Below are 72089 nucleotides of genomic sequence, written 5' to 3' on the forward strand. Positions count from 1 at the left end.
ATGATTGGAGGATCAATTTACCAATAAGTTTTTTGATTCCTCAGACAAGGGTCACCTTTTTAGGTTTCCAGATAGATTCAGTGTCCATGACTCTGTCTCTAACAGACAAGAGACGTTTAAAATTGGTTGCAGTATGTCGGCGCCTTCAGCTTCAGTCATTCCCTTCAGTGGCTATGTGCATGGAAGTTTTAGGCCTCACGACTGCAGCATCGGACATGATTCCTTTTGCTCGTTTTCACATGAGACCTCTCCAGCTTTGCATGCTGAATCAATGGTGCCGGGATTATACAAAGATATCACAATTAATATCCTTAAATCCCAATATTCGACACTCTCTGACGTGGTGGTTAAATCACCAGCGTTTAGTTCAAGGGACCTCTTTTGTTCGGCCAACCTGGACTGTGATCACAACAGATGCGAGTCTTTCAGGTTGGGGAGCTGTCTGGGGATCTCTGACAGCACAAGGAGTTTGGAAATCTCAAGAGGCTAGATTACTAATCAATATTTTAGAACTCCCTGCAATTCTCAGAGCTCTTCAGTTTTGGCCTCTGTTGAAGAGAGAACCATTCATTTGTTTTCAGACAGACAATATCACAACGGTGGCATATGTCAATCATCAGGGTGGGACTCACAGTCCCCTAGCTATGAAAGAAGTATCTCGGATACTTGTTTGGGCGGAATCCAACTCTTGTCTAATTTCTAATCTAATTTAAGTTCATATCCCAGGTGTAGACAATTGGGAGGTGGATTATCTCAGCCGTCAGACTTTACATCTAGGGGAGTGGTCTCTCCATCCGGATGTGTTTTCTCAGATTGTTCAGATGTGGGGTCTTCCAGAAATAGATCTGATGGCCTCTCATCTAAACAAGAAACTTCCCAGATACCTGTCCAGGTCTAAGGATTCTCAGGTGGAAACAGTGGATGCGCTGACACTTCCTTGGTGTTATCAACCTGCTTATATCTTCCCGCCTCTAATTCTTCTTCCGAAAGTGATCTCCAAGATCATCATGGAACAATTGTTTGTGTTGCTGGTGGCTCCAGCATGGCCCCACAGGTTTTGGTATACGGATCTTGTTCAGATGTCCATTTGCCAACCTTGGCCACTTCCGTTAAGGCCGGACCTACTGTCTCAAGGTCCGTTTTTCCATCAGGATCTCAAATCATTAAATTTGAAGGTATGGAAATTGAACGCTTAGTATTAAGTCATAGAGGTTTTTCTGACTCAGTAATTAATACTGTGTTACAAGCTGGTAAATCTGTCTCTAGGAATATTTATTATTGAGTTTGGAAGATTTACATTTCATGGTGTTCTTCTCATAAATTCTCTTGGCATTCTTTTAGAATTCCTAGAATTTTACAGTTTCTCCAGGATGGTTTGGATAGGGGTTTGTCTGCAAGTTCCTTGAAGGGACAAATCTCTGCTCTTTCAGTTTTATTTCAGAGAAAGATTTCTAAACTTCCTGATATTCACTGTTTTGTATAGGCTTTAGTTTTTATTAAGCCCGTCATTAAATCAATTTCTCCTCCTTGGAGTCTTAATTTGGTTTTGAAGGCGTTACAGGCTCCTCCATTTGAGCCTGTGCATTCTTTAGACATTAAACTACTTTCTTGGAAAGTATTGTTCCTTTTGGCCATCTCTTCTGCTTGAAGAGTGTCTGAGCTATCTGCTCTTTCTTGTGAATCTTCATTTCTGATTTTTCATCAGGATAAGGCAGTTTTGCGGACTTCATTTGAATTTTTACCTAAGGTTGTGAATTCTAACAACATTAGTAGAGAAATTGTTGTTCCTTCTTTGTGTCCTAATTCTAAGAATCCTTTGGAAAGATCCTTACATTCTTTGGATGTGGTAAGAGCTTTGAAATATTATGTTGAAGCTACTAAAGATTTCAGAAAGACTTCTAGTCTATTTGTTATATTTTCTGGCCCTAGGAAAGGTCAGAAAGCCTCTGCTATTTCATTGGCCTCTTGGTTAAAGCTTTTGATTCTTCAAGCTTATTTGGAGTCGGGTCAAGCCCCGCCTCAGAGAATTACAGTTCATTCTCCTAGATCAGTCTCCACTTCGTGGGCTTTTAAGAATGAAGCTTCAGTTGATCAGATTTGCAAAGCAGCGACTTGGTCCTCTTTGCATACATTTACTAAGTTCTACCATTTTTATGTATTTGCTTCTTCGGGAAGCAGTTTTTGGTAGAAAAGTTCTTCAGGCAGCTGTTTCAGTCTGATTCTTCTGCTGATGTTTTAAGTTTTTCTTTTCTTCATGAGAATAACTTATATTTTGGATTGTGGATTATTTTTTCAGCATTTGGCTGTTGTTTATTTTTATCCCTCCCTCTCTAGTGACTCTTGCGTGGAGTTCCACATCTTGGGTATTTGATATCCCATACATCACTAGCTCATGGACTCTTGCCAATTACATGAAAGAAAACATAATTTATGTAAGAACTTACCTGATAAATTCATTTCTTTCATATTGGCAAGAGTCCATTAGGCCCACCCTTTTTATGGTGATTAGGATTTTTCTGTATAAAGCACAATTATTCCAAATTTCTTTGTTGATGCTTTTTACTCCTTTCTTTATCACCCCACTACTTGGCTATTCATTAAACTGAATTGTGGGTGTGGTGAGGGGTGTATTTATAGGCATTTTGAGGTTTGGGAAACTTTGCCCCTCCTGGTAGGATTGTATATCCCATACGTCACTAGCTCATGGACTCTTGCCAATATGAAAGAAATGAATTTATCAGGTAAGTTCTTACATAAATTATGTTTTTCAATCATAACGCAAAACTCATAATCTAGGTGAAAGTAAATAAAGTTGTTTTTTTTAATTGATACAATTTTTTTTAAAAAACTGACATTCTGCTGGGAAGAAAGTACTGTCTATAATCATTCTGAATCTTCATATCTTCATATCTAGTCTAGTATTGACAGAAAACATGGAACAAAATCCTGATGTCTCTTAAGTTAGTGATATTTCTTGCCCAATTCTCCACTCCTTCAACTGTTTTATTTATTTAAAGGGATAGTAAAGTCCAAATTAAACTTTCATGATTCAGAAAGGGCATGCAATTTTAAACAACTTTCCAATTTACTTTTATCATCAAATTTGCTTTGTTCTTCTTAGTTAAAAGCTAAACCTATGTAGGATTATATGCTAATTTCTAAGCCCTTGAGGCCGCCTCTTCTCTGAATGCATTTGACAATTTTTCACAGCTTGCCAATCTCTAAATCAATATTATTGAAAAGATAAAAATGATAAAAAATTTTTTTACCAACATTCATACAAGATAACTTTATTAAGTATGTTAGAAATATCCATCATTCCAATTTGATGAGACGGAAGACACAGATGATTGGAACGCAGCCCTCTCAGATTGCTCATTTAAACTGATTAGAATCTTAATTCGCGTTAAAGGGACATTAAACATTTTGAGATGGTAATATAAAATTATAAATTGTATATATAAAACATCTCTGCAATATACTTACATTATTTATTTTGTCCTCTTTGCCTGTAATTCCATTCTGAAATTGTGAGCTTTTCAGTTCCTGTTAGAAATGGAAGTGCAGAACACTGTTAAATCCAGCACAACCATTGGCTGCACACTCTAGTGACCTATTTATAACTAACCCTAATTGGCCACAGCAGAGAAGGTAACACAAGTTACAACATGGCAGCCCCCATTGTTTCATAGACACTAAAACTTTACACTTATTTTGTCACTTTTTAAACAACTAATGAAACTTTAAAAAATACATCTACATGTTAGTCATGGACTAATCTTTTCTTTGAATGCATCATTCTATCTAGCATGTATTTAGTGTTTAATATCCCTTAAGAATAAAAGGCGCATGAAACTAAGTTCCACTATTACAGACATTAAAGAAGATTTAAAGCAATATGCTGGTTCACCTAAATATGGCGTCTATTAGAAAAATGTAAGTGAAACTATAGCAAAGCAAGACAAGGAGCAAGCAAAAAGAAAAGGTGAAAAATTCCTCAGAGATAAGGAGAACTATGACACTGATAAATTGTACAACTGGGCTGCACTTAGAAAATTGCAAAGAGCCAATAGAAACAAATACAAAAAACAACAGAGACAGAGTCAAGAAAGGGACAAAGCTGATGAGCAACAAGAAGGATCTGTTCATCTGGCGCCCAGATCCATACTAAAAAAGAAGAAAAACTAAAAGAAGGTGGTCTTTAGTGGATCAGAGGGAGAAAATTCAGACATAGAAATATCCTTCATGGGGACCTCATATGCCTCTACTTGCTCCTCTTCTCCATCTTCTGTCTCTTCTTCCCTTTCCCCTCCATATTCTACTGTTTTTTTACAGGGCACCCAGAAGGAAAGATCAGAAGAGATACCACTGGTGGTGAGACCCAAGACAAGACAGATGGGGGCAGCAGGAAAAGACGAAGAAGAAAATGGAGGAAACAAAGGATTAGGAAAACAGAAAAAGAAGAAAGGACATTAAATTCTGATATTCTTAATATACAAGTCACTGGTGCTAACCATGATAAGTCTTGTAACTTTAGTATAATTAATTTATCTAAATACAATCTTTCTGAAGAAGAAAGAAATGTGTTAACAAAAGGACTGGGGTATGCACCTACTTCTAATTTTTCTAGTTTCAACACACTTCTTGACCTTAATAAATTTGTGCGAAAATTGGCACTTAAACGGTTTTTTACACTCACTAAAAATTCAGAAGAAGAGAATGTTTCAGAGTCTGTGGATACCACAGACTCTTTAACTATAGACAATACTCACTTGCTTTTAAGTGAGGCGTGTTCTATAGTCCACCTTACTGATTTATACAGTGGAGAAAATAAAGAAACACAGCCAAGTGACATCATAAAACCAAAAAAATCAGGATCAGCCTTTTACCCTGTACACTTTAGAGGCCCACACATTAATGCGTACCAACGAATGGTGCAGGAGGATATCTTAAAACTAGAAAACGATCTGAACACCAGTGCTGTCCCCCATAACCTGAGCTATAAAGAACGGAATGCTTTAAAGTCTCTCAGAGAAAATGATCAAATTGTCATTAGAAACTCAGACAAGGGGGGCAGCATTGTAGTTCTTTTTTTTTTATATCTTTTATTTTAAGGTCAGAAATGAAAAACAAAATACGAGCTTACAGGCAATATACAAAATAAAAAGGCAAGGTTATATATATCTTGACAATAACAATAGTAGTAAGCATCTAAATATTTGTCAATTCTTAAGGCATTGCTGACACATTTTCTCTACATTAAATCCTAAAATACACAAAAAAAAGAAGGAAAAAAAAAAAAAGGGAATAGGGGTGTCCCCTCCACTCCATCGTCCGAATGTCCTATACACATCTCCGTCTCCTCCCCCCGCCTCCGTTCCACCCTCTACGATAAATTATTAATACCATGCTACTGGAAATATATCACGTAAAATTAAACCTTCGAAATATGCAGACTTCTGGAATGATTTAGTAAGTATATATTGTGTAGAAAGGGGGTAAGTCTTTATGATTTTTAACCATTTGTTAAAAAAACCTTGTATTTGCTTATCGCGTGTACTGCATACATTATATTGCTCAAACATAATCTGTGCTTTAACTGCTTGTAGGAATAAACTAAAGGGGGGAGGTTTGTTACTTTTCCAGTTTTTCAAAATCAAATTCCTTACTATTAAAATAATAGTATTAACTAAATTGTGAGATACTGCATCCGATACCAAAAACACTATGGTCTTTGGATCGAAAAATAAGTACTCCTTTGTATTCTTATTTAACCAATGATTTACTTTACGCCATAATTGGTTTATTTTTGGGCAAAACCAAAAACAATGGAGTAAGTTCGCTGCAGGGAATTGACATTTATAGCACTGGCCTTGCGGTTCTGAGGACCAACAGGCGAGTCTTTTAGGTGAAATATACGCATTATTAAGAAATTTTAAATGAGATTCCTTCCAGGAGGAGGGAAGGAGAGCATCGCTCACCCACTTAATACTTTTACTGATTGTTTCACCATCCATTTCAAGTGTTTAGTCCAGTGGCGACTCTAGGAAAAATATATAGGGGGGGCACATAAGATACCACAGTCAAACTGGGGGGCACTAATAATTTTTACCACTAAATCATACCACTGAAAATAAGTCTAGTATTAACTAACTAATATTTATAACAAATAAACACCACTATATAAACTGGATGTTAAACGGATAGTCAATTCAAAATTAAAATTTCATGATTCAGATAGCGCAGCAATTTTAAGCAACTTTCGAATTTACTCCAATTTTATTTTTGTCTTCATTCTCTTGGTATCTTTATTTGAAAAAAAAAGCAAAAATGTAATCTTAGGACTTAGCCCATATTTGGTTCAGCATCTGGGTAGAAATTTCTGATTGGTGTCTAAATGTAGCCACCAATCAGAAAGTGCTACCCTGGTGCTGAACCAAAAATGGGCCAGCTCCTAAGCTTTACATTTTTGCTTTTTTTTTTTAAAAAAAAAAAGATACCAAGAGAATGAAGAAAAAATGATCAAAGTAGTAAATTAAAAAGTTGCTTAAAATTGCTGCGCTATCTGAATCATGAATTTTAATTTTGACTAGACTATTCCTTTTAAGGGTGCAGATCCATGCCATCATATGAGGGTGTCTTACTGAATAAGGTTCAGATATGAAAAGATCTCATATTGCTCATAGTTTGATTCTTTAAAGAGGCATGGGAGTAAAATAAATACACTTTCCTGATTCAGATAGCAGATACAATACAAAATATATAAACTATTTTATTACTTCTATTTACCTATTTCTTCTCTTGGTATCCCAGAGAGCATACTGAGGTAGACTCAGAAGTGTACATATTTCTTGAGCACTATAGCAGCAATATTTTCAAATGTTTTAGCAATATGGTACATATAGTGTGCAATACTCATGCACACTTCCATGTCTACCATAATATAAATGCAAACTTTTTTGTTATAATAAATATTGATTACTGCTCAATAAAGGAAATAAAGTGCTATATCAGAAGTATTTTTGTGTCTTTATTTTTATACACAATTTAATATTAGCAACTATAACTTCTGCATTGATTTTTTTTATACCCAAGAAAATCCATCCTTGATAATTAATATTGTTTAAAAATAAATACTGTTTACTCCTAAAAAATTGCAGATTTGTGGTTTGGATTGTGTTATATTATAAAGGAAATATATGATCTTATGTGAAAAGGCACATGAAACCCACATTTTTCTTTCATGATTTAGAAAGAGAATACAATTTTAGACAACTTTCCAATTTACTTTTAATATCTAATTTGCTTCATTCTTTAGATATCCCTTGTTTAAGAAATAGCAATGCACATGGGTGAGTCAAACACATGAGGTTTCCATGTGCAGCCAGTGCCACCAATCAACAGCTACTGAGCCTATCTAGATATGCATTTCAATAGAGGATATCAAGAGAATGAAGCAAATTAGATAATTAAAGTAAATTGGAAAGCTGTTTAAAATTGCATGATCTTTCTAAATCACGAAAGAAAAATATTGTTTTCATGTCCCTTTAAAGTATATAGATTTACTAAAGGATACCTTAAAGATTAACTATTCTAACATTGACATTTCTGTTTTTTTTTTTCTGTTTACTTTTTTCTTATTTTAGTGAAAAACATTTCCCTCCTGAACTCTATTAACATTTTTGTAAAAAAAATAAAAAAAATCCACTTGCGCACCACCAAAATATTAACAAGAAGATATAAGGTGGTAACAGTAAATTTGGGGAGATTTTTTTAAAAACGTTTACTGTTTATACTATCTGACAAACCTTAACCTCTTGACTGCTAGAGAGAGTGGTGCACAGTAATGTTTTGCTGCTCTCTCTGGAACTCAGGAAGTTAACCTGCTGGTGAGATCTGCACTGACAGATTTTTATTGCAACGTATTATTTTTTTTGTCTGTATTTTATCACCATAACAAAAAAATGGAGAAAACGCTGCACTAGATATATAACCAGCCAGGAACAGAAAGTTTGATGACTGTACACAGTGTATAGAGGCATCATCTTTTCTCTTCCTACCCCATCTGGTTATGCATTGCTTTTTTAATGAATTGACACCAGACAGTCAACTTGCAGCCCTCACCCACCTAAAGAACATAAGTAAGTAACTAAGTAGATAAAGTTGGTATATGAAGTTTAACCGTATATGGTAACACACAGTCATTTGGGGATTTTTTTTTAAGTTTATACTCAACACAGTGAATGATTCTTTCACCATGATATGATCCTCTGTCTTACCCCAGAATCTTCTCTTCTTTGGACGTCACGGACCGCCCAGGACAGGTCTTTCTTGCATGCCACTGACCACTCCACAGAGACAGGCTCAGCTACAGTGCCAGCTCCGTCCCCGCGCTTCGGCAGCACACGACAGCACTTGCTGGCTCAGCTGGCTCCAGGCTCCTCCTCCCTCTTACAGTCTCCAGACTCGGCTCCGGTGAGTCCGGTCATATTCCTTGCTTCAATCCTTCATGCTGTGAAGGAACGTGACCGCACTAGAACTGTCTGGAGGAGGAGGAGCATGCAAACAACGCCAGCATACATGCCATGATTGCACCATCCATGGGGACAGGGTAATTGGGGATTGGAGCGGTGCACGTGCACTGCGAGAGCCAGCATGATGAGGCACATGTTGTGGCGGTGTGTTGGTTCCCAATTGAACACAGCCAGGGGTTGGTTGGGGAGGCGTGCTGCCGCTGCGGCTGCGCAATTACTTAGAGGCGAGCTTAGCCTCAGGCGTCGTTATTGACTCATTCATATCATCTCATCATGATCTCTAGACTCTCACTAAATAAAAATAAAGTAAAAATGAAGAAGATACACTACAGTGACTGACTACTATTTAAACAAAAATACTCACATTCCTCCTCCCTCCAGCATTATAATTCAGTGCCGGGGCTGGCGGGGGGGGCTAGCAGGGGGGCAAACCATAATTTAGGGGGGGCGGATGCCCCCCCTCGCCCCCCTGTAGAGACACCACTGGTTTAGTCCAATATGATAGACACTGTTCCATAATTAACTGACCTTGTTTTGCAAGCAAGATTTTGTAAAGTAACGAAATTGAATGATTCCCCTGACTGTATAGGTTAATATAATCGCCAACTCTGTCATATTTCCCCGACCAGGGCCCCAACTGCATCTTTTCCTGTATAAAATGACGTATCTGAAGATATGCATAAAAAGATTTGTTCAAGAGGTTATACTGTGTGGCAATACTCTCGAAAGTATGCACCCCAAGACCATCATCCAATAATTGTGCTATCGAGGTTAGGCCCTTACTAGCCCAACTATTAAATATTGCATATTGGAGCCCCGGCTGAAACTCCGGATTACCTCTAATTGGAAGAAAAGTAGATAGATGAAAGTTAATCTTTAATCGAAGGCAGAGTTGCTGCCAGGCTTTAACAATATTGTAAATACTGATCAATGTTTTAATTTTTCCAGGAAGTCGCATGTGGGGGCAATGTAGAGCCGCTATAATGGAAAAAGGGTTTATAAGATTTTCCTCTGATTTTCTATTTGTTAAGTAATCAGAAGAAAGTAACCAATCTACTCCAAACCGTGCGAGAATAGATATATTGTATGTCTTAATGTCCGGCAATGCAAGACCTCCAAACTCCTTAGCTTGAAAGAGCTTTCTTATAGAAAGCATATGTCTACCTTTATTCCAAATAAGATTTGCACATGCTCGATTAAAAAATGTAATATCTTTATCCTGAATAAATAGCGGCAGGTTATTCATAATATATAGTAACTGGGGGAAAAGAATAGATTTAATAAGCATTATCTTAGCAGTTACTGAAAGTGGGAAAAGACTCCAACAATGTAGTTTGGATGTGATATTAGAAAAGAATGCTGTATAATTAAGTTTGTACCATAGCTTAGGGTCTTTATGCAATTGGATCCCTAGATATCTAAAGCTTTCCACTTCTCTGAAGTTGTGATGCGTAAAACTCTCCTTGTGTTTATGGATCCATAGTATCTCTGACTTAAGAGCATTCACTTTATAGCCAGAAATTAAACTAAACTGTTCTAGTATTTTAAGTGCTTTTGGCATGTTTCTTTTAGTATTTTTAAAATACAGTAACAGGTCGTCAGCATATAATGAAAGAACGCAAGTTTGCAATCCTAACTTTATTCCCGAAATTTCCTGTCTGAGATAAATTGCCAGGGGTTCTATGGCAATATTAAAAAGGAGGGGAGAGAGTGGACAACCCTGTCGTGTCCCTTTTTCTAGTTTAAAAAACGAAGTTTGACTACCGTTAATCAAGATAGACGAAATGGGGAAGTTATATATAGATTTGACAAAATGTGTTATATTCCTGGAGAAGCCAAAGTTGGACAAGGAGTTATAAAGATGTTGCCAAATAATAGAGTCGAAAGCCTTCTCAGCGTCAATCAGCACCATAGCAAAGTCCTGTTTACAAGTTACTTTATCCCTATGCAATTTATTCCATAGATGTTCAAGAATCATATATGTTCTGCGGATATTTTTTGTAGGGGATCTACCTATCATAAAGCCCGATTGATCTGAATGGATAATTTCCTGTAATACGTTTTTAAGCCTGTTAGCAATAATAGTCGTAAGTAGTTTATAATCTACATTTAATAGAGAGATCGGTCTGTATGAATCAGGGTCTGATGGATCTTTGTTCTTTTTAAGTATAAGAGTGAAGATTGACGCTGAGAAGAATCTAGACATGGCTTTTTTTTTTAATATAATACTCATTCAACAGCGTGGTAAGAATGGGAGCAATCTCAACTTTAAGCAATCTGTAAAACTCGGCAGGTAGTTGGTCTGGACCTGGGGCCTTGCCAAGTTTGGCTTCTTCTATGGCTTTTATAACTTCAGTTATTGTTATAGGGAGATTCAGTACTTCAATCTGTTCAGGGGGAACTACTGGACATATGATATTGTTCCAGAACCTCGCGTTATCCTCTGCATCAATGGTTTTACCTGCATAAATCTTTTGATAGAAATTAAAAAACACGCTCTTAATGTCTGCCAACGAAGTATAATTCTTATCACCAACTGCAATCTGCTCAATCACATTATTTTTTTCCCTGACCTTATCAAATCTGGCAAGATATTTGGCAGATTTACCATAATGTCCAGTATAAAGGGCATTCATTCTCATTTCTTCGTTAGTCAATTTGGATTTTAAAAAAAGATCCCTGTCTTGCCTGACCAAATTATATTTATCCCATAATTTTTTTAGCAGAGTATTTACATATTTTCTATAAGCATTCGTAACTGTGTTTGCTAACTGCAGTTCATGTGCTTTGTACTTCTTTTTGGCTGTGTTCATATAGGCTTTAATCTGCCCTCTGAAGAATGCCTTTGCGGCTTCCTAGAGAATTTCTGGTTTGTCTAAGTAGAGATAATTATCAGAGCTATATTCTTGCCATTTATGTCGTAGCCAGTATTGAAATGGCATATTATTTATTAAATGCTTTGGGAAATAAAAATTATTTGTTACTTCTACCGAGAGAGGTCTAAGTTCAATTTCAAGGAAAATTATAGCGTGATCACTAACCACAATATCATTTATCTGAGCCTTAGTTCTGGCTTTAAGGAGAGGACTAGAAATTAAAAAAAAATCAATCCGAGAGAAGGATCTGTGAGATTTAGACTCACACGTATATGCTTTAGTGTCGGGGTATTGAATACGCCAAATGTCATGGAGTTTAAGATTTTTACAAATCTGACGAAATAGGCGGGAGGGTAGACTGCTTGGGCGAGAATCTATCCAGAGCGGGCATAGCGGTTAAATTAAAATCGCCTGCCACTATAATCTTCTGATCTAGGTTAGGAGATAATTTGGTGGTAATTTCATCCCAAAAAGCCTGGTCTAAATTATTAGGCCCATAGATATTACCAAATACATAAGGGACCCCAGCAATCTCTATATGTAAAATTATCCACCTGTCCTGAGGATCATTTTGAATGTTCTGGATGTTGTATTGTAAATTTTTATTAATGAGAAAAGCAACCCCCTTCCTCCTCCTGGAACAATCTGAGGCAATAACCTTTCCTATCCATTTACACCTAAACGTCTCCATCTCTGCTTTCTTTAGATGCATCTCCTGCAACCAAACAACATCTGGTTTATATCTAGCGAGTTGTCTAATGATTATATTCCTTTTGCTAGGAGATCTTACTCCGCCAACATTCCAAGAAAGACATTTAAATTTAAAAGTATGCCTTATCCACATGGAAGCGGGGGGGGGGGGGGGGGGGAGATGTGTTGAGAAAAGGAGGGGGGAGGGAGGGGTAAGGAGAAGAAAAAAGAAGAGAAAAAAAAGGGGGGGAAATTTAAAAAAGAATAAAAATAATTAAAAAAAAGAAAACACGCAGCAGCCCACATGCCCTTTGGACTGTGGACAGACTAATAATCTGAGCTTTTCGCAGAAAATCAGCAATTTTAGCCTCAACAGGCTAACAAGTAGTTTAAAGAAAAAAAAACTAATAATACTCGTGTATGTTTCTAGTTTAAGGTATCAATGCCTGGGATTCTATCAGACTACTTTCTTATTTTTGCAGAATTCCCTGGCTTCTAACGTATTACTCAGGATACATTTACCATCTTGTTCCTCAATTACAATTTTAGCTGGAAAAACAAGTCTGGCCTTGAAGCCAGCATTAATCAATTTGGTACAGTATGGGGCTAAATCTTTTCTTTTGGAGGCAGTCTCGCTAGAATAGTCTTGGAATATTAATACTTTACTTTGGCCTATATAAAAATTATCCATCTTTCTATAAAGTTTTAAAATGTTCATCTTATCCCGGTAATTAAGATATTTAACCATCACTGGTCTATTGTAATTCTTGTCTCTTGTGGTGTCCCTGATTGGCCCCAATCTATGTGCCCTTTCTACTGGTGTTGGTAGATCCTTTTGTAAAATTCCAACAGCCAGGGGGAGCGTAGTACTAAAGAAGTAAATTTAGTCTAAATACTCCCCATTATCGGGGAGACCAATTATTTTACGATTATTTTGCCGCGAGCGATCTTCTAGTTCGTGTATTTTTGCTTGAAGCGCTTTCAGAGTTTTAGTATTCTCATCTATATTTTGTTCTTGCTTATATATTATATCCTCATTTGTCGATACCCTATTTTCAACATCTGTGAGTCGATTAGAAAATTGTTTAAATTCTGACATTATGTTTGTCATTTGAGTCTTTAACAACTCAAATTGCGGCAGGAACAGGTCCGACATCTGAGTAACTAATGGTTGGGTGTCAAGTTTTTGCAATATTGACTCATTTGTAATATCTGTACACACTTCTTGACCTTAATATATTTGTGCGAAAATGGGCACTTAAACGGTTTTTTACACTCACTAAAAATTCAGAAGAAGAGAATGTTTCAGAATCTGTGGATACCACAGACTCCTTAACTATAGACAATACTCACTTGCTTTTAAGTGAGGCGTGTTCTATAGTACACCTTACTGATTTGTACATTGGGGAAAATAAAGAAACACAGCCAAGTGACATCATAAAACCAAAAAAATCAGGATCAGCCTTTTACCCTGTACACTTTAGAGGCCCACACATTAATGCGTACCAACGAATGTTGCAGGAGGATATCTTAAAACTAGAAAATGATCTGAACACCAGTGCTGTCCCCATAACCTGAGCTATAAAGAACGGAATGCTTTAAAGTCTCTCAGAGAAAATGATCAAATTGTCATTAGAAACTCAGACAAGGGGGGCAGCATTGTAGTTCTAGATAAAGAGTACTACTTCCTTGAAGCCTACAAACAACTCTCTGATTCCAAAGTTTATCAAAAGTTAACAGGAAATCCCATCATACAATATAAAGAAGACCTTAAAAAACTTATTAAAGGGACAGTCTAGGCCAAAATAAACTTTCATGATTCAGATAGAGCATGTAATTTTAAACAATTTTCCAATTTACTTTTATCACCAATTTCGCTTTGTTCTCTTGGTATTCTTAGTTGAAAGCTTAACCTAGGAGGTTTATATGCTAATTTCTTAGACCTTTAAGCCCACCTCTTTCAGATTGCATTTTAACAGTTTTTCACCACTAGAGGGTGTTAGTTCACATATTTCATATAGATAACACTGTGCTCGTGCACGTGAAGTAATCTGGGAGCAGGCACTGATTGGCTAGACTGCAAGTCTGTCAAAAGAACTGAAAAAAGGGGCAGTTTGCAGAGGCTTAGATACAAGATAATCACAGAGGTTAAAAGTATATTATTGTAACTGTGTTAGTTATGCAAAACTGGGAAATGGGTAATAAAGGGATTATCTATCTTTTAAAACAATAAAAATTCTGGTGTAGACTGTCCCTTTAAAGAAGGGATACATTTGGGAGTTTTCAGGGAGTCAGATTTTGACACATTAGTACCCCAAAATCCTCTTACGCCCATTTTCTAACATGTCCCCAAGGTCCACAAGGACCTCACACACCCTCCGGGTAGGCCTATTGTCTCAGGTGTGGGGTCCTTGTTTGAGCCCTTGGGGGCATGGTTGGACAGCATCTTACAAACTTTGGCCACTAAATAGTTGTCATACCTCAAAGACAGTACACATCTCTTACATACTCTTCAATCTATTGTGTGGGAACCTAATTATACCTGGTTAATTGTTGATATCACATCGCTCTATACTTCTATACCACAGCACCTTGGAATTGAAGCTGTGGAATTCTTTTTGGAAAGAGAACTCAGCTTGGTGTTCCACACCAAGAAGTACATAGGTGATGTCCTCAGGTTTGTGTTATCACATAATTATTTTATGTTTGAGAACAGCTTTTATAGACAAACCTGTGGGACGGCCATGGGGGCAAAATTTGCCCCGGCTTTTGCAAACCTATATGTTTTGTTGGTGGGAACTAACTTACATCTATAAATCCATGGTTAGAGGGCATTTTGTTATTTGTCAGATATATAGACGATCTTTTGATCATCTCAAAAAAACAAATAAATGAAGCTGAATTTAAAGATTTTATACAGTTTCTAGACAATACCTATATGAATCTAAGATTCACAGGAGTGTTTGATCCAAGTAAACTACTTGGATTTAACTTTACAAATCAGTGATAATAAAATAGTTTCTAAAACTTATCGAAAGCCTACGGCAGGCAATACGATATTGCATGCTGCCTCACAACATCCTTCTCACCTAATTAAAGCAGTCCCTAGGGGGCAGTTTATAAGGCCAAAACGAAATACACAATCATTAGATGTATATGAAACTCAATCTATGGACCTCAAGAATAGACTAGTGGCTAGGGGGTACAATGAACAGCAATTAGAAAAATGTAGGAATGATATTAAACAATATACCAATATAAATTATAAAGAACACCCCACTAGGCAACAGTCTTTTAATGAGGCCATAGTCTTTACCACTGAGTACAATAGTCAATACACTCAAATAGCTAAAATTCTAAAGAGACATCTCCACATACTTGAGGGAGATTCTGTTCTTGCGCCCCTAATTAAAAACTGCAAGTTTGTCCCCAAAAAACCTAGAACATTAGCTAGGAGTCTCTCCCCTAGCAATATCTCACGTGACCGTGCTATAGGCACTAGGTGGCTAAACAAGCAAGGACATTTTAAATGTTTAAGCAAAAACTGCAATATGTGCGCCTGCATTGGCCTAGGTCAGCATTTTGTTAGCAATATTACTAAGAAAAGCTACAATATTAACTTCTATGCCAATTGCACCACTACATTTGCAGTCTATCTGCTTACCTGCAATATTTGCCAACATCAATATGTTGGCCAAACCACCAGAGAGGTGAGAAAACGGTTTGGGGAACATCTCAGGGACACTAAGAATTATGTAAAAGTATTGGAATATTTTTGTTTTCTATTCAATAAAGAGGGTTTTATTTGCAAAGATTTGTTGCATCTCCTGCTTCCCTCTACCTATAAAGAAATTAAGTCCAACTGGACTGTACACACACTCGCGCACACACACAATTAAAATTTTCTTCAACCCAGAGAGTTCATAATATCATAAAGATAGTCACCACAATGAGTCAGAGTAATAATAGTCAATGCAGTTGCTATCAGATGATATCAATATTTGCTTGTCTATATTGGTTCTATTGAGTGAAAAAATGAACAACCTATCAAAAGGTATTCTTCGATTATGCAACAGTATTACCGCTATAGAAAGCAACTTTACAATGGACTAGTAATTGCAGTCTGCGGTTAGTATTGACAACTATTAGTGGTTTGTCTCCTAAATACATACAGTGAAACTTCTGAATTAAGTTATGGACAGCATAGTTAGGTTAACACTGAACTCGCCAAAAAAGCCCCTTCTATAGCGGGTGCTTGTATTAAGATTACTCTGACTGATAATTGTCTAAATTAAAGGATTGCTTTGTTTGAACAAACTTGAGTTACTATGACCCCGTGAGAGTGCCCCTGACGCGTGTTTCACATAACGCTTCCTCAGAGGGGTACGCGCTGGTTGGAATTGGCGGTTATTATTTACATATGCCTAGATTACGAGTTTTGTCGGTAAAGACCTGCGGTGCTAACAAGCCTTTTTTTTTCCAGCGCACCCTTAAGCCAACGCTAGTATTACGAGTTGTCTGAATGGCTGTGTTAGCCTCAGAAAAGGGAGTGTTGAGCATAATTTAGCTTCCCTTCAACTCTCAATACCAGCGTTGCCTACGGTAGCGATAAGCTTGAAAAACGTGCTCATGCACGATATTCCCATAGGAAACAATGGGGCTGAGCTGGCTGAAAAAAAACCTAACACCTGCAAAAAAGCAGCATCCAGCTTCTAACGCAGCCCCATTGTTTCCTATGGGGAAACACTCTCTAAGTCTACACCTAACACCCTAACATGAACCCCGAGTCTAAACACCCCTAATATTACACTTATTAACCCCTAATCTGCCGCCCCCGCTATCGCTGACACCTGCATTATACTAATAACCCCTAATCTGCAGCTCCGTACACCGCCGTCACCTACATTATACCTATGAACCCCTAATCTGCTACCCCTAACATCGCCGACACCTATATTATATTTATTACCCCCTAATCTGCCCCCCCAACGTCGCTGCCACCTACCTACACTTATTAACCCCTAATCTGCCGACCGGACCTCGCCACCACTATAATAAATGTATTAACCCCTAAACCGCCGCACTCCCGCCTCGCAAACAATATAATAAATTTTATTAACCCCTAATCTGTCCTCCATAACATCGCCGCCACCTACCTACGATTATTAACCCCTAATCTCCCGCCCCCAACGTCGCCGCTACTATAATAAAGTTATTAACCCCTAAACCTAAGTCTAACCCTAACACCCCCCTATCTTAAATATAATTTAAATTAAATGAAATAAATTTACTATCATTAAATAAATTAATCCTATTTAAAACTAAATACTTACCTATAAAATAATCCCTAATATAGCTACAATATAACTAATAGTTACATTGTAGCTATTTTAGGATTTATATTTATTTTACAGGCAACTTTGTATTTATTTTAACTAGGTACAATAGCTATTAAATAGTTAATAACTATTTAATAGCTACCTAGTTCAAATAATTACAAAATTACCTGTAAAATAAATCCTAACCTAAGTTACAAATACACCTAACACTATACTATCAATAAATTAATTAAATAAATTAACTACAATTAGCTAAACTAAAATACAATTAAATAAACTAAACTATAGTACAAAAAAAAACCCCACTAAATTACAAAAAATAAAAAAGAATTACAAGAAGTTTAAACTAATTACACCTAATCTAAGCCCCCTAATAAAATAAAAAAGCCCCCCAAAATAATAAAATGCCCTACCCTATCCTAAATTAAAAAGTAATCAGGGGGCGGAGCTGGCTGTTGAGGAGACTGGACGTGTTTTTATGCAGCTCCAGGTCCTCTGATATACTTTCATGCCTTAGAATATGCACAAAAGATTTAAACTCTGCTACGATGCAACAGTAGACACCTATTACCTATTCTTAACCTCTGGATACTAAGGCTATAACATTTAATGAATCTGGCACTGATACTTTATACTAGCCAACGCCACGTGGAGAATCTGCATAAGCTGTTACAGCCAAATTGATCTGCCAACATGGAAGCACTTGATCTATGGGAACAGCAAACTCAGCAAAGTTTGGAGCGGCATTTTCAAAATATGAAGGAAGATCTCACGGCTTTATTTCTAGCCCTCTTGCTGTCGTTGAGACATGAGACAGTGGAATCTATCCGGGTACCGGCCGAGGAGCCCCGCACTTTTTCTGGACTCATACTACAGGAAGACCCAGAGATCTTCTCTGAAAAGCTAATGGTGAGTCACAGTTATTCTACCCCGGAGCGAACCCCGGATCTCGATCATGCCGACATAATGGCTAAGGAAGAATCGCGCTTTGATATAATGCGCATATATACCGACATATTTCCCATGACTGGATCTCTCCCTCTGGGCCCTGTAGCTCAGTCTCAGGAAGTCATTCCGACTTATGAGAACTCCCTCCGGGAGGAGACTGCTATGCAGACCTTGACTAGTCCTGCACCACTGTTACGGAGAGAGGACCTAGCATGGAAACTATCCCTTCTTGCAGAGACCTCATTCACTCGAGAGTCCCTGAGAACACCTGGAACTTTGGCATCAACAGTTAACAGGCCTAACGCTGACTTATGGGTTCCTAACATCTATTTGACAGCGAGTTGCAGTGAATCTGGTACTGACCTGGCTCCTCTCAAGTACTCGCTGCACTGTATTACCCCCTCAGCTGAATGTCTGGCTCATGCTCACGGAGAAAGAGACTAACATTCGGTATTTTTTTCCACTAGCTGACATATGGGAATACTGGTTCACGTATACATTTGTGTTCCTGAGGTCTGGCATGGGATAAAAATCTTCTAGAGATAAAAGACAGAGATGGAGATTACGACCTATGCCCTGCACCTATCTCTGAAGCTAACCTTTCAAATATATCCTGCCTAGTTATAAGTGAAACTCCTACCCGGTCTTCCATTAGATATCTGAAACTGCGGGTCTGACCTCAGAGTTTAACTTGATAATAGTCTGACGAACCACAAGTCGTCTGAAAAAACATTTACTGTTCTGGTTATTATCCAGGTAGGGTGATCTTCAGGGGGGTAGTGTTAGGTTTTTTTAAGGGGGGATCGGGTGGGTTTTAGAGTAGGGTATGTGGGTGGTGGGTTGTAATGTTGGGGGGGATTGTATTTTTATTTACATGTAAAAGATCTGATTACTTTGGGGCAATGCCCCGCAAAAAAGCCCTTTTAAGGGCTGGTAAAAGAGCTGATTACTTTTTAATTAAGGATAGGGTAGGGCATTTTATTATTTTGGGGGGCTTTTTTATTTTATTAGGGGGCTTAGATTAGGTGTAATTAGTTTAAACTTCTTGTAATTCTTTTTTATTTTTTGTAATTTAGTGTTGTTTTTTGTACTATAGTTTAGTTTATTTAATTGTATTTTAGTTTAGCTAATTGTAGTTAATTTATTTAATTAATTTATTGATAGTTTAGTGTTAGGTGTATTCGTAACTTAGGTGAGGATTTATTTTACAGGTAATTTTGTAATTATTTTAACTAGGTAGCTATTAAATAGTTATTAACTATTTAATAGCTATTGTACCTAGTTAAAATAAATACAAAGTTGCCTGTAAAATAAATATAAATCCTAAAATAGCTACAATGTAACTATTAGTTATATTGTAGCTATATTAGGGTTTATTTTATAGGTAAATATTTAGTTTAAAATAGGATTAATTTATTTAATGATAGTAAATTTATTTCGTTTAATTTAAATTATATTTAAGTTAGGGGGGTATTAGGGTTAGGGTTAGACTTAGGTTTATGGGTTAATAACTTTATTATAGTAGCGGCGACATTGGGGGCGGGAGATTAGGGGTTAATAATCATAGGTTGGTGGCGGCAATGTTAGGGAGGGCAGATTAGGGGTTAATAAAATTTATTATAGTGTTTGCGAGGCGGGAGTGCGGTGATAAAGGGGTTAATACATTTATTATAGTGGCGGCGAGGTCCGGTCGGCAGATTAGGGGTTAATAAGTGTAGGTAGGTGGTGGTGACGTTGGGGGGGGCAGATTAGGGGGTAATAAATATAATATAGGTGTCTGCAATGTTAGGGGCAGCAGATTAGGGGTTCATAGGTACAATGTAGGTTGTGGCAGTGTCCGGAGCGGGAGATTATGGGTTAAAAAAAATTATTATAGTGTTTGCGATGTGGGGGGGCCTCGGTTTAGGGGTTCATAGATAGTTTATGGGTGTTAGTGTACTTTATAGCACAGTAGTTAAGAGCTTTATGTTCCGGCGTTAGCCCATAAAACTCTTAACTACTGACTTTTTTTTGCGGTTGGAGTCTTGTCGGTAGAGGCTCTACCGCTCACTTCTTCCAAGACTCATAATACCAGCGTTAGGCAAATCCCATTGAAAACATAGGATACACAATTGACGTAAGGGGATCTGCGGTAACCTCGAGTTGCGGAAAGAAAGTGAGCGGTAGACCCTTTCCTGCCTGACTCGTAATACCAGCGTTAGATAAAAAGCAGCATTAGGACCCCTTAACGCTGCTTTTTAAGGCTAACGCAGAACTCGTAATCGCCGATAGTGAGCCCACCTCAAGGCTATGATTATTTACATAACAAGGATCCAATCATAGCCTTGAGGCGGGCTCACTATGTATGTATTAATTTGGAGTTTGGCAATCTGTTCTTTATGCATCCTTTGTTGCATTTTTTTGTACAAGAAACTGTTAAGACCCCTATTTGAGGTGGCAATAGAATTGGACTCCTATCCAAACAAGAAGTCTATTGGAATTTTAAATTGTGTACACAGATTTCGAATGGATTTAACTCTGAATTTGATGTCATCAATCTTAGATAATGTATACTACGCTACTTGTTTGATATAGGAGTCCTTAATCATCTATTCTCAAAACAATTCTGCATATTAATTTAATTTGCTTGTCATCTTTGTATCCATCTATATTGATTCTTCCATTCCAATATGGATAAAACTTGTTATATATGTGTATTTGTATTTTTTATACATACTAAAATGTCCATAAGATATTCCTGAAAATTGTTTAGCGATCTATTAACTTGCTAATTTTAGAATAGCTAGAATTATTGGAGCTTTGTGACTATGAATTTTGTTGATTATGTGTGTTTGAACAACAAGAAAACAAAATACTAAACCCAACAAAAAACAAGTAACTAATTACCTATCAGTCCATATGTATAGTGTATATATACGTGTGGTGTGTAAAGGTTTAACGGTTGAAGGGTGTGTTACCCATCAACCAATTATGTTTTAGTGCTCCTTTTTTAAAGTGGGGAAATGACCTGGACTGTAGTGTCTATGATTACGGCTCTATAGCCGAAATGCGTAGGACCTGTCATTCCTGTAACTGTCTATTTTTTTTTACTTTTGTGCGTTTTTTTTTTTTTTTTTTAAACATTTTATTTATAACTAATGAAGGGTACAGTGTTACAAAACGAAACATCTCACACCTCACAGGGTGTTGCATGAGACAAGAATTACATTACAGTATGTTATGACGTTACACAATACGATTTTGAGTATTTTCAGATGAATTAATAAATGTTTTGATACCTAAGTACTTGTACCACAACACTGGGTTTTTTTTGTTTATTATTAACTAAACAACAACTACTAACACACAAACCAAACAAACAAACCAGTCAATCACTCAAACAAGACATAGCTAGCAACCGGTCCCATCCCCTAAGCAAATTAGAATTCTAGCACTAGTAACAGTCCACCAAGCCGTTTCCAGGACTATGTTAATATCAGAGTCTCTTAGAGTATAGGACTTCACAATAGGGTGCAGAGTAATTTTCCATGTAACTAGGCTACACATTGACATTCTAAGTGACAAACCTGTCCAAAATTAAGTTATCCTGACCATAGTAAAGGAGACAATTACACTCAGTTGATAGTCTCATTCAGGCACAAGCCCACAATAAAATGTAGGTAGAGCAGAATCAGCAAGGCCAGAGTATGATATGTTCCACTTATTTGCTCCTTGAAACAAGGGTTGGTACACAGTGGTAGAAACATAAGGAGATAGGGTGTTTTGTAGGAGTATACTTATATATAGTAACTGAGTTTAAGCCAACTAAAATTTTACAGAGGGGCCAAATTACCCATCCTAGGTTATGAAAGTAGGGTTCTCAACTATGTAGATAATGCAAGATAGTATTCAGAAGAATTACCAATAGCGAAAACTGACGACTTTGATTAAAGGCTGCTGTAAAAGAAAATTTTTGTGCATTGTTAGCCTTTTGACACTTTCCAAAGAATATGATCAAGTGTTGGTAAGTATCTATTGATTTTAAGTTCTGATGGTAATAGCGTGTGTGTCCCCTGAATTCTGGCACACTCAGAATAGTGTTCCAATAAATGTGGGACAAACAGATTGCATAAAAGGCAAGATAGGATAAAACTGTTCACAACTCCTCTTTCGCTCAGGCGGGAAGATAAGAGAGGGGAAGTATAAGTGCAGGTGCAAAAGAATTAGAGAAATAAGTTCTAAACCTGAAACAGACAGGCTAACATTACAGTGTCATATCGCTCTGCCTCTAATGAACCTTCCTTCACATGTCGCTAACTCCAAGCACACAAACTAAGCAAGTAAACCAATCACACAAACAGGACATACCGAACAACCAATCCCAACCATAAAGTTACCTAGAGTCTTAGCATTCGTGGCATCATGCCACTGGTGTACATAACACCGCTACAGTATTTATACCATTAGTCCAGTCCATTGATTATAATAATAGTAGGGTGCTCAACTACATATTTGCTATCAAAGGACATTCAAAAGGGTTATAGAGCAATTTCTGGCGTCGCCCATAAGAGGCTGTTCTGGTTTTATGTGTTTCGTGTTGCGGCGCTTTTTAATAAACATAATCAGGCTTTGGCAAAAGAGTGTTATGTCTAGGTACTAGGAAGAACAGCATGTGAGTCAGGATTTAACACCCCAGATCAATCAAGGTGAAGTTCTGTTAAATATAGAGCAGGCAATTTGCAGTAGAGCCAGAATGGGGTTGGGGAAGGGAAGGTATGATTACAGATATAGGAAAATTAAACATATAACATTTGAACCTGAGACCGGTAGTCTGATACCATATTGCTTCACCAGCTCGATCTAAGAGCATTGAACATATTAACATAATAGATGGGTTCAGTTCAAAAATCCGTGTGAAGTCCTGCACAACTTAGCCTCGCCTTTTGTTCCGACTGCCGGGGTCAGCCAGGTTAATCCCGACACCATCTGAGTCAGCCTTTGTAAAATCCTGCCACTCTAGCCGATACCAGTTCTGTCCCGAATCAGCGGTCGGCTGTGCAAGTCTGGCAGCCAGTTAATACACAGCACAGGGCGGCCTGGGAAAAGTAATCCCATTGAGAAAAAGTGCTGTGGACAGTGATGAGTGTGTGTAAGTGCGTTGTTTTCGCCTATGTTGTAGAAAGGTGAGCATATCGGGGTCAGCTTAGTGCAATGTCCTGAGTAATGAAGCTGCAGCGGGTCAGCAGAGTAAGGCAGTGTAGGACAAATTCCACTGTTTTCTCGAGCAGTACCGGCAACTGTAGTATAAGAAGCTGCGGGCTCTAACAGGTCTTGCGTGAAGTTTGGCGTGCTATTTGCTCTCCCATCATCCAAAATGGAGCCTCGCTATCAGGGGTCCGGGCCAGTTGCTGCCGAATTATTTCACTTAGGCTGGCGCATTGCGCAGTGAGGGAATCAAATAAAGGTATGAAAATGTCCGAGATTTTAGTCAGCAGTGGTTCAGCTGCACACTGCATGGTTACAGCGGGTACATGCGGTGGGTACCGTCGACTCAGTAAAGTCTTAAATATTTCTTTAATGTGCCTTCCGGGGTAGAAGAGATGGATTTTCTTCTGTTCGTATGAGGTTCCCGGACAGCTTAGTCTGTCAAGGGAGGCACGAATGGCAGAGGATAGTGGCAATTATTCTAGATAATCCAAGTTTTTCTGCAGAGCAAAAGAAACCTGCCACCATCTTAGTGAGCCGCCCACCGGAAGTCTTGTGCGTTTTTTTTTAATCAATTTAAATAAATTGGACGTTTTATTCTGGAACCAGGACTTTTCTCTTTTTTCATTTTTAAACAAAGGTTATTTGAGATATAGCAAAGTACGATGGACTTTGAACCCTGTTAAAGGGATATGAAACCCAATTTTTTTTCTTTTATGATTCAGATAGAGCAGCCATAACTTTCTAATTTACTCCTATTATCAATTTTTCTTTGTTCATTTGGTATCTTTATTTAAAAAGCAGGAATGTAAGCTTAGAAGCCGGACCATTTTTGTTTCAGCACCTGGGTAGCGCTTGCTGATTGGTGGCTAAATGTACCTAAGCTTACATTCCTGCTTTTTCAAATAAAGATAGCAAGAGAACGAAGACAACTTGATACTAGGCGTAAATCAGAAAGTTGCTGCTCTATCTGAAACATGAAAGAATAAATGTTGGTTTAATATTCCTTTAACATTGGCATATTCCACACAAACATTTTCTGCACTCTTTTAGTTCTTTACCTTAACATATGATATAAGGTAAACCTAGGTTTCAACATGGTAGTACCGATTACTTAGAAACTAAAGTATATAATAGATACTAAGGCCTAGATTTGGAGTTAGGCGTTAGCCGTGAAAACCAGCGTTAGAGGCTCCTAACGCTGGTTTTAGGCTACCGCCGGTATTTGGAGTCAGTGATTAAAGGGTCTAACGCTCACTTTTCAGCCGCGACTTTTCCATACCGCAGATCCCCTTACGTCAATTGCGTATCCTATCTTTTCAATGGGATCTTTCTAACTCCGGTATTTAGAGTCGTTTCTGAAGTGAGCGTTAGACATCTAACGACAAAACTCCAAAAAGCAGGAGTTAAAAGCTTTCTGGGCTAACGCCGGTTCATAAAGCTCTTAACTACTGTACCCTAAAGTACACTAACACCCATAAACTACCTATGTACCCCTAAACCGAGGTCCCCCCACATCGCCGCCACTCGATTAAATTTTTTAACCCCTAATCTGCCGACCGCCACCTACGTTATACTTATGTACCCCTAATCTGCTGCCCCTAACCCCGCCGACCCCTGTATTATATTTATTAACCCCTAACCTGCCCCCCACAACGTCGCCGCCAGCTACTTACAATAATTAACCCCTAATCTGCCGACCGCAAAGCGCCGCCACCTACGTTATACTTATGTACCCCTAATCTGCTGCCCCTAACCCCGCCGACCCCTGTATTATATTTATTAACCCCTAACCTGCCCCCCACAACGTCGCCGCCAGCTACTTACAATAATTAACCCCTAATCTGCCGACCGCAAAGCGCCACCACCTACGTTATCCTTATGTACCCCTAATCTGCTGCCCCTAACACCGCCGACCCCTATATTATATTTATTAACCCCTAATCTGCCCCCCTCAACGTCACCGACACCTGCCTACACTTATTAACCCCTAATCTGCCGAGCGGACCTGAGCGCTACTATAATAAAGTTATTAACCCCTAATCCGCTTCACTAACCCTATCATAAATAGTATTAACCCCTAATCTGCCCTCCCTAACATCGCCGACACCTAACTTCAATTATTAACCCCTAATCTGACGACCGGAGCTCATCGCTACTATAATAAATGGATTAACCCCTAAAGCTAAGTCTAACCCTAACACTAACACCCCCCTAACTTAAATATAATTTAAATCTAACGAAATTAATTAACTCTTATTAAATAAATTATTCCTATTTAAAGCTAAATACTTACCTGTAAAATACATCCTAATATAGCTACAATATAAATTATAATTATATTGTAGCTATTTTAGGATTAATATTTATTTTACAGGCAACTTGGTAATTATTTTAACCAGGTACTATAGCTATTAAATAGTTAAGAACTATTTAATAGTTACCTAGTTAAAATAATAACAAAATTACCTGTAAAATAAATCCTAACCTAAGTTATAATTAAACCTAACACTACCCTATCAATAAATTAATTAAATAAAATACCTACAATTACCTACAATTAACCTAACACTACACTATCAATAAATAAATTAAATACAATTGCTACAAATAACTACAATTACATAAACTAACTAAAGTACAAAAAATAAAAAATAACTAAGTTACAAAAAATAAAAAAATATTTACAAACATAAGAAAAATATTACAACAATTTTAAACTAATTACACCTACTCTAAGCCCCCTAATAAAATAACAAAGACCCCCAAAATAAAAAAATGCCCTACCCTATTCTAAATTAATAGAGTTAAAAGCTCTTTTACCTTACCAGCCCTGAACAGGGCCCTTTGCGGGGCATGCCCCAAGAAAATCAGCTCTTTTGCCTGTTAAAAAAACCATACAATACCCCCCCCAACATTACAACCCACCACCCACATACCCCTAATCTAACCCAAACCCCCCTTAAATAAACCTAACACTAAGCCCCTGAAGATCTTCCTACCTTGTCTTCACCATCCAGGTATCACTGATCCGTCCTGGAATCCGGTGCTGAAGAGGTCCAGAAGAGGCTCCAAAGTCTTCCTCCTATCCGGCAAGAAGAGGACATCCGGACCGGCAAACATCTTCTCCAAGCGGTATCTTCGATCTTCTTCCATCCGGTGCGGAGCGGGTCCATCTTGAATCAGCCGACGCGGATCCATCCTCTTCTTCCGGCGTCTCCCGACGAATGACGGTTCCTTTAAGGGACGTCATCCAAGATGGCATCCCTCGAATTCCGATTGGCTGATAGGATTCTATCAGCCAATCGGAATTAAGGTAGGAATATTCTGATTGGCTGATGGAATCAGCCAATCAGAATCAAGTTCAATCCGATTGGCTGATCCAATCAGCCAATCAGATTGAGCTCGCATTCTATTGGCTGATCGGAACAGCCAATAGAATGCGAGCTCAATCTGATTGGCTGATTGGATCAGCCAATAGGATTGAACTTGATTCTGATTGGCTGATTCCATCAGCCAATCAGAATATTCCTACCTTAATTCCGATTGGCTGATAGAATCCTATCACCCAATCGGAATTCGAGGGACGCCATCTTGGATGACGTCCCTTAAAGGAACCGTCATTCGTCGGGAGACGCCGGAAGAAGAGGATGGATCCGCGTCGGCTGATTCAAGATGGACCCGCTCCGCACCGGATGGAAGAAGATCGAAGATGCCGCTTGGAGAAGATGTTTGCCGGTCCGGATGTCCTCTTCTTGCCGGATAGGAGGAAACTTTGGAGCCTCTTCTGGACCTCTTCAGCACCGGATGCCAGGACGGATCGGTGATACCTGGATGGTGAAGACAAGGTAGGAAGATCTTCAGGGGCTTAGTGTTAGGTTTATTTAAGGGGGGTTTGGGTTAGATTAGGGGTATGTGGGTGGTGGGTTGTAATGTTGGGGGGGGGTATTGTATTTTCTTCTTTTTACAGGCAAAAGAGCTGATTTTCTTGGGGCATGCCCCGCAAAGGGCCCTGTTCAGGGCTGGTAAAGTAAAAGAGCTTTTAACTCTATTAATTTAGAATAGGGTAGGGCATTTTTTTATTTTGGGGGTCTTTGTTATTTTATTAGGGGGCTTAGAGTAGGTGTAATTAGTTTAAAATTGTAATATTTTTCTTATGTTTGTAAATATTTTTTTATTTTTTGTAACTTAGTTATTTTTTATTTTTTGTACTTTAGTTAGTTTATGTAATTGTAGTTATTTGTAGCAATTGTATTTAATTTATTTATTGATAGTGTAGTGTTAGGTTAATTGTAGGTAATTGTAGGTATTTTATTTAATTAATTTATTGATAGGGTAGTGTTAGGTTTAATTATAACTTAGGTTAGGATTTATTTTACAGGTAATTTTGTTATTATTTTAACTAGGTAACTATTAAATAGTTCTTAACTATTTAATAGCTATTGTACCTGGTTAAAATAATTACCAAGTTGCCTGTAAAATAAATATTAATCCTAAAATAGCTACAATATAATTATAATTTATATTGTAGCTATATTAGGATGTATTTTACAGGTAAGTATTTAGCTTTAAATAGGAATAATTTATTTAATAAGAGTTAATTAATTTCGTTAGATTTAAATTATATTTAAGTTAGGGGGGTGTTAGTGTTAGGGTTAGACTTAGCTTTAGGGGTTAATCCATTTATTATAGTAGCGATGAGCTCCGGTTGTCAGATTAGGGGTTAATAATTGAAGTTAGGTGTCGGTGATGTTAGGGAGGGCAGATTAGGGGTTAATACTATTTATGATAGGGTTAGTGAGGCGGATTAGGGGTTAATAACTTTATTATAGTAGCGCTCAGGTCCGCTCGGCAGATTAGGGGTTAATAAGTGTAGGCAGGTGTCGGCGACGTTGAGGGGGGCAGATTAGGGGTTAATAAATATAATATAGGGGTCGGCGGTGTTAGGGGCAGCAGATTAGGGGTACATAAGGATAACGTAGGTGGCGGCGCTTTGCGGTCGGCAGATTAGGGGTTAATTATTGTAAGTAGCTGGCGGCGACGTTGTGGGGGGCAGGTTAGGGGTTAATAAATATAATATAGGGGTCGGCAGTGTTAGGGGCAGCAGATTAGGGGTACATGGGGATAAAGTAGGTAGCGGCGGTTTACGGAGCGGAAGATTAGGGGTTAATAATATAATGCAGGGGTCAGCGATAGCGGGGGCGGAAGATTAGGGGTTAATAAGTGTAAGGGTAGGGGTGTTTAGACTCGGGGTACATGTTAGAGTGTTAGGTGCAGACGTAGGAAGTGTTTCCCCATAGGAAACAATGGGGCTGCGTTAGGAGCTGAACGCTGCTTTTTTGCAGGTGTTAGGTTTTTTTCAGCGCAAACAACCCCATTGTTTCCTATGGGAGAATCGTGCACAAGCACGTTTTTGAGGCTGGCCGCGTCCGTAAGCACCGCTGGTATCGAGAGTTGCATTTGCGGTAAAAATGCTCTACGCTCCTTTTTTGGAGCCTAACGCAGCATTTTTTAGAACTCTCGATACCTGAGTTAATTTTATGGTGCGGCCAGAAAAAAGCCTGCGTAGCGTTAACAGCCCATCTACCGCCAAACTCCAAATCTAGGCCTAAAACTTTACACTTATTTCTTCAATATTTCAACAATATTATTTAAAAATACATATACACATTATTCTCAGGCTATTCTTTGCTTTGAATACCTCATTAAATCTAACACTCTTAATATCCCTTTAACATGGGTACATTTCTATAAGGACAGTCTAGTCAAAAATAAACTTTCATGAACTTTGCAATTCACTTTTGTAATCAATTTTGCTTTGTTCTTTTGGTATTCTAAACCTAGGTATGCTCATATGCTAATTTCTAAGCTCTTGAAGGCCGCCTCTAATCTGAATGCATTTTGAGAGTTTTTCACAGCTAGAGAGCGTTAGTTCATGTGTGCCATATATAACATTGTGCTCATGCCCGTGGAGTTACCTAGGAGTCAGCACTGATTGGCTAAAATGCAAGTCTGTCAAAAGAACTGAAATAAGGTGGCAGACTGCAGAGGCTTAGATACAAGGTAATCACAGAGGTAAAAAGTATATTAATGTAATAGTGTTGGTTATGCAAAACTGGGGAATGGGTAATATAGGGATTATCTGTTTAAAGCAATAAAAATTTTAGAGTAGACTGCCCCTTTAAATCAAATATTTTTTTAAAAAAATCAAAAATTAAATGTACGTTTCTGCCCCTATCCTCGTTTGACATCTCTTCGTTGGCTCTGTTTTCTCACCTTTTTTACCCTACTTTTTTTCTTTTCCTGTTTCAAATAAAGCTTTGCTCTTTATACAAATACCGTGTTTCATTGCCATAGCATTTTGCAAGTCTGTCTGATTTGGGGTTACAGGTATCTTTCTCTCGTGTCAGTAACCTAAGGTGCGAATAAATGTGCTGTTAGCATTTTTATATGTGGGAAGGAGGTTAACTCTTCATCTGTCAATTATCTATTACAATGTACTAAAAATCTGTTGCTCCTTAACACGTTTCTAGAGACTTGTTGCACCAGCTGCGGGGTACAAAATATATCTATAATTTAGGTTTCCTTTTGTATTTGAAATAGACATTGCTCATTGTATCATGACATATTCAAATAAGCTGAGCTTGCAGGAAGCACAGAACTCCCTATGTTTCCCCCTGTACGCAAAAGCCTAATTTTAATATTTTTCTGTATAGAGAAATTGAAAATTAACATTTTAGTACATTATTCTCTGACCCCCATGGAAAGTGTAATTTCTTCTGCATTTCTGTATCTGCCGAAAGCGCCTTCAATGGGGACGGGAGCATCAGAACTGGACCATGGAGCAATGGAAAGAGGTTGCCTGGTCTAATGAATGACAATTTCTTATAGATCAGGTGGATGGCCGAGTGGGTAGTCTACCTGGGGAAGAGATGACCGTTGAATGGACAATGGGAAGAAGATAGGCCAGCGGAGGCAGTGTTATGCTCTGGGCAATGTTCTGCTGGAAAACCTTGGGTCCTGGCACTCATGTGCAGGGCCGGCTCAACCATGGGGCCAAGTGTGTTCAATGGACCCAGGCAGCACTTGACAGTCATTGTAATACCCAGACCATTCCTGTCCTCTGTGGGGGAAGTAGCAGGTTCCCAGGAGCATAACCTCATCATGCACAAAGACACAAAATTGGTCAGGGGAAACATTCAAGTTGGGACAAGTGCATCTCTTCCCTAACTACCTTCCCACTTATTGAACAATTGTACATACGCATTGGTTTCCTGCAGATAGGCTTAGTAAGGCAAGCGGCCAGGCTACTAGGTTGATATGCTAATCAGAACTTAAACTACTGGGGGGGGGGGGGGGCGTAATTTCATTCTTTGACCCAGGCAGCACAATATATTGAGCTGGCCCTGTTCATGTCAATTTTACTGTGACACGTACCACCTACCTAGAGATTGTTGCAGACCACCTACACCCCTTCATGGCAATGGTGTTCCCTGATGTCAGTGGCCTCTTTCAGCAGGATAATGCACCCTGTCAGTATATGGCTGGGTTATAATATAATATATTTAATAATTATCCTTTAAAATAACCCCCAATAAAATGCATATACAAAACAATAAAAGCAATGTAAATTCCTAAATTCTTTGTATTAGTTAAAATTTATAGACACATTGGCCTCTAGTTATCAAGCCGTCAACCGAAAATATGCTGGAATTCCACAGCGTATTTGTGGCGAGGCTAATTCGCTGTAGTTATCAAGCCCTACAGCCCGGCAAAAGTAGAATATAGTGACGTAACATACGATCCGCCGGACTCAGTCCGACACAGATCGATGGTTACGTCACTACAGATGTTCCGAACATAGGTTTGGCACAATCTGACTACTTTTGCTAGTTATCAAAGAACTAGCAGGTACGCTCGCCACTATTCCGGGCCAGCGTACCTGGTTTTCAATTGAGAGCTCATGTTTGCTGCTGCCCGATATCCCATTGATTCCTATGGGAAGTGTCTGCACCTAACACCCTAACATGTACCCCGAGTCTAAACACCCCTAATCTGTCCCCCTACACCGCCACTGCCTACATTATACTTATTAACCCCTAAACCGCCGCTCCCGGACCCCGCCACTACTATAATAAATATATGAACCCCTAAACCGCCGCTCCCGGACCCCTCTGCCACCTACATTATACCTATTAACCCCTATCTGCTGCCCCTATACCGCCGCCACCTACATAAAGTTATTAACCCCTATCCTGACGATCCCGGTCCTTGCCGCAAATAAATTAATTGTTTAACCCCTAAACCGCCGCACCCGGAGCCCTCCGCCACCTACATTACATTTATTAACCCCTATCCTGCCCCCCCTAAACCGCAGCCAGCTACATTACATTGATTAACCCCTAATCTACCCCCCTACACCCTGCCACTATATTAAATGAATTAACCCCTAAACCTTAGTCTAAACCTAACCCTAACACTCCCCTAATTTAAATATTATTTAAATTAATCTAAATAAATATTCCTATAATTAAATAAATTAATGCTATTTAAAACTAAATACTTACCTATAAAATAAACCCTAAGATAGCTACAATATAATTAATAATTACATTATAGCTATTTTAGGGTTTATTTTTATTTTACAGGCAACTTTGTATTTATTTTAACTAGGTACAATAGCTATTAAATAGTTATTAACTATTTAATAGCTACCTAGCTAAAATAACTACAAATATACCTGTAAAATAAATCCTAACCTAAGTTATAATTACACCTAACACTACACTATCATTAAATAAATTAAATTAATTAACTACAATTACCTAACATTAAAAAAATAAAAAATAAATAACTAAAGTACAAAAAAACCCTCTAAATTACAGAAAATAAAAGAAAAATTACAAGAATTTTAAACTAATTACACCTAATCTAAGCCCCCTAATAAAATAAAAAAGCCCCCCAAAATAATAAAATTCCCTACCCTAAACTAAATTACAAATAGCCCTTAAAAGGGCCTTTTGCGGGGCATTTCCCCAAAGTAATCAGCTCTTTTACCAGCCCTTAAAAGGGCCTTTTGCGGGGCATTGCCCCAAAGTAATCAGCTCTTTTCCCTGTAAAAAAAAGAAATACAACCCCCCAACATTAAAACCCACCACCCACATACCCCTACTCTAAAACCCACCCGATCCCCCCTTAAAAAAACCTAACACTACCCCCTTGAAGATCACCCTACCTTGAGCCATCTTCACCCAGGCGGGCACAAGCGGTCATCTGATCCGTCCAGAAGTCTTCATCGAATCCGGGCAGAAGAGGTCCTCCAAGCGGCAGATGTCTTCATCCAAGCGGCATCTTCTATCTTCAATCAACCGGAGCGGAGCAGAGCCATCTTCAATCCAGCCGACGCGGAGCCATCCTCTTCTTCCGATGTCCTAACACTGAATGAAGGTTCCTTTAAATTACGTCATCCAAGATGGCATCCCTCAAATTCCGATTGGCTGATAGGATTCTATCAGCCAATTGGAATTAAGGTAGGAAAAATCCGATTGGCTGATGTAATCAGCCAATCGGATTGAAGTTCAATCTGATTGGCTGATTGGATCAGCCAATAGAATGCGAGGTAAATTCTATTGGTTGATCCAATCAGCCAATCGGATTGAACTTCAATCCGATTGGCTGATTACATTAGCCAATCGGATTTTTCCTATCTTAATTCCGATTGGCTGATAGAATCCTATCAGTCAATCGGAATTCGAGGGACGCCATCTTGGATGACGTCATTTAAAGGAACCTTCATTCAGTGTTAGGACATCAGAAGAAGAGGATGACTCCGCGTCGGCTGGATTCAACATGGCTCCACTCTGGTTGATTGAAGATAGAAGATGCAGCTTGGATGAAGACATCTGCCGCTTGGAGGACCTCTTCTGCCCGGATTCGACGAAGACTTCTGGATGGATCGGATGACCACTTGTGCCCGGCTGGGTGAAGACTAGTAATGTCGCGAATAGTTCGCCGGCGAATAGTTCCCTGCAAACATAGCATGTTCGCGTTCACTGCGGCGGGCGAACATATGCGATGTTCGATCCACCCCCTATTCATCATTATTGAGTAAACTTTGACCCTGTATCTCACAGTCTGCAGACACATTCCAGCCAATCAGCAGCAGACACTCCCTCCATCTTGAATCCAGCCGACGCGGAGCCATCCTCTTCTTCCGATGTCCTAACACTGAATGAAGGTTCCTTTAAATTACGTCATCCAAGATGGCGTCCCTCGAATTCCGATTGGCTGATAGGATTCTATCAGCCAATTGTAATTAAGGTAGGAAAAATCCGATTGGCTGATGTAATCAGCCAATCGGATTGAAGTTCAATCTGATTGGCTGATTGGATCAGCCAATAGAATGCAAGGTCAATTCTATTGGTTGATCTAATCAGCCAATCGGATTGAACTTCAATTCGATTGGCTGATTACATCAGCCAATTGGATTTTTCCTGTCTTAATTCCGATTGGCTGATAGAATCCTATCAGTCAATCGGAATTTGAGGGATGCCATCTTGGATGACGTCATTTAAAGGAGCCTTCATTCAGTGTTAGGACATCAGAAGAAGAGGATGATTCCGCGTTGGCTGGATTCAAGATGGCTCCACTCTGGTTGATTGAAGATAGAAGATGCAGCTTGGATGAAGACATCTGCCGCTTGGAGGACCTCTTCGGCCCGGATTCCACGAAAACTTCTGGACAGATCGGATGACCGCTTGTGCCCGGCTGGGTGAAGACTAGTAATGTCGCAAATAGTTCGCCGGCGAATAGTTCCCAGCGAACATAGCATGTTCGCGTTCACTGCAGCGGGCGAACATATGCGATGTTCGATCCGCCCCCTATTCGTCATCATTGAGTAAACTTTGACCCTGTATCTCACAGTCTGCAGACACATTCCAGCCAATCAGCAGCAGACACTCCCTCCCAGACCCTCCTACCTTCTGGACAGCATCCATTTTAGATTCATTTGGAAGCTGCATTCTTAGTGAGAGGAGGGACAGTGCAGCTGCTGGTGATTTAATAGGGAAATTGATAGCTAGGCTAGTGTATTCAGTGTCCACTACAGTCCTGAATGACTCATCTGATCTCTGCTGTAAGGACAGCACTCCAAAAAGCCCTTTTTAGGGCTAGAACATCATTTTTTTTATTTATTTTTCCTGTGTAATCTAATTGCAGTTGCCTGCCTGCCAAGCCACTTGCCCAGTGCCACCACTCATATCTGGTGTAACAGTAGTGTAAATGTAAAAAAAAAAAATTTTGACTGTGAAACATCAGTCTGCTAGTGTAATCTAATTGCAGTTGCCTGCCTGCCTGCCAGCGTGTGTGCCAGGCACACTTGCCCAGTGCCACCACTCATATCTGGTGTAACAGTAGTGTAAATTTAAAAAAAAAACTTTTTTGACTGTGAAACATCAGTCTGCTTGTGTAATCTAATTGCAGTTGCCTGCCTGCCAGCGTGTGTGCCAGGCCCACTTGCCCAGTGCCACCACTCATATTTGGTGTAACAGTAGTGTAAATAAAAATAAAAAAACTTTTTGGACTGTGAAACATCTGTCTGATTGTGTAATCTAATTGCAGTTGCCTGCCTGCCAGCGTGTGTGCCAGGCACACTTGCCCAGTGCCACCACTCATATCTGGTGTAACAGTAGTGTAAATTTAAAAACAAAAAACTTTTTGGACTGTGAAACATCAGTCTGTTTTTTGTGTCAGGCTCACAGCGTATACTGTGCCCACTTGCCCAGTGGCACCACTCATATCTTGTTTAATAGTAGTGTAAGTGTACATTTAAAAAAAAATGACAGGCAGAGGCAGGCCACCCCGCAGGTGCCGTCGTGGTCGTGGTGCTGTGATTCCCTGTGGCCCTTAAAGCAATACAAATTTTAGAGTAGACTGCCCCTTTAAAGCAAATATTTTTTTAAAAAAAATCAAAAATTAAACGTACGTTTCTGCCCCTATCCTCGTTTGACATCTCTTCGTTGGCTCTGTTTTCTCACCTTTTTTTACCCTACTTTTTTTCTTTTCCTGCTTCAAATAAAACTTTGCTCTTTATACAAATACCGTGTTTCATTGCCATAGCATTTTGCAAGTCTGTCTGATTTGGGGTTACAGGTATCTTTCTCTCGTGTCAGTAACCTAAGGTGCAAATAAATGTGCTGTTAGCATTTTTATATGTGGGAAGGAGGTTAACTCTTCATCTGTCAATTATCTATTACAATGTACTAAAAATCTGTTGCTCCTTAACACGTTTCTAGAGACTTGTTGCACCAGCTGCGGGGTACAAAATATATCTATAATTTAGGTTTCCTTTTGTATTTGAAATAGACATTGCTCATTGTATCATGACATATTCAAATAAGCTGAGCTTGCAGGGAGCACAGAACTCCCTATGTTTCAGCCTGTATGCAAAAGCCTAATTTTAATATTTTTCTGTATAGAGAAATTGAAAATTAACATTTTAGTACATTATTCTCTGACCCCCATGGAAAGTGTAATTTCTTCTGCTGACTTTTGTTTGCATAGCATTTCTGTATCTGCCGAAAGCGCCTTCAATGGGGACGTGAACATCAGAACTGGACCATGGAGCAATGGAAAGAGGTTGCCTGGTCTAATGAATGACATTTTCTTATAGATCAGGTGGATGGCCGAGTGGGTAGTCTACCTGGGGAAGAGATGACCGTTGAATGGACAATGGGAAGAAGATAGGCCAGCGGAGGCAGTGTTATGCTCTGGGCAATGTTCTGCTGGGAAACCTTGGGTCCTGGCACTCATGTGCAGGGCCGGCTCAACCATGGAGCCAAGTGTGTTCAATGGACCCAGGCAGCACTGGACAGTCATTGTCAGACCCAGACCATTCCTGTCCTCTGTGGGGGAAGTAGCAGGTTCCCAGGAGCATAACCTCATCATGCACAAAGACACAAAATTGGTCAGTGGAAACATTCAAGTTGGGACAAGTGCATCTCTTCCCTAACTACCTTCCCACTTATTGTACAATTGTACATACGCATTGGTTGCATGCAGATAGGCTTAGTAAGGCAAGCGGCCAGGCTACTAGGTTGATATGCTAATCAGAACTTAAACTACTGGGGGGGGGGGGGCGTAATTTCATTCTTTGACCCAGGAAGCACAATATCATGAGCTGACCCTGTTCATGTCAATGTTACTGTGACACGTACCACCTACCTAGGGATTGTTGCAGACCACCTACACCCCTTCATGGCAATGGTGTTCCCTGATGTGAGTGGCCTCTTTCAGCAGGATAATGCACCCTGTCAGTATATGGCTGGGTTATAATATAATATATTTAATAATTATCCTTTAAAATAACCCCCAATAAAATGCATATACAAAACAATAACATCAATGTAAATTCCTAAATTCTTTGTATTATTTAAAATTTATAGACACATTGGCCTCTAGTTATCAAGCCATCAACCGCAAATACGCTGGAATTCCGCAGCGTATTTGTGGCGAGGCTGATTCGCTGTAGTTATCAAGCCCTACAGCCCGGCAAAAGTAAAATATAGTGACGTAACATACGATCCGCCGGACTCAGTCTGACACAGATCGATGGTTACGTCACTACAGATGTTCCGAACATAGGTTCGGCACACTCTGACTACTTTTGCAATTTGTCAAAGAACTAGCAGGTATGCTCGCCACTATTCCGGGCCAGCATACCTGGTTTTCAATCCTCCGCCCTGGAGACGGCGGATGCCATAGGAATCAATGGGAGTCTGACAGCAGCGAGAGCTCATGTTCGCTGCTGCCCGATATCCCATTGATTCCTATGGGAAGTGTCTGCACCTAACGCCCTAACATGTACCCCGAGTCTAAACACCCCTAATCTGTCCCCCCTACACCGCCACTGCCTACATTATACTTATTAACCCCTAAACCGCCGCTCCCGGACCCCGCCACCACTATAATAAATATATGAACCCCTAAACCGCCGCTCCCGGACCCCTCCGCCACCTTCATTATACCTATTAACCCCTAATCTGCCGCCCCTATACCGCCGCCACCTACATAAAGTTATTAACCTTGCCGCAAATAAATTAATTGTTTAACCCCTAAACCGCCGAACCCGGAGCTCTCCGCCACCTACATTACATTTATTAACCCCTATCCTGCCCCCCTAAACCGCAGCCACCTACATTACATTGATTAACCAGTAATCTACCCTTCCTACACCCTGCCACTATATTAAATGAATTAACCCCTAAACCTTAGTCTAAACCTAACCCTAACATTATTATTATTTAAATTAATCTATATAAATATTCCTAGAATTAAATAAATTAATCCTATTTAAAACTAAATACTTACCTATAAATTAAACCCTAAGATAGCTACAATATAATTAATAATTACATTATAGCTATTTTAGGGTTTATTTTTATTTTACAGGCAACTTTGTATTTATTTTAACTAGGTACAATAGCTATTAAATAGTTATTAACTATTTAATAGCTACCTAGCTAAAATAACTACAAATATACCTGTAAAATAAATCCTAACCTAAGTTACAATTACACCTAACACTACACTATCATTAAATAAATTAAATTAATTAACTACAATTACCTTACATTAAAAAAAATAACTAAAAATAACTACAGGGAGTGCAGAATTATTAGGCAAGTTGTATTTTTGAGGATTAATTTTATTATTGAACAACAACCATGTTCTCAATGAACCCAAAAAACTCATTAATATCAAAGCTGAATAGTTTTGAAAGTAGTTTTTAGTTTGTTTTTAGTTATAGCTATTTTAGGGGGATATCTGTGTGTGCAGGTGACTATTACTGTGCATAATTATTAGGCAACTTAACAAAAAACAAATATATACCCATTTCAATTATTTATTTTTACCAGTGAAACCAATATAACATCTCAACATTCACAAATATACATTTCTGAAATTCAAAAACAAAACAAAAACAAATCAGTGACCAATATAGCCACCTTTCTTTGCAAGGACACTCAAAAGCCTGCCATCCATGGATTCTGTCAGTGTTTTGATCTGTTCACCATCAACATTGCGTGCAGCAGCAACCACAGCCTCCCAGACACTGTTCAGAGAGGTGTACTGTTTTCCCTCCTTGTAAATCTCACATTTGATGATGGACCAAAGGTTCTCAATGGGGTTCAGATCAGGTGAACAATGAGGCCATGTCATTAGATTTTCTTCTTTTATACCCTTTCTTGCCAGCCACACTGTGGAGTACTTGGACGCGTGTGATGGAGCATTGTCCTGCATGAAAATCATGTTTTTCTTGAAGGATGCAGACTTCTTCCTGTACCACTGCTTGAAGAAGGTGTCTTCCAGAAACTGGCAGTAGGACTGGGAGTTGAGCTTGACTCCATCCTCAACCCGAAAAGGCCCCACAAGCTCATCTTTGATGATACCAGCCCAAACCAGAACTCCACCTCCACCTTGCTGGCGTCTGAGTCGGACTGGAGCTCTCTGCCCTTTACCAATCCAGCCACGGGCCCATCCATCTGGCCCATCAAGACTCACTCTCATTTCATCAGTCCATAAAACCTTAGAAAAATCAGTCTTGAGATATTTCTTGGCCCAGTCTTGACGTTTCAGCTTGTGTGTCTTGTTCAGTGGTGGTCGTCTTTCAGCCTTTCTTACCTTGGCCATGTCTCTGAGTATTGCACACCTTGTGCTTTTGGGCACTCCAGTGATGTTGCAGCTCTGAAATATGGCCAAACTGGTGGCAAGTGGCATCTTGGCAGCTGCACGCTTGACTTTTCTCAGTTCATGGGCAGTTATTTTGCGCCTTGGTTTTTCCACACGCTTCTTGCGACCCTGTTGACTATTTTGAATGAAAAGCTTGATTGTTCGATGATCACGCTTCAGAAGCTTTGCAATTTTAAGAGTGCTGCATCCCTCTGCAAGATATCTCACTATTTTTGACTTTTCTGAGCCTTACAAGTCCTTCTTTTGACCCATTTTGCCAAAGGAAAGGAAGTTGCCTAATAATTATGCACACCTGATATAGGGTGTTGATGTCATTAGACCACACCCCTTCTCATTACAGAGATGCACATCACCTAATATGCTTAATTGGTAGTATGCTTTCGAGCCTATACAGCTTGGAGTAAGACAACATGCATAAAGAGGATGATGTGGTCAAAATACTCATTTGCCTAATAATTCTGCACTCCCTGTAAAGTACAAAAAAACCCTCTAAATTACAGAAAATAAAAAAAATTACAAGAATTTTAAACTAATTACATCTAATCTAAGCCCCCTAATAAAATAAAAAAGCCCCCCAAAATAATAAAATTCCCTACCCTAAACTAAATTACAAATAGCCCTTAAAAGGGCCTTTTGCGGGGCATTTCCCCAAAGTAATCAGCTCTTTTACCAGCCCTTAAAATGGCCTTTTGCGGGGCATTGCCCCAAAGTAATCAGCTCTTTTCCCTGTAAAAAAAAGAAATACAACCCCCCAACATTAAAACCCACCACCCACATACCCCTACTCTAAAACCCACCCGATCCCCCCTTAAAAAAAACCTAACACTACCCCCTTGAAGATCACCCTACCTTGAGCTGTCTTCACCCAGGCTGGCACAAGCGGTCATCTGATCCATCCAGAAGTCTTCATCGAATCCGGGCAGAAGAGGTCCTCCAAGCGGCAGATGTCTTCATCCAAGCGGCATCTTCTATCTTCAATCAACCGGAGCGGAGCAGAGCCATCTTGAATCCAGCCGACGCGGAGCCATCATCTTCTTTTGAGGTCCTAACACTGAATGAAGGTTCCTTTAAATTACGTCATCCAAGATGGCGTCCCTTGAATTCCGATTGGCTGATAGGATTCTATCAGCCAATTGGAATTAAGGTAGGAAAAATCCGATTGGCTGATGTAATCAGCCAATCGGATTGAAGTTCAATCTGATTGGCTGATTGGATCAGCCAATAGAATGCGAGGTCAATTCTATTGGTTGATCCAATCAGCCAATCGGATTGAACTTCAATCCGGTTGGCTGATTACATCAGCCAATCGGATTTTTCCTATCTTAATTCCGATTGGCTGATAGAATCCTATAAGTCAATCGGAATTCGAGGGACGCCATCTTGGATGACGTCATTTAAAGGAACCTTCATTCAGTGTTAGGACATCGGAAGAAGAGGATGACTCCGCGTCGGCTGGATTCAAGATGGCTCCACTCCGGTTGATTGACGATAGAAGATGCAGCTTGGATGAAGACATCTGCCGCTTGGAGGACCTCTTCTGCCCGGATTCCACGAAGACTTCTGGACGGATCGGATGACCGCTTGTGCCCGGCTGGGTGAAGACAAGTGATGTCGCGAATAGTTCGCCGGCGAATAGTTCCCGGCGAACATAGCATGTTCGCGTTCGCTGTGGCAGGTGAACATATGCGATGTTCGATCCGCCCCCTATTCGTCATCATTGAGTAAACTTTGACCCTGTATCTCACAGTCTGCAGACACATTCCAGCCAAACAGCAGCAGACACTCCCTCCCAGACCCTCCTACCTCCTGGACAGCATCCATTTTAGATTCATTTGGAAGCTGCATTCTTAGTGAGAGGAGGGACAGTGTAGCTGCTGGTGATTTAATAGGGACATTTATAGCTAGGCTAGTGTATTCAGTGTCCACTAAAGTCCTGAAGGACTCATCTGATCTCTGCTGTAAGGACAGCACCCCAAAAAGCCCTTTTTAGGGCTAGAACATCATTTTTGTATTTATTTTTTTCTGTGTAATCTAATTGCAGTTGCCTGCCTGCCAAGCCACTTGCCCAGTGCCACCACTCATATCTGGTGTAACAGTAGTGTAAATTAAAAAAAAAAAAAAAAACTTTTTTGACTGTGAAATATCAGTCTGCTAGTGTAATCTAATTGCAGTTGCCTGCCTGCCAGCGTGTGTGCCAGGCACACTTGCCCAGTGCCACCACTCATATCTGGTGTAACAGTAATGTAAATTTAAAAAAAAAAAAAAAATTTGACTGTGAAACATCAGTCTGCTTGTGTAATCTAATTGCAGTTGCCTGCCTGCCAGCATGTGTGCCAGGCCCACTTGCCCAGTGCCACCACTCATATCTGGTGTAACAGTAGTGTAAATTAAAAAAAAAGAAAACTTTTATGACTGTGAAACATCAGTCTGCTAGTGTAATCTAATTGCAGTTGCCTGCCTGCCAGTGTGTGTGCCAGGCCCACTTGCCCAGTGCCACCACTCATATCTGGCGTAGTGTAAATTAAAAAAAAAAAAAACTTTTTGGACTGTGAAACATCTGTCTGATTGTGTAATCTAATTGCAGTTGCCTGCCTGCCAGCGTGTGTGCTAGGCTCACAGCGTATACTGTGCCCACTTGCCCAGTGCTACCACTCATATCTGGTGTAACAGTAGTGTAAATTTAAAAACCAAAAACTTTTTGGACTGTGAAACATCAGTCTGCTTTTTTGTGTCAGGCTCACAGCGTATACTGTGCCCACTTGCCCAGTGGCACCACTCATATCTTGTTTAATAGTAGTGTAAGTGTACATTTAAAAAAAAAATGACAGGCAGAGGCAGGCCACCCCGCAGGTGCCGTCGTGGTCGTGGTGCTGTGATTCCCTTTGGCCCTAGAATAATGCCCAGTGTTCAGAGGCCATGTACCATGAACTTGAAAAGTTCTGAGGACATAGTTGACTTTTTAACACAGGACACCCAATCTTCTATAGCTTCCGCTCCGAACCTTGACGCACCATCCTCCTCCAGCTTATCTTCGGGCAGCACCTTTGAAGTTACCACTCGCCTGCCTGCCGCCACCACCAACACTAGCACCACAACCGCTTCACTTGATCTGTCAGAGGAGTTATTTACACATCATAAGTTGGAAGAAATAAGTGATGCGCAACCATTATTGCCAGAGGATGTAGATAACAGGGATATGTCTCAGTCAGGCAGCATTTCACACATGGACGTACGGTGTGATGATGATGATGTTGCACCCACTGCGGGAGTTTGGTCTGTCACTGTGAAGCGGGCGTAACCTTTATACTACCTAATCGATACAACATCATACCTGATGTTTTAAAGCACGTTATTCCAAACAATTTAGGAATGTTAGGTGATTTATGCCCTTTATGGCTTAAAACCAGACTCTGCATCAACTATGTAATTTTCCATGGGAGTTTTGCCATGGATCCCCCTCCGGCATGCCACAGTCCAGGTGTTAGTACCCTTGAAACAACTTTCCCATCACTATTGTGGCCAGAAAGAGTCCCTGTGGGTTTTAAAATTCGCCTGCCCATTGAAGTCAATGGGGGTTCGCCCGGTTCGCCGGTTCGCGAACTTTTGCGGGAGTTCGTGTTCGCAGTTCGCGAACCCAAATTTTTAGGTTTGTGACATCACTAGTGAAGACGGCTCAAGGTAGGGTGATCTTCAAGGGGGTAGTGTTAGGTTTTTTAAGGGGGGATTGGGTGGGTTTTAGAGTAGGGGTGTGTGGGTGGTGGGTTGTAATGTTGGGGGGGTATTGTATTTATTTTTTTACAGGTAAAAGAGCTGATTACTTTGGGGCAATGACCCGCAAAAGGCCCTTTTAAGGGCTATTTGTAATTTAGTTTAGGGTAGGGAATTGTATTATTTTGGGGGGCTTTTTATTTTATTAGGGGGCTTAGAATAGGTGTAATTAGTTTAAAATTCTTGTAATTTTTTTTATTTTCTGTAATTTAGATTTTTTTTTTGTACTTTCGTTATTTTTAGTTAATTTTATTTAATGTTAGGTAAACCAAGGTTATCCAACCCTGCGCCAGTCACTTATTTGGCACAGAAAGGGTTATCAGCCCCCTTTTTCTGTCACCAATAGGTCACAATCTAGCCACACCAGGCAAGCTTGTGATTCAGTTTAGTCGGTGCAAGGTTTAACCACACTCCCTTGTGTGTACTAGTTGTAAGAGAAATGCCCAAAACTCCCTTATAATGCCACCCACACTAAACCAACAATCCTATAGCTCCAATACTGCCACAACTTAAAATTTATTAAAGGGAAAATCCTAAGAAAAAACCCAGACTTTACACATTAACTCTCTAAATACAATTTAGCAGAAAATAACCTAAATTATAAAGTTCTAATATTCCAGTCTCTTTCAGTAACATGGTTCCATTATTAGACAAAGGCCAAACGTAATAAAGGAATTATTTATTATGCCAAAAATATTATGCACAATGCATTATTAATAAAAAGTTGTTACAAATAAAATTACACACGCAAACAGTGTTTTAAAATAAAAAGGAGAAAAACAGAATTGAATACTTTCCTAGCTTCAAGCTCTGTGCCAGGGGCTGGCATGAAAATGATGGCTCCTTACTTCTGTAAAGCAGCTCCCCTTGTAAGAATGAACACCTTATTGTTAAAAACATAAGATTCTTATACCATTTTCCAGAGATCAGGTTGCCTGACCACACCCTCCTGGGTGGGCTAAGAAACCCCCCTGTCTTTATGCCCTTCAATAGACTAAGTTCTTGCCTGAAATTATACAATCCATTATAATTTCTGCTAGGTAACTATTTCTATATTTACATATTGGGAACCTCTTAGTTTCATTGGGAGAATCGGTTTGATATCAAATATGTCATAGGTTGTCATATTTACTGTCACGCTCGGCTGCTGGGAAGCTCTGCAGTCCTCTCTGTGTGCTTGATTGACAGGTGTCTGAGCCACCCCTTCCTGATGATGTCACAACCAGGCTTTTTATTCTGAGCTTCCTGTTTCTCCAGTGCCCGTTTGTTTGTTTAACTTTGTGCTTCTGATAGGAATTCTCTGAGGATTCTCTATAACTGCTGCTTTTCTGTTGCCAATCTCTTCAAGGATTTACTATGCTGGATTAACCTTCAACCTCCTGATTACCTGTCTCCAAACAATGCAAGTACTGTTTGTTTTATGAAACTTTCAAACTTCCTGTTTACCTGCTGCAAACCCTGCAAATACTGACTACTCTGTTTATTGCCAAACTATTCAAATACTGTTATTTCTGTGAAACCTTCAATCTGCATGTTTACCTGTTTCCAAACTCTGCAAATACAATTATTCAGTGTAAACCTTCAAACTGCTTGATATCATGTTGCCAATCTCAACAAGTACTGATTAATCTGTGTTAACCTTCAAACTACCAGCTTACCTGTTGCTATCTCTGCAAGTTCTGACAACACAGTGTTAACCTTCAAACTATCTGATTACATGTTGTTAATTCTGCAAGTTCTGACTACACAGTGTTTACCCTCAAACTGCCTGATTACCTGTTGCATACTCTGCAAAGACTGTCTACACAGTGTTAACTCTCAAACTGCCTGATTACCTGTTGCAAACTCTGCAAAGACTGTCTACTCAGTGTTAACCCTCAAACTTCCTGATTACCTGTTGCATACTCTGCAAAGACTGTCTACTGTGTTAACCCTCAGACTGCCTGATAACAAATTACCTACTCCTGCATTATTAACTGTTTCCTGTTTTGCCCTTTTTCTGTCTGAGTATAAGTGGACTATCCCTGCTCTCCTGATTCTGTGGAAGACATTTCCTGAAACCAGTTCCTTATTCAGAAGTCTATCTGGCTGATATCATGAATTACTTTGGCACAGGCTAACCCTGCTCCATATCGTGAGTACTTTGTTTTTTGGAGGTTGTCGTGGGGTCACGTCCTGGATTAAACTCAGAGTGCAAGGGTGTTGTTTAAGTTCGCCCTAGCATTTTGGTCTTCTTCTGGACATTTCCTAACCTGACATTTACCTTCATTTAAGGTTATAACAGTTTTAACACACATATGAACATAATATACCAATGTCCTTTCAGTGACCTGCTCAGTTTTTGTGATGGAGGCCCTGTTTTGCCATGCATTCTATTGACAGCCTAAGCCATAAACCCTTTCCTGTGTATTTTCTGAAACTAAGAGCTTGAGTGGCTTTATGACTCAATGCATACACAATAACATTTGGTGGGGCTATTTAGGAGGCTCCTGGCACTTCAAAGAAAACACAAGTCACAATTCTTCTTGAAAAAAAAATAACTGTTTTGAGTTCAAGCTACTCAGAATTAACCCCTTCTTAGCTAAATCCTGAGGTTTTCGTGACACCTCCCCCAATAAGAGACACAAAAGGTTTTGAGCATCTACTTCAGGGTTCCATTAAACCTTTCACACAAGCCATTGGTCTGGGGGTGGTATGGGCTAGTCACTAGGTGTTCTACCTGCACCTTTTTACATAGACTCTGCATCAGGCCAGACATAAATTGCGTGCCCCGATCAGTTAGCATTTCCTTAGGGAAACCTACCCTTGCAAAGATACCCAATAAAGCATCAGCCACTTTATCAGCCCTGATAGATGACAGGGTCACCGCCTCTGGTTAGCAGGTCGCATAATCCACTACCGTCAGAATGAATATTTTCCCTGAACTGCTTGGGATAGCTAGGGGCCCTACTATATCCACAGCCACCCTCTCAAAGGGCTCAGTCACTATGGGGAGGGGAATTAAAGGGGCACGTCTCACCTCTCCAGGTTTCCCCACTTTCTGACATGCAGGACAGGAGCGACAATAATTAGCAACATCAGTACCCATCCCCGGCCAATAAAAGTGATGGGACAACCTGGCTTTGGTTCTCTGTACCCCTAGATGTCCTGCCATAGGAATTTCATGGGCCACTCCTAACAGTTGCACTCTAAACTGTTTAGGTACCACTAACTGTCTCTCAGCTAGCCAGGGATCCTGTCCCTCCACTTGAATGGACTCCTGGTACAACCTCCCTTTATCCCAGTACACTCTCTCTTTATCAGAGTCAGCAGACAGCTGCCTAGCTAGGTCCATGATCTTCTCTAGTGTCGGATCGGTCCCCTGGGCCTGCTGAAAATCCTGACTCTGACCAATTATTAGTGGCAGTGCTGTTTGAGGCCCCCCAACTTCCTTATCAGTGTTCTCCCCTGGGTCCTCAGGCTGAAGCACCCACTGCTCCCTAATCTGGGCAGACTGCTGTCGGGTCACCACTGATACAGAGGGGCCCTCCCCTTCTGGCACTACTTCTACACACTTTTGGTACTTAGGGATGATTGGTTCACACACCAACAGACTCTCATTCTCATTCAGCTCTCTCTCTCTGTCAGTGCCTCCTCCCATATTTTTACAGGGCCCTACAGACATGTCTGGTTCAGGTAAAGGCTGCGTCACACACACACCCTGCCCCCCCCTCCCCTTCAGCACATATCTGAGCATAGTTACACATGGTCTCTTGTACATTAGGACCCTTATCTTGTTTACCTAGGTCACAGGTATCATGATCAGGTATATATTGTGACAATAATCTACCCAAATCAGTACCAAGCAATACATTTGTAGGAATATTATCTGACACTCCCACATCTCTTAACCCTCTTCCTGCTCCCCAATCTAGATATACTCGTGCCATAAACACTGCAGGTTGTACTCCCCCAATCCCTTTTACTGCTAGAGTCTTTCCAGGGATAATGTCCTCCGAGCTCACTAGCTCTGGACGCACAATAGTCACTTCTGCACCCATGTCTCTGAGCCCTAATGTTACCTTATCTCCAACAGTCACAGGTTGTAGGTTCTCGTTGGTACTTTCCTCTGGCCGGGTTACAAAGAAAACCGAAGATGATAATCCTGAGGAGCGGCCTCCTCCTGCTGATGCTGAAGGTTTCTTCCTCTCTGGGCAGTTAGTGCTGATGTGACCCATTTTTTGACAAGCAAAACACTTGTGGGTATCTCCCTGCCCAGGTGCAGCACCCGCCCCTCCTTTCCCAGAGGGAGCAGACACACTAGATAAAGGCACAGCAGGTTTTGTGAAGGGGGGTCGGACAGCAGCTCCTTTCCAGGTGGATCCCCCCTTAGAAAAGGATTATCTCCCATTCCCTGGTGACCTGTTGGCTGTGTAAAAATCAGCCAGCTCACCAGCTTCCAATGCTGTTATGGGTTTTTGGTCCAAAACTCATTCTGGAACTTCGGCTGGGCACAGCTGCATAAATTGCTCCTTCACAATCAAATCTTCCAGCTCCTCCATAGTGGAAACTTTTAATCCTCTGACCCACTGTTTAAAGGCTGTCATCAAGTTCCCAACAGTTGTAGTAAAGCTCTCTGACAAACCTTTCTGCAGAGAACGGAATTTCTTCCTGTACACCTCAGGAGTAAGATTATACCTCCTTTGCAGGGCAGCTTTAATGGAATCATAGTCCTAATCAAACTCTGGGGGTAGTTCAGCAAACGCCTCCAGTGCAGGACCTTTCAGGCCAGGGGTAAGGTACTTGGCCCACTGCTCCCTTGGCAACTGGAACTGTCTGCAAACTTTCTCAAAGCTACGCAGGAATACATCCACATCTCCATCTTTCTCCAGGGTGGGAAAATAATCTGCAAGCACTCTGGGAGCAGGTGGGTCTCTAGGTTCACTAACAACAGGGGAGACCAGCCCTCTCTCCAACCGTGCAAGCTGTAGCTGATACTCTCTCTCCGCCTGTCGTTCAGCAGCCTGTCTTTCAGCTGCTTGTCTCTCAGCTGCCAGAGACACCTGTCTCTCAGCCGCAGCAGCCTGTCCTTCAGCAGTCTGTCTTTCATAAAACTTTGCAATCAGTTCCATGCGCACTCTTGCATCCACTGAGCCCATATGTTTAAGAACAGTTTGCAAATAACAGTCCAATGGATCCCCAGATCCTGATGAATCGCTGCCCCCAGTTGCAGACATCTCTCCTGAGACCTCAACTATGGTGATTTGGCTGTTATCATATTCCACAAGAGCTTGTATTAGTAAATCTTTGTTCTTTGAACGTGTTGGAATATCACGCTCCTGGCATAAGAGTACCAGTGTCTCTTTAGATTGCTGCTCGTATGATTGCGTAGCAAAAATAAAATAGAAAAACAGAGAATAGGGAAGGGGACTGTTTGCAATGTGTGACTATATAATGCACTGATACTGATGTCGCAATCCTAAAAATATTGGTTTGCGAACAGCGAACGCGAACTTCCCCAAAAGTTTGCGAACCGGGCGAACCGCCATAGACTTCAATGGGCAGGCGAATTTTAAAACCCACAGGAACTCTTTCTGGCCACAATAGTGATGGAAAAGTTGTTTCAAGGGGACTAACACCTGGACTGTGGCATGCCGGAGGGGGATCCATGGCAAAACTCCCATGGAAAATTACATAGTTGATGCAGAGTCTGGTTTTAAGCCATAAAGGGCATAAATCACCTAACATTCCTAAATTGTTTGGAATAACGTGCTTTAAAACATCAGGTATGATGTTGTATCGATCAGGTAGTGTAAGGGTTACGCCCGCTTCACAGTGACAGACCAAAATCCCCGTTTAAAGGGACAGTCTACACCAGAATTTTTATTGTTTTAAAAGATAGATAATCCCTTTATTACCCATTTCCCAGTTTTGCATAAGTAACACATTTATAATAATATACTTTTAACCTCTGTGATTATCTTGTATCTAAGCCTCTGCAAACTGCCCCTTTTTTCAGTTCTTTTGACAGACATGCAGTCTAGCCAATCAGAGCCTGCTCCCAGATAACTTCTCGTGCACGAGCACAGTGTTATCTATATGAAATACATGAACTAACACCCTCTAGTGGTGAAAAACTGTTAAAATGCAATCTGAAAGAGGTGGGCTTCAAGGTCTAAGAAATTAGCATATGAACCTCCTAGGTTAAGCTTTCAACTAAGAATAACAAGAGAACAAAGCAAAATTGGTGATAAAGGGGGGCGGAGCCTATAGTTGAAGCGGCAGGACATGTTTTTGTAGAGCTCCTGACTACATCTTTTATTATCAGAGATATAATAATATCTTATACAGCATAGAAAGTTTGAAAGATTCGGGAAAGCATTCCTAAACTCTGTACCTGACCTATGCTCTTCAACTAAACTTTTCATCCGTGATAAGATATATATGACGAGACCAGTGAGGCCTACTTGGTAGTCAAGACACGGAGGAGTTGGGGCTACCGCATATTACCCCCCCAGACTCTGGGTTACAAGCTCATGTTGAAGCATCTGAACGTTTTCCTACCTATTTTACTAATCAAGGCTATTCTATATAACTTCCCTTTCTATTCAATATGGAGGATATAGTCCGTGTGATACAAACCCTTTTTATAGAGTTTGAAGAGGCAATAATTCGTGAATTTGACTGTTCAATAAGGCATACAACTTCTGAGGAGATATTGCATCTGGATTGCTCGCAATTGCCCATAAATATGCCGACATATATGGAACAACCAGGACAAGCTGCCAAATGTACAGAGTTGATCCGGGATGGTCCGACCTCGTGGGAGGCGGCCGGTCTCGGGGCTTGGGCCACAGATCAGTTGACTCTTACTATTGAGAAGCTGCCGGATGTTCATGGCGGTCTGCAAACTAACCCAACAGGTCAGTCTAACGCAGTGCTATCGGGAGTGAGGGGCCTTAACTACCCGATCATAGAACATTGCTCACTTGCTTGGCAGGTTGATACAAGGGTAATCCCTGACGGTTTTACCGGAGTGATTAGATTTGTCACATTGCCCTCACTGATGGAGCCCTATTTTGGACACGCTAAGGGGACCGATACAGGAACTATATCTGAATCCTCTGTAACCGTGTTGGGACAAGTGCTATGGACAATCAAAGAGGTGTCACTTACACTAACTTTACATGCGAGCTCATTCATGGGTTATTCTTGCTGGCTGCACTGTCGTGGTCCCGGATGGTTGTTACGGAGTCTGCAGGCGGCTGAAATATCACCTTTATACCGATCTGGAATAGGCTAAGGCTCTCTATGGGTGACTAACGGACACTGTCAACACTGAATTGCATCGCAGTTTGTTTAGCCATTTATATATTTCTGCTGTTATACTGCTTTATTTGTTGTTTGTACATATAGTCAGTAGTTGGGGGTGAGTAATGAGCTCTTAACACTGCTTTATTGTTCACAACTTATTATATGTGTTTGCAGAGAACACTTTGTTGCATCACACCCCTGTTTTTTTTTTTTTTTATTATTATTATTATGCTGGTTGCACTCGTTTTGGAGAATTCTCTACTCTTTAGTTCTTAATATTTGTTATACTTAATTATTTAGAGTTGTTAGGTGAAATATAGATCCATTTGTACGCCAGTATGATCAATACTACACCATGGGTAATGTGAGAACATAGATATGATACAAAAGATGTATGCCCTTGACACAATGATTGTGAGAAATATGGGTAATATACTATTAGATAGGCTAAAGCTCTTTAGACCATTTACTTCCCAACTGGAATTGTATGCACTTCTATGTTTTAACCCATAATTGAAACATGTTGGCTGGATGTTTGTTTAATTGCTGGTTTCAGTTCTATAGTTTTTAATTTATTTAAGGGGGTTACAATCCTCATAAAGTGCTTGTATAACTGTATTTAGTGTGCTCTAGAGATACCTAATTATGATCATGCACATTTAGTCCCATGGGCTGATAAATATATTCCTTGCCTATTTCCATTGCTCAGAGGGATTTCCCGTGGATCTGTAGCTTATATTCCCTCAGCTGCTGATACTAGCCTTACATATTTAATACTTATGTGTATATATATATTCCCTATGGGTCCAAGAGTAACCCTCTATACATAATACATAATGAGGGGCCCCTATCTTGTCCCCTTACAGACATGGATTATAGTTTAAGGTCCAAAAGAGGCCTGTGTTCACTTAATGGGGATATAGATTTAGCTAGTAGTTGTTATTTGTATACTTGGGGGTTACCTCAAATTTCAGTATTACTATTGTTTCCCAAATACAAAAAAAAACCAAAATTGAGGATTTTATTATTGTAGAGTGCCTAATAGAGTTACATTTAGTTTAGTCCAATGTATTCAATGTGGTGTACCCCTAAACCTGCATTTAGCTCTATGAATGCTATGCCTTTTATTTACTTCTGTGCAGTCACACCTAAACAATTTGTTTTTTTATATGATGATGTACTGGATATCTAACCAATTTGTACTCTACTTTTTGAAATTTGTAAGTTGTTTTATTTCCTCAATAAAAAATAAAATTTAAAAAATAAAAAAAAATTGGTGATAAAAGTAAATTGGAAAATTGTTTAAAATTACATGCTCTATCTGAATCATGAAAGTTTATTTTGGCCTAGACTATCCCTTTAACGCACCGCAAACAACTGCAAACAGTCCATTTGCACAACCGCAAACTCCCCATTTGCACAAGGTTGGATACCAAGCTAGCCATGTCCCGTTCCTTGTCCTCACTGATGTCATTAAAGGTCTCTTCCTCCACCCAGCCACGTACAACACCAAGGGTCCCCGAAAGGTGACAACAAGCCTCCTGGGATGCCTGCTGTGTTTGGTCTTCCACCTCCTCAAAGCCACCTTCCTCCTCTGACTCCTCTTCTTCAGACTCCTCTCTCTGCGTTATTATAAGGTGTGTTAAGTAGTACTATTCCTATCATTTTAATCCCTGTTACGTCCCCTATCAGGGGACGTGTATATGGCATGGATTTTAGGAACCGGGAGATGGAAAAAGATGTTTGGTCGGTCCTCCTACTTCAAATTTGGGGCACTGCGCGTGCAATCTAATGTGCCACCAGATAGGAGTGGTGTGTTAAGTAGTACTATTCCTATCAGTTTAATCCCTGTTATGTGCCTTGTTTTTGTTTGTTTTTTGAAGCCACAGTGCAGCACCAGAGGCCAGAAAAATTAGGCATGTACACATGCCTGAAAAATTAGGTATTGTTGCAGCCGCTGCTGTAGCAGCGGCCAGAAAAATTGATGTTTGTTTCCCAGGCAGAAAGTGCCCTAAAACATTGCGGCTTGAACCCTAGTTGGTGATGGATAAGTCACGCAAATCATCCGGCATTCAGAGACAAAATACAGCAGCGTGTGGACCATTTTTAGCCCAAGGCAGCTCATCTCATCAGGCCTTTTTTAGTCGAATGTATCGCCCACTGTCAGTCCCTTCGGGATCCATCCCTCATTCATCTTAATAAAGGTGAGGTGAGGTAATCTAGACTTTTTTGACCTAGGCGACTTCTCTTCTCAGTGACAATACCTCCTGCTGCACTGAAGGTCCTTTCAGACAGGACACTTGAAGCGGGGCAGGCCAGAAGTTCTATCGCAAATTGGGATAGCTCAGGCCACAGGTAAAGCCTGCACACCCAGTAGTCAAGGGGTTCATCGCTCCTCAGAGTGTGGATATCTGCAGTTAAGGCGAGGTAGTCTGCTACCTGTTGGTCGAGTCGTTCTCTGAGGGTGGACCCCGAAGGGCTGTGGTGATGCGTAGGACTTAAAAAGCTCTGCATGTCCTCCATCAACAACACGTCTGTAAAGCGTCCTGTCCTTGCCGGCGTGGTCATGGGAGGAGGAGGATTACTTTCACCTGTTCCCCTATTAGATTCCCATTGTGCTGTGACATCACCCTTATACGCTGTGTAAAGCATACTTTTTAATTTTTTTTGGAACTGCTGCATCCTTTCCGACTTGCGGGAATTCGGTAACATTTCAGGCACTTTATGCTTATACCGGGGGTCTAGTAGCGTGGACACCCAGTACAGGTCGTTCTCCTTCAGCCTTTTTTTTTTTTTTTTTTTTTTTTTTTAAAGGAGCTTTATTGGAAAAAGAAAAATAAACAGATATTATACATGAAAATCAATGATATGGCATAAAAGAATATACAGAATTTGAAAAAGCTTTGACAATCATTTTGCTCCGTTTTTACCATTTTTTAGAAATTTTTCTATAGCATGAAATATAACTTTTGTAGATATGCCCAAAAAAATTGGGCAAATCGAGCACATAGAGAAAAAGAAAAAACCTAACAGGGCCAGTTAAAGTAAAATAAAAATGATATTGACTTATTTCAGTATGTCATCACTACTAAAGTGGCCGGTCCTTGTGTACCCCTCGACTTCATGTCGATAAGTGAATAGTCAGAGAATAGGCAGGAAAATATAAGATACTAGAATAGAGAGAGGTGAAAATGAGAAGGAAAGAGAAAAAAAAAAAAAAAAACAAAAAAAAAAAAAAAACACCCCATTATAAGAGAATAGGTAACTTACATTGTGCACCTATCTATTAGGTTACAATGGTTCCAGGTCTACTAACTAGCCCGCTGAGCGGGCACCATCCCACATCTGCAACAGCGTCATATAGACGTCCAGTTTCTGAATCCTAACATAGTGATATTTTTCCAAAAGCAGGATATCCTGCACACTTTGTTTCCAATCCGCCAGCGTGGGAATCTGAACTGATTTCCACCTCTGGGGGACAAGGTTCTTAGCTCCTGTCAACATCAATTTTAAAAGTGTCTTTTTCAGACTGTCCTTTATTTTATTGGGAAAATGGAACAGCAATATCTCTGGGATTTTTGGAATATCCATCTCCAGAATCCCCTGAATCTCCCGCCAAACGGAGGTCCAGAAGGGCTCCAAGAGGGGACAATCCCACCAGATATGTAAAATCGTTCCTGTCTCCCCACACCCTCTCCAACACCTGTCTGAAACTCTAGGGTAGATTGCTCGAAGCCTAGATGGCGTTAGATACCATCTACTTAGAAACTTGTAATGAGATTCTTGTATACGAGCTGAAACCGAGACTGTCCTGGCAGCCCAAAAAATACGCTGCCACTCCTCCTCGGACAAATCCGTTCCCAACTCTCTATGCCACCTTCTGGTATAATTTGGAAGGGGGCTATCCTTGGGGTGAAGGAGAAGGGCGTAAATGATAGAGATCAAATGTCTAGATGGAGTTTTTTTCATACATAAAGCCTCGAAGGGTGTAGGGTCCCTCAATAAATGTGTCTTATGTTTATGGGTGCTTATGAAATGGCCTATTTGTAAATAAGTAAACCAAGACAATGGGATCTCAGGAAAATCTGCCAAAATCTCTTCCCTTGCCTTTATTCTCCCCCTAGAAACAAAGCTAGCCACTCTGTTACCGAACTCTCTGCTCTGTTCCGGGGGTATTTTAGACTGAAGTGGTAAATCGGGGTTAGAATATATAGGCGTCAGGGGGGAATACAATGTTGAAACATGGGAGTCCACATTTATCGTAGTATCCCATACGCTAAACAGCTCCTCCAACAAGGGGTACTTCCGCACACAGGAAGATCTGTACTTAGCAGCCGTCCACAATAGGGGCGGCAGTTCCTGCCCTTGTAAAGCTTCCTTGTCAATAGTAATCCAGTCTTTTTGTGGGTTACCCTGGCACCACTCAACTATTCTCTGCAGAATCACTGCTTTCCTGTATAGTCTGAGGTCCGGGAGGCTCAGTCCGCCATCTTCTCTAGCTAGATACATCGTTTTTCTGCATACTCTCGGTCTGATCCCCTGCCAAACATATTCCTCGATTAAGGTTTGAAACTGTGTAAGAAAAGTAGGAGGTAGAGGAATAGGTAGTGTTTGAAACAGGTACATTATTCTTGGAAGGATATTCATTTTCACTACCCCTATTCTTCCCAACCAAGAGATTGTTTTGTGTTTCCACCCTGAAAGATCAGCCGTAACTGTGCGTCTAAGAGACATATAGTTAGCCTCAAAGAGGTCTGCAACTGAGGCAGCTAAGTGTATGCCAAGATATTTCAATTGTCTTTCTTTTATTTGAAACGGGCTATGTTCCTTGAGCCATCCCATTACAAGTGGGTCTAAATTAACTCCCAGGACCTCAGACTTAGTGGCATTCAATAAAAAGTTTGAGACCTTACCATATTTGTCAAACTCTTGTAGTAAGGCAGGAACCGATGTCTCTAGATCTCGTAGTGTAAACAGAAGATCATCAGCATACATACATATCTTACATTCCCGATCTCCTATTGGATATCCTTTGATTTGTTTGCAGTCGCGGATATTACACGCTAGGGCCTCTACCGAGATGGCAAATAATAAGGGGGATAGAGGACACCCCTGCCTAGTGCCATTTGAGATATTGAGTGATTCTGAAAGAAGACCGTTGACCCGTATCCTCGCACTCGGAGAGGAATAGAGGCTAAAAACTGTGTTAATAAACCTCCTCCCAAATCCCATTCTCCCCAAGGTGCCTCTAAGGAACTGCCAGTTCACCCTATCAAAAGCTTTTTCCGCATCAGTCGACAACAGGGCGAACGGCAGCCCCCGGTCGGCAGAATGTGAAATCAGCTGCAACACCTTAAGGGTGTTATCCCTGGTTTCCCTACCCGATATAAATCCGACCTGGTCTAAAGCAATCAAGTCTGGTAGGTACTTATTAACTCTGTTTGCTAACACCTTCGCCAAAATCTTGACGTCAGTGTTCAGCAAAGATATCGGCCGATAGCTTTGCGGTTTGTCTGGGGCCTTTCCCGGCTTTGGTAATACTGTTATGTATGCCAAAAGCATAGATGCCGGTAATACCCCACTCTCAGGTAAAGTGTTGAACAAGTTCTGGAGGTGTGGCAGAAGCTCCGGGAGAAACGCCTTATAGTATTTTGCGCTTAGCCCATCTGGGCCCGGACATTTACCACTCGGGAGGCTTTTCAGTGCATTCGCTATCTCCTCCCCGGTCAGGGGTGTCTCTAAAAAGGCCTCAGCTTCTTTGTCTAAGGTTCGGAGTTGAGTGGTCGTGAGATAGTCTTGGACCAATTGGCTCTGTGTGGGCATGTCCCCTAGTTGGGTAGCCGGGCTATTTTTGAGATTATACAGCCCATCGTAGTAGTCACGGAATACTTCTGCTATACCACGGCTGTCCCTATGGGTCACATTTCTGTGATCCTTCATAGAATATACATAAGCTTTGAGCTGGGATCTTTTTAGTGTCCTAGCCAGTAATTTACCAGCTTTATCCCCCTCCTCGTAGTACCTTTGCCTAAGCCAGATCGCTATTTTATGATTTTCATCACGAAGAAGTTGTCTAAAATCCAATCTGGCTTGTGTCAGTTGGTTGTCAATATCGCTATTTAAGGGGTTTTTCTTGTGTTGTTCCTCTAATATTTTAATATCAGTTAATAATTGATTATATCTCAACCTTTTTTGATTCTGCAATCTGGCTTTATGTTTAATAAGATGACCTCTAACCACACTCTTATGGGCCTCCCACACCGTGGAGAGGGGCATATCCTCTGTTAAATTCAATTTGAAGTATTCTCGCATACGCTCTGAGACATCCTCTCGGATGACCGGATCACCCAAGAGGGTCTCATCCAGTCTCCAAATATAGGAGGTAGCAGGCATGTCGGGCCACAGCATTTCAAATGAGACAGGTGCATGGTCAGACCATGTGATTGAAGCAATATCACTACGTTGCACATATTCAATACCATGAGAGTTTGTAAAAAAATAATCTATACGGGAGTATTTCCTGTGCGGGTTGGAATAAAATGTGAATCCTGTATCAGTGGGGTGTAACGTACGCCATATGTCATGCAGCAAATGACCTCTAAGCATCATATTAATATGTTTCAATATATAGTGAGGCACACTTGAGAGACCATTGGAAGTATCCTGTTTTGGGACTAATGGAGTATTAAAGTCACCCCCCATGATAAGAATTCCTTTAGAATGCTCGAGCAATCTCCCCGAGAGTGTTTTAAAGAAGACATGCTGTGCTACAATCGGGGCGTATACATTAATCAGAGTGACTAGAACATTATGTAATAATCCTACCACTATGATATATCGGCCTTCCCTGTCTCTTACCACATCTTGCACCTGAAATGGTACCCTATGATGTATTAAAATACCCACCCCATTCTGTTTACGAGGGCCGGAGGAAAAGAGAGCAGTTGGATATTTATGATTGTGCCATTTTGGTTCTTTTTGTTTGGCAAAATGAGATTCCTGTATAAAAACCACATCCCCCTGAAGCTTATTTAGTTCTCTTGTAACTATGGATCGTTTACCAGGGCTATTCAAGCCTTTCACGTTTATTGTTAAAAATTTCAGTGGGTGAACCTGGGGATTATTATGTCTGGCATACATTATTGGAGAGAAAAAAAAAAAAAAAAAAAAAAAAAAAAAAAATAGAAATAAGAGAAGATTAGAGAAAGAAACAGCAGGAAAAGGGTAAGAAAGTCAGAAAAGAATTATAGTTATAGAAGAGAAGATCCTAGTTCTAAAGGGGATCACTAACTATATAGTCTGGATTGCTGTCGAACTAGGGTCTCTTAGTATACTAAAAGTCAGAAGTAGAGAGGTATCTGCAAAATAGTAGTTTTTAATGGTCACGTGTAACAACTATACTAAAGGAGAAAGCTACCTACTAACCTCTGTATCGGTTTCTACTAAAGGGAATATGCCTACGGTCGGCCTAAAAAAAAGAATTTAAACATTTTAACAGGACCTGAGGGGATTAAATATAAATTAGACATTAGTGTAAAACATATAATTATTTTAAACAAACAATACACAAAATGTAAATAAGAGCCGACATTTTAGAACCGTATGGGACATATATGAGTAGAGAAGGACCCTTCATACAAGTATAAATGATAACGACCCATCCCCAGCCACACAGTCCTTAATAGCATACACTAGTCTGCATAAGACCCCAATCAAAAATGAGCTGATATATGAGCTTCATATGCAAAAAGCTGATATTTATTGTTGACAATGTCCCCCACAAATAAAGCAACTAAGCCCTAGAATACGAAAAGCCGGGGGCCCAATACAAGTTAGTAAAACTCAAGGAGATCTTGGTATCCGAAGGGGGGCTTATAGTTAAATTAAAATGGAACCCTTATTTAAAAAGGGCATAACTAACAATTTAGAAATCCACATCCTCCCAACACCAAAAAACAACAAGAAAATAAAAAAAGAAAAAGGATCTAACTCCATTAAAGAAAGAGCATCAGCCTAAGATATCTGGGCAGATCTAACAAGTAACTGTGGCAAGGTGAGGACAAAGTCTTTATTAGAGACTGGTCCATCATAACGAAGTCTTTATAATGTATTATTGTCCTCATACATTCATTTTAGAGCAGTTCCAAGGTAAATAATTCCAAGGGAAATAAGCCAATAGTCTTACCCATCCGGTTAGATCTAACGTCCGCCTTCCTGGAGATCAGAAGAAGGGCCTGAAGAATTATCTTGGAGCGGAACCTCCACTCCCAGATCAGAGCAAAAATTCTCCAAATCAGACATGGAGCGGAAAATTGTAGATTTTTCTCCATTAAAGGCTATCAAACTGGTGGGGAATCCCCATCTATAAGGGATCTTGTTATCCTGGAGAACTGATGTTAGGAAACGCAGTTCCCTACGTTTCTGTAGGGTTGCAGGGCATAGATCAGAGAAAATTTGCAGGGTAATCCCTGCGTATTGAACTGGTTGTTTGTTCCGGCTGCAGCGAAGTATCTCCTCTTTATCCTTGTAGTACAACAGCCTAAGAATGACATCTCTTGGAGGGGCATTTAAAGATGGTTTGGGCCGCAACGCCCTATGCGCCCTTTCTATGATCACTTCTTGCGCCGACGGTGTTCCCTTGATAGTTTTAAAGAGGTCTTGTAAATACCCCAAAAGAGCAGTGGGGTTGATTGTTTCCGGAATTCCTCTAACTCTGAGGTTATTCCGCCTGCTGCGATTGTCCAAGTCCTCTATTTTTTCCAGAAGACCCTGTATAGCATTGGTATTTTGTTGAGTCTGAGAGGTGTTATCCTGCAGCTTTTCCTGCATTGTAGCCTGTGAGGTCTCGACGGTATTAACCCTCTGAGAGAGTTCAGCTAGGTCTCTTTTTAGTTCACCAAATAAATTCTTGATGTCTGCTGCTATTCCTTTTATATCCTCTTTAGATGATAAAAACTTCAAATCCTCTTTAGTAACATATTGTGAGGATTCAGGAGTAGGTAAAACTACAGGTAAAGCTACAGATAAAGCTACAGCATCCTCTCTTGAGGATGTCTGTGTCTGATCAGCACTAGGTACTTGAGATCCAGTAGGCTTAGTGTAGTAGTTCATATTTCTTGTTTTCGTGCCCTTTTCACCCCCAGGCTTTTTTTGTGACATAATAATATTTGCTTATAGGATTAGTAGGTTTTACAATCCCAAAATCAGCTTGTTAGAAGAGAAGTAGGTTTCCTACTGTATTAATCTCAATCTAATTTTGGATTTGTGTCCCAGCTATAGAATAAGCACGATGGTGCTGATAGATTTTGCAGTCCCAATGTAAGCTTGTCAGAGAAAAAAAAAAGAAAAAAAGACACTGCAGACTCACTGTGATAATTCCTGCTGTGTTAATCTGCTTTTGCTTTGTGTCCCATCTGTAAAATAGGCAGAATGGTATACTGGTATACTGTATTGTGTGCTGTATTAAATAGTATTGGGGGGTGATGATAGTCCTGAGAAACAGTATACACTGAAATTTTCAGCTTATCCTTATCCTTATCAACTCAGGTATTTTTGCCAGCAACCCAATAAGTTCAAGCCTGTAACAGCTGCTCCTCACCCCTTCACAAACTTATAACTTATAACCTCCAATGCTTGTGAGCTCTATGTAAACTCTGTGCAAGCTCTATGTAAGCTCTTAATACTCTTAATACACACCCACTCAGTAAACAGATCTTGATCCTCTGTAAAGCCGTGAAGTCTCTCAGCCCCTTTTGCCTTTTTCCGTGTTTTACTGACAGTGAAACAAACAAACAGTATCTCACCAATCCTTATGGAGGAAAATTAAGAAGGCTAGAAGGCTAGAAAGCGGGTCTCACGGCACCTCAAGTACACCACTCCAGCTGTATGCCCAAAACGCCGGGCTGTGCACGCCTCCGGTCTCCCTCCGCCAGCCGCCCCACAGCACCGCAGCAGCCGATGCGGGAGATACCCGCTCCACAGGTAGAGAGGCGCTCAGAAGTAAAAGTACCCGGTCCTTTCCCCGGTATTGGCGGTAGTAGTGGCAAAAACCCCAAACTCTAAGGCACAAGTCGGCGGCAAGCTCAGCACAAGCTCAGTGCCGACGCTGCAAACTGGGCCACAGATCCACTGCACAGGTAGCGCACAGGTATACAAGTAACACCGGGGGGCAAAAAGTCACGACTCAGAAAGTCAATTAGCAGTTAGCAATGATTCCCTTGGTTCTTGGGCTCAATTCAGGCTCAGTTCAGGTAGATTCAGCTCATAACTCAGGTCTCTTTTGTTATTTTTGATATCATTTGGTCGACCTACGGCTCTGGAGCACTATCCAGACGCGGCCATACTCCTGCACAGCCAGGCTCCGCCCCGCAAAAATGATTCTATTAAAAACTGAAATACACATGCACATGCACCCTCCTTCAGCCTTTTTATACGAGGGTCCCTCATCAGGCACGACAGCATGAAAGACCCCATTTGCACAAGGTTGGATGCCGAGCTACTCATGTCCCATTCCTCGTCCTCAGAGATCTCACTGAAGGTATCTTCTTCCCCCCAGCCACGTACAACACCACGGGTACCAGATAGGTGACAACGAGCACCCTGGGATGCCTGTTGTGGTTGGTCTTCCTCCTTCTCCTCAAACCCACATTCCTCCTCTGACTCCTCTTCCTCACAATCCTCTTCCAGAGTTGCCGCAGGTCCAGCAAGCTATGCTGATAAGGCTGTTTCTGGTGGTGATGGTGACCACAACTCTTCCTCTTCCTCTTCACGCTCATCTACGGCCTGATACAGCACTCTTCACAGGGCACGCTCCAGGAAGAAAACAAATGGTATGATGTCACTGATGGTGCCTTCGGTGCGACTGACTAGGTTTGTCACATCCTCAAAAGGACGCATGAGCCTACAGGCATTGCGCATGAGCGTCCAGTAACGTGGAAAAAAATTCCCAGCTCCGCAGAGGCTGTCCTAGCACCCCGGTCATACAAATAGTCGTTAACAGATATTTCTTTTTGGATCAGGTGGTCAAACATTAGGAGTGTTGAATTCCAATGTGTCGGGCTGTCGCAAATCAAGCGCCTCACTGGCATGTTGTTTCGCCGCTGGATATCTGAAAAGTGTGCCATGGCCATGTAGGAACGTCTGAAATAGCCACACACCTTCCTGGCCTGCTTCTGGACGTCCTGTAAGCCTGGGTACTTATGCACGATCAGATTACACACATGTGCCATGCACGGCACATGTATCAACTTGCCCAAATTCAATGCTGCCACCAAATTTCTTCCGTTGTCACTAACCACTTTGCCGATCTCCAGTTGGTGTGGAGTCAGCCACTTATTCACCTGTGCGTTCAGGGCGGACAGGAGTGCTGGTCCGGTGTGACTCTCTGCTTTCAGGTAAGTCAACCCCAAGACGGCGTGACACTGCCATATCCGGGATGTGGAATAGTACCTGGGGAGCTGGGGGGGGCGGGTGCCGTTGATGTGGAGCAAGATGCAGCAGCAGAAGAGGGCTCAGCCGAGGATGTTATGGAAAAGGATGGAGTAGGAGGAGTAGAGGAGGTGGCAGCAGGCCTGCCTGCAAGTCGTTTCAGTGTCATCAACTCCTCTGCAGAGCCACACATTCCATGCTTGGCAGCCGTCAACAGGTTTACCCAATGCGCAGTGTAGGTGATATACCTGCCCTGACCATGTTTTGCAGACCAGGTATCAGTGGTCAGATGGACCCTTGCCCCAACACTGTGTGCCAGACATGCCATTACTTCCTTTTGCACAATCGAGTACAGGTTGGGGATTGCCTTTTGTGCAAAGAAATTTCGGCCGGGTACCTTCCACTGTGGTGTCCCAATAGCTAAAAATTTTTTGAACGCCTCAGACTCCACCAGCTTGTATGGTAAAAGCTGGCGGGCTAAGAGTTCAGTCAAGCCAGCTGTCAGATGCCTGGCAAGGGGGTGACTTTGTGACATTGGCTTCTTACGCTCAAACATGTCCTTGACAGACACCTGACTGTGGGCAGATGAGCAGGAACTGCTCAAGGCGAGACACGGAGTGGCGGATGGTTGAGAGGGGGCAAGGAGGACAGCAGTGGTTGACGTGGCTGAAGATGCTGGTCCAGGAGGAGGATGGCGGCTTTGAGTTTGTGTGCTGCTTCTACTCATGGGTTGATCCCATAGGCGTTTGTGATGTGCGATCATGTGCCTTCGCAAAGCAGTTGTACCTAGGTGGGTGTTGGACTTCCCACGACTCAGTTTCTTTTGGCACAGGTTGCAAATGGCATTGCTGTTGTCAGAGGCAGACACACACAAAACATGCCACACTGCTGAGCTCTGCAATGATGGCATTCTGCTGGTGACAACAGCATGCGTTGATTGGCGTGCTGTCTGGCTGACCCCGGGTGCCGATGCATGCTGTCTGACTGTGCCACTAGCTCCTTGCGATGACCTCCCCCTCCTTCCAACTCGTCTCCTCCTCCTCTCTGTCTCCCCATCTGAACTTTCCCCCTCTTCTTCTTCTCTTCTAGCGGGCACCCACGTGACATCCACGGATGCATCGTCATCATCAACCGCTTCACTTGTATCTGACAACTCAGCAAAGGAAGCAGCAGCGGGTACAACATCATCATCATTACACCGTACGTCCATGTGTGTAATGCTGCCTGACTGAGACATATCCCTGTTATCTACATTCTCTGGCAATAATGGTTGCGCATCACTATCACTCATTTCTTCCAACTGATGTGTAAATAATCCTGTGACAGATCAAGTGAAGCGGCTGTGGTGCTAGTGTTGGTGGTGGCGGCAGGCGGGCGAGTGGTAACTTGAGAGGTGCCCGAAGCTAAGCTGGAGGAGGATGGTGCGTCAAGGTTCCGAGCGGAAGCTGTAGAAGATTGGGTGTCCTGTGTTAGCCAGTCAACTATGTCCTCAAATGTTCGAATTCGGGGCACGTGGCCTCTGAACACTGGGTATTATTCTAGGGCCAAAGGGAATCACAGCACCACGAACACGACGGCCCCTGCAGGGTGGCCTGCCTCTGCCTGTCATTTTTTTTTCGATTGGTGGTACTATGCGTGCAAGCTACTGTCGCCTAGATTTAGAGTTCTGCGTTAGCCGTCAAAACCAGCGTTAGGGGGTCCTAACGCTGGTTTTGGCCGCCCGCTGGTATTTAGAGTCAGTCAGGAAAGGGTCTAACGCTCACTTTCCAGCCGCAACTTTTCCATACCGCAGATCCCCTTACTTAATTTGCGTATCCTATCTTTTCAATGGGATCTTTCTAACGCCGGTATTTAGAGTCTTGGCTGAAGTGAGCGTTAGAAATCTAACGACAAGACTCCAGCCGCAGCAAAAAGCCAGGAGTTAAGAGCTTTCTGGGCTAACGCCGGTTCATAAGGCTCTTAACTACTGTGCTCTAAAGTACACTAACACCCATAAACTACCTATGTACCCCTAAACCGAGTCCCCCCCACATCGCCGCCACTCTATTAAATTTTTTTAACCCCATTTGTTTTTTGAAGCCACAGTGCAGCACCAGAGGCCAGAAAAATTAGGCATGTACACATGCCTGAAAAATTAGGTATTGTTGCAGCCGCTGCTGTAGCAGCGGCCAGAAAAATTGATGTTTGTTTCCCAGGCAGAAAGTGCCCTAAAACATTGCGGCTTGAACCCTAGTTGGTGATGGATAAGTCACGCAAATCATCCGGCATTCAGAGACAAAATACAGCAGCGTGTGGACCATTTTTAGCCCAAGGCAGCTCATCTCATCAGGCCTTTTTTAGTCGAATGTATCGCCCACTGTCAGTCCCTTCGGGATCCATCCCTCATTCATCTTAATAAAGGTGAGGTGAGGTAATCTAGACTTTTTTGACCTAGGCGACTTCTCTTCTCAGTGACAATACCTCCTGCTGCACTGAAGGTCCTTTCAGACAGGACACTTGAAGCGGGGCAGGCCAGAAGTTCTATCGCAAATTGGGATAGCTCAGGCCACAGGCCTGCACACCCAGTAGTCAAGGGGTTCATCGCTCCTCAGAGTGTGGATATCTGCAGTTAAGGCGAGGTAGTCTGCTACCTGTTGGTCGAGTCGTTCTCTGAGGGTGGACCCCGAAGGGCTGTGGTGATGCGTAGGACTTAAAAAGCTCTGCATGTCCTCCATCAACAACACGTCTGTAAAGCATCCTGTCCTTGCCGGCGTGGTCATGGGAGGAGGAGGATTACTTTCACCTGTTCCCCTATTAGATTCCCATTGTGCTGTGACATCACCCTTATACGCTGTGTAAAGCATACTTTTTAATTTTTTTTGGAACTGCTGCATCCTTTCCGACTTGCGGGAATTCGGTAACATTTCAGGCACTTTATGCTTATACCGGGGGTCTAGTAGCGTGGACACCCAGTACAGGTCGTTCTCCTTCAGCCTTTTTATACGAGGGTCCCTCATCAGGCACGACAGCATGAAAGACCCCATTTGCACAAGGTTGGATGCCGAGCTACTCATGTCCCATTCCTCATCCTCAGAGATCTCACTGAAGGTATCTTCTTCCCCCCAGCCACGTACAACACCACGGGTACCAGATAGGTGACAACGAGCACCCTGGGATGCCTGTTGTGGTTGGTCTTCCTCCTTCTCCTCAAACCCACATTCCTCCTCTGACTCCTCTTCCTCACAATCCTCTTCCAGAGTTGCCGCAGGTCCAGCAAGCTATGCTGATAAGGCTGTTTCTGGTGGTGATGGTGACCACAACTCTTCCTCTTCCCGCTCATCTACGGCCTGATCCAGCACTCTTCACAGGGCACGCTCCAGGAAGAAAACAAATGGTATGATGTCACTGATGGTGCCTTCGGTGCGACTGACTAGGTTTGTCACCTCCTCAAAAGGACGCATGAGCCTACAGGCATTGCGCATGAGCGTCCAGTAACGTGGAAAAAAATTCCCAGCTCCGCAGAGGCTGTCCTAGCACCCCGGTCATACAAATAGTCGTTAACGGATATTTCTTTTTGGATCAGGTGGTCAAACATTAGGAGTGTTGAATTCCAATGTGTCGGGCTGTTCCAAATCAAGCGCCTCACTGGCATGTTGTTTCACCGCTGGATATCTGAAAAGTGTGCCATGGCCATGTAGGAACGTCTGAAATAGCCACACACCTTCCTGGCCTGCTTCTGGACGTCCTGTAAGCCTGGGTACTTATGCACGATCAGATTACACACATGTGCCATGCACGGCACATGTATCAACTTGCCCAAATTCAATGCCGCCACCAAATTTCTTCCGTTGTCACTAACCACTTTGCCGATCTCCAGTTGGTGTGGAGTCAGCCACTGATTCACCTGTGCGTTCAGGGCGGACAGGAGTGCTGGTCCGGTGTGACTGTCTGCTTTCAGGTAAGTCAACCCCAAGACGGCGTGACACTGCCATATCCGGGATGTGGAATAGTACCTGGGGAACTGGGGGGGGTGCCGTTGATGTGGAGCAAGATGCAGCAGCAGAAGAGGACTCAGCCGAGGATGTTATGGAAAAGGATGGAGTAGGAGGAGTAGAGGAGGTGCCAGCAGGCCTGCCTGCAAGTCGTTTCAGTGTCACCAACTCCTCTGCAGAGCCACACATTCCATGCTTGGCAGCCGTCAACAGGTTTACCCAATGCGCAGTGTAGGTGATATACCTGCCCTGACCATGTTTTGCAGACCAGGTATCAGTGGTCAGATGGACCCTTGCCCCAACACTGTGTGCCAGACATGCCATTACTTCCTTTTGCACAATCGAGTACAGGTTGGGGATTGCCTTTTGTGCAAAGAAATTTCGGCCGGGTACCTTCCACTGTGGTGTCCCAATAGCTAAAAATTTTTTGAACGCCTCAGACTCCACCAGCTTGTATGGTAAAAGCTGGCAGGCTAAGAGTTCAGTCAAGCCAGCTGTCAGATGCCTGGCAAGGGGGTGACTTTGTGACATTGGCTTCTTACGCTCAAACATGTCCTTGACAGACACCTGACTGTGGGCAGATGAGCAGGAACTGCTCAAGGCGAGACACGGAGTGGCGGATGGTTGAGAGGGGGCAAGGAGGACAGCAGTGGTTGACGTGGCTGAAGATGCTGGTCCAGGAGGAGGATGGCGGCTTTGAGTTTGTGTGCTGCTTCTACTCATGGGTTGATCCCATAGGCGTTTGTGATGTGCGATCATGTGCCTTCAGAAGGTTAGATAAAATTGTGTGTAACCCTGCGCAGGATTTTCTAAAATACCAATATGCCAGTAGGTAATGGAGAACCCCTGTCTCCACAAGTGAAATAGAAAAAATAAAAATAACTACCTTAAAAAAGATAAGAAATTTTAAAACCTCTGGCGCTACAAAAAAAGTTTTTTGTTGCTAAAATTGGAAAATAGAAAAAATGGATGAATGTGATATGACCTACTTGGTTAAAAAACAAAAATTAAAATATCCTTTGGTCTTAGTGACAACTTAAACAACGTATGCTTTATGTGCAAAAAATATGTTTTTATTACATAAAATAAATGGACAAAATAAGAATGAAAATAAAAAATATAAAAAATATGTATATGCAGATAAAAAAAAATATATAGCTGATCAGCTAGTACAATTAAAAATGAATAAGTGCAGTACCAAAAAATAATAAAAATAAAATAAACACAACAGAAATATACAATAGGACTTGATCCAAAGAGAGTTCATAAGCCTTCAAGGGTTAATATGGATTAGATCCAGATCGGAACGAAATCAGAGACTCCTTCAACAGCTGAGAATGTCGAGTGCCATTTGTAGCTGGAAGGGAGCTGAAATGACAATGAATCCAAATCAAAAGAACAGCAGAGAACCAAAATTGAGGTGTTCAATTTTACTTACACCGTGTTTTGGTCTCTGCAGCAGCGGTCAGACAACAGTGGAAGCGGATGTTTCTTTAATAAAAAAGCCGATGTCGAATAACTGCTCCACTCAGGGATTCTCACAGTATCGAAGCCGGTCTGTAATGACTACGTCACGTAACGTCAGAGTGGGCGGAGCAACGCGTTTCAGCCCGTTCAGGGCCTTTGTCAAGCTCCAGAAGAGAGTGTAGTAGGTCCTTTTATACCTATAGCTTTTATGTTGATTGGTTGAATGCCATAAGTAGGGGTGTCTTGCAATTTAAAGACAAAGTTAGTAATGGCAGTGTGCGATCAAACAGTAACAAAATAACAAAATAATGGTACAGAGTACATAAATGCAAATTTGTTGCTATACAGCATATTACCTTATCTGTCTCAATTAGTATTTATATACAATAGTAGCGATCAATTTGAAAAGGACAGCTGCAAAAAGTAAAAAGTTAAAACAAAAATATGTAGTGTTGTATGATCATGATTCTGAAGCGATACATAATTTGTTATCACCAAGACCAAAGAGCTATACTAAAAAGAACAAATAAATAAATAAATAAATCACAGTGCATCAAATTACTCGTTAAAAAACTATTTATAAAAATAACCTATATATATATAAAAAATCTTTATAAAAACATCTTTAAAAACACTAAATAGACCTATACGTATAAAAGTAATTATATTAAAAATAGGGGGAATTATACCAATCGCAATATTATATAATATATGTTTGCATATATCACGACATATACACATATATAATGTTACTTAAAGGGATATACTAAGCACAATAACCAAACAGTAGTTGTGCATATCTTTCCTTTGTCCACATATACATGTGCTCAAATATTTACGAACAATTGCTTGATTTTCAAAAAATTGTTTGATATTAAAACGAAAAGAGTATATAAACGTGGAATAAAAATAAATTTAAAATTAAAAATCAAAATTAAAATTACTGGACTTAATTAATTCTAATCTCTGAGAAAGCAGCCTATATCAAAGTCAATATTTAAACCATTGGGTTGTAATGTCTTTAGTTCAAAGATCCATTTTGTTTCTTTTTTGATTAAATCAGATTGAATGTTGCTACCCCTCCAATGTGGTTTAACCTTCTCTATTCCTATATATGAGAAATGGGCTAAATTCCCATTGTTACATGCAGCAAAATGCTTTGGTACAGGGAGGTCTTTGTTCCTGTCTAAATCATATTTTTCTATAGACCATATGTGCTCCTGTATACGGTCACGTAATGGTCTTTCCGATTCACCTATATATTGTTTGCCACATCGGCATTGTATTAGGTAAACCACATATCTGTCAGAGCATCTTATAGTATCTTTGATCTTAAAAGACTTTCCTGTTATATTAGATGTAAACTCCTTCTGTTTCTTAGAATGTTTACAGGCCTTACATGTTAAACAGGGAAAAAAGCCATTAATTTTCTTACCTGTTAAGTCCTGCTGTGATTTATTTTTATTTTTATTCTTATTTTTATTCTCAGTGGGTGCTAAAATTGTTTTCAGGTTGCGAGCCTTTTTATAGACAATTTGTGGTTTAGCTGGTAAAATAGAACCCAAATGTTCATCATTTTTTAAAATCCCCCAATGTTTTTTTAAAAATTTTTCTATTAGATATTTATTACTACAGTATCCAGTAATGAAAGGGATAAAAGTATTATCATTCCTTCTTTGAATTTTATTTTGGGATCTCGTATTATTTTGAACTAGATCCTGTCTGTTAACTTCTCTTACTTCCATACGTACCTTTTCTATTTTGTTAGCATTATAACCTCTCTCTATAAATTTTTGCTTCAGCTTATCTGATTGGGCATCAAAATCAGTTAGATTTGAACAATTTTTCTTTACCCGTAAAAACTGGCCTTTGGGAATGTTCTCAATCCACCTTGGGTGGTGACAGCTGGTATAATGAATATAACTGTTGGCGTCTACAGTTTTAAAGTGCGTTTTAGAGAGAATTTTATTATTAACTGGAAATAATTCTAAATCTAAAAAACTAATATTTTGTCTACTTTTTTCGTAGGTGAACTTCAGGTTTAGTTCATTATTATTCATCGAGGCAATAAATTCTTCTAGTATATTATCTTCCCCTCTCCAAATAATGAGGATATCGTCTATATAACGTTTGTATGACACCAGGTTTGCTCCAAAAGGGGTAGTAGATAAAAAGGTTTGTTCCCAATATCCCATAAATAAATTAGCGTAACTTGGAGCAAACCTGGTGCCCATAGCCGTTCCTCTTTCCTGATTATAAAATTGATCCATATAGCTAAAAAAATTATGTGTTAAAATAAATTCTATTGAATCTATTAAAAAAGATTTTTGTTCACTTTTAATAGTATTGTCAATGTCTAAAAAGTGTCTAACTGCTCGTAGGCCGTCTGCATGGTTGATGCACGTATATAACGACGCAACATCACACGTGACAAGAAGAAAATCCTCTTGCCACGGGATGTTTTCTATTAATTTTAATACATCTGTTGAGTCTTTCAGATAAGAGGACAAAGATCTAACATATTTCTGGAGGAAAATATCTAAGTATTCGGAAAGGTTGGCTGTAAGGGATCCAATTCCTGATATAATCGGCCTACCGGGTGGGTTTGTCAGACTCTTATGTATCTTTGGTAAACAATAAAGTAAGGAGATTTTAGGAAATTTTGGAAGTAAATAATTCATTTCTTTAGCATTCAGTATGCCCTTATTTAGTGCTCCATTTAAAAGTGTTTTTAAAACATCAGAATATCTCTTGGTGGGATCATTTGTTAATTTTTTGTAAGTTTCATTATCTTTAAGGAGGTTATCACAAATTTTATGGTAATCAATAGAATCTAAAATTACTATACCTCCGCCCTTGTCGGCGGGCTTTATTATCAGATCATCAGTCTCTAGCTCTTTAATAACCTTTAATTGTTTCTTGTTTAGATTACTGTGTGTTTTGTTGATTTTCTCTTCGGTTAAATTCTCAATATCTCTTAACACTAATTTTTCAAATGTTTCTAAAAAAGGGCCTTTATCTGATTTCGGATAAAAAGTTGATTTTCCTTTCAATTGGGTATGGATAAATTCATTATCATTGATTAGAGAGTTATCAGCTAATTTCTCAGTCCCTGATTTTTTAGCTATATGGATCAATTTTATAATCAGGAAAGAGGAACGGCTATGGGCACCAGGTTTGCTCCAAGTTACGCTAATTTATTTATGGGATATTGGGAACAAACCTTTTTATCTACTACCCCTTTTGGAGCAAACCTGGTGTCATACAAACGTTATATAGACGATATCCTCATTATTTGGAGAGGGGAAGATAATATACTAGAAGAATTTATTGCCTCGATGAATAATAATGAACTAAACCTGAAGTTCACCTACGAAAAAAGTAGACAAAATATTAGTTTTTTAGATTTAGAATTATTTCCAGTTAATAATAAAATTCTCTCTAAAACGCACTTTAAAACTGTAGACGCCAACAGTTATATTCATTATACCAGCTGTCACCACCCAAGGTGGATTGAGAACATTCCCAAAGGCCAGTTTTTACGGGTAAAGAAAAATTGTTCAAATCTAACTGATTTTGATGCCCAATCAGATAAGCTGAAGCAAAAATTTATAGAGAGAGGTTATAATGCTAACAAAATAGAAAAGGTACGTATGGAAGTAAGAGAAGTTAACAGACAGGATCTAGTTCAAAATAATACGAGATCCCAAAATAAAATTCAAAGAAGGAATGATAATACTTTTATCCCTTTCATTACTGGATACTGTAGTAATAAATATCTAATAGAAAAAATTTTAAAAAAACATTGGGGGATTTTAAAAAATGATGAACATTTGGGTTCTATTTTACCAGCTAAACCACAAATTGTCTATAAAAAGGCTCGCAACCTGAAAACAATTTTAGCACCCACTGAGAATAAAAATAAGAATAAAAATAAAAATAAATCACAGCAGGACTTAACAGGTAAGAAAATTAATGGCTTTTTTCCCTGTTTAACATGTAAGGCCTGTAAACATTCTAAGAAACAGAAGGAGTTTACATCTAATATAACAGGAAAGTCTTTTAAGATCAAAGATACTATAAGATGCTCTGACAGATATGTGGTTTACCTAATACAATGCCGATGTGGCAAACAATATATAGGTGAATCGGAAAGACCATTACGTGACCGTATACGGGAGCACATATGGTCTATAGAAAAATATGATTTAGACAGGAACAAAGACCTCCCTGTACCAAAGCATTTTGCTGCATGTAACAATGGGAATTTAGCCCATTTCTCATATATAGGAATAGAGAAGGTTAAACCACATTGGAGGGGTAGCAACATTCAATCTGATTTAATCAAAAAAGAAACAAAATGGATCTTTGAACTAAAGACATTACAACCCAATGGTTTAAATATTGACTTTGATATAGGCTGCTTTCTCAGAGATTAGAATTAATTAAGTCCAGTAATTTTAATTTTGATTTTTAATTTTAAATTTATTTTTATTCCACGTTTATATACTCTTTTCGTTTTAATATCAAACAATTTTTTGAAAATCAAGCAATTGTTCGTAAATATTTGAGCACATGTATATGTGGACAAAGGAAAGATATGCACAACTACTGTTTGGTTATTGTGCTTAGTATATCCCTTTAAGTAACATTATATATGTGTATATGTCGTGATATATGCAAACATATATTATATAATATTGCGATTGGTATAATTCCCCCTATTTTTAATATAATTACTTTTATACGTATAGGTCTATTTAGTGTTTTTAAAGATGTTTTTATAAAGATTTTTTATATATATATAGGTTATTTTTATAAATAGTTTTTTAACGAGTAATT

This window comes from Bombina bombina, chromosome 7, assembly GCF_027579735.1.
Source record: "Bombina bombina isolate aBomBom1 chromosome 7, aBomBom1.pri, whole genome shotgun sequence".
NCBI classification, from domain to species: Eukaryota; Metazoa; Chordata; class Amphibia; order Anura; family Bombinatoridae; genus Bombina; species Bombina bombina.